At 42.5% G+C, this 72,089-nt stretch overlaps 1 pseudogene; it reads right to left on the bottom strand.

Moving 5' to 3' along the window:
- Positions 1-32,136: 32,136 nt before the first annotated feature.
- LOC132329600 (uncharacterized) lies at positions 32,137-56,552 on the bottom strand (annotated as a pseudogene).
- Between the last annotated feature and the right edge of the window lie 15,537 nt (positions 56,553-72,089).

The raw sequence follows: 72,089 nt of genomic DNA, 5'->3' as shown, positions 1-72,089 counted from the left end.
CACATGGGCATGAGTGTTAGGAATTTTATAAGGAATATGTTGCATGAATCTTTTTGACCATTCTGCAGCCATTCATACGAAACTCACACAAGACAATATGAAGAAATTGACTGGGAATGAGTGGGGTTTGCATCAATGGTTTGAGGAATGGGAAAGAGCTGGGTGGTTGAAAGATCTCGTAAATGGAGCTTTGTTTTTACCAGTAGTCATTATTTCATTGCTTTGTGTTATTCCATGCATGGTGAAACTGCTGTGCCTCTTGCTAAAAATTACATTGGAAAAGATCTGGCTGGTGCAAGAAGAAGGGGCAATTGTGACAATGTATCTGAACCGCTTAGACTACGGGCTGCACCAGCCATCCAGCGTGGAACAGCTCTTCTCAGAATTTTCTCAGGGCCCTCTGGAATTCATCAAGACATAAGCCATGCTAAAGCAAGAGAGGAAAAGCTGAGAAACTAAATTCCAATACCACAAGAACTCCAAAACGGGGGGTGGGGGGGGGGGGAAGGGGCAAAGTACCTGGACGTAAGGAAACACATCTTCTGAGAGGTGCACCCAGAGTGCATGGACAAGACAAAGGCACCAATAAGAAAAGCGTGACTAGCGTGTGCAGAGAGTCAGAATGAGTAAGTGCATCACGTAAACCATAAACGGCTTCTTCTTAATCCTCTTGGTCCATTGTGCAGGAGTCCTGAATTTCCCATAAGTGATACTTACTAAAAGGGTTCTGATTTTAATGCTAGATTTACTGTCTATACGATGATTCATGGGAATAGTTCTTTCAAATGCTTCCCTTGCTGACATCAGTCAGTTTCATCTTTTCCTGAATGTACTGCTGGCTATACATAAGTGATGAATAGAAGGGAATGAGTTTTAGGGATATGTTGCAAGGAAATAGATTGGTAGCTCTGCTTCCATTTCCATTGTCTAAGAAGAATTCTGAATATTTTTGGCCCTTTCATTGACCTCTGACTCGATTAGCATCAGCAGGGAGGGACATTTAAATGGTTTTTCTCCTTTTTAGAGAGAAGCTAATGAAAAGGTTTCACCAGAATCAGAGCTGGCTGCGTAACAAGAAGAGCGTCATGAAAAGGCGCCAATCCTATCCTCTTAGTATTGCTAGTTGTGATTGGACTTCAATGAAATGTGTCAACTCTGTGTTCCTGGGTATCACATCAGTAACAGGTACTTCACCTGCTGTACTTCTCTCCTAAAGCTAAGAACAGAATCCCAAATAATCTTGATTCCAAGGTCCCAATTCACCCTGTGATGCTGACAGGTGAAAAAGGAGTGGAAGGTGCACCAGTAAATGAACTTGAATGGCCTATCTAAATCAGCGGCCACTGATTTCCTGAAGGCCTTAACAGGTCAGTTGCCCCTATTTTTCTTGGGGTTCTTTTATTCTTTGGTCATGTTTTTCTTGGGATTCTTTGAATCCTTCCCCATGAGTTCAGCCTCTGCTCTCAAATCCTTTGCTGTCATTTAAAGTATCTCAAGAGCCTGGAAACGTGTTGTCTTTATTTATCAACCCATTATTCCCTTCCAAAGGTTGTTTGCCTCAAGTCTCATTCTTGCTGATTTTCTGCTAGTTCATTGTCAGATGGCAGCAGGTGTTCTGTAAGAGCAAGTACACAATCTTATAGCTTGCTTTTCTTTTGATTTGGCCTGTCTAGAAAATGGAATGACTGAACATCTCCAACAGGATTTTCTCTCCCCATTGTGTTTCACCGCAACGGCAGATGCCAATCATCTACCTAAACTCTTGGTGGTGAAGAAACTAGTGGTATGCTGTTGCATATAGGTAGAACTTTCCAAAAGGAAGGCCTTGTAAAACCATGGCTGAGGCCCGTTACTTTGGCTAAGTAGAAAATGACTAGGGGAAAGTGAGACAGCTGAATTAGAGGTAGATCAAGAAGTTCTAGAAGCATTGCGTGTTCACAGCGTGGTGTATGACGGTTGGTTGAATTATGTTTGTTGTGGCTTAAAGCTATGCAAGTGATAAAGGCCTGACTGCTTCAAAAGCCTGGCTTTTGCAAGAAAGCGGCTCTCCTTTGCACCTGCCTGGGGACTCTGCGTCACTACGGACCCTCACGCCCAGTTTGCCAAGGAGATGATGAGTAGGAATGTTGCAGAGCTGCTGTGTGCATATGAAAGGAATGGCAGAGAGTGAAGCCGTGGACAATTTCTGGGCTTTAGTACAATGCTGCTGCATTGGTGCCAGTTTAGTCGGTTTTCCATCAGTGGCATTTCTGTCTAGAAGTACACTGCCCAGAGTCTTTCTAGCATTTGATGCCATTTCCTTACTGCCATTAATACTTTTCTTCAGTTTCAAGGATGAGAGAATCTTTACAGGATTTTGAAGATCCCTGTTAGGAAACACTATGCCAGAGGAGTCATCACTCCCTTTTCTTTTGCCTCCTTTGTAATTTTTATAGACTCATTTCACATTTCTGCTAATGGCAATAAGAATACTGAGACTACTTAGCAGGGTTGACGCTCTCAGCTGCTTTCCTCTTTCCTACTGCTTCATACCGGATGTGACTTGATGGCCTCGTTTTGCAATCAGCATTTTGCTGTGGTTTGCTAAAACCTGGCATGCACTGCCAACTCACAACTTGTGTGTTGGCATTTCAGGGGCTTTGATGGGTTCCTTTCTGAGATTGCCATGCACTGGACTTTCACAGTCACAAAGACTTCATCCACCATCGGTCGAATTTCAGTATTTAATACTCTTTCCTGGAATGTAGGCAACCTAGCAGCAAGTACTAAATTCGCTGCAAGCCCTGTCTTCCCAAAGGACCATTCAAAAAGTTTGCTTTTCCCCTCTGACCAATCTGCCAGTATTTTGATGGAGAATTTGCTACCTTAATAGAACCTCTTAGAAGGGATCTCATGGCAGACAACATCTCAGGCTTTCTTGAAATACTGGCTTCTTTGGATCTCAATTCCATTCAGAGTGCATTTAAGATTTTTTTTCCACTGAAGCCATTCAACAATGCCTCTTCTCTTATAAAATGTGATGCGGGTGAGAAAGATGGATCCCCGTGAAAGGTTCTATTGATATCAAAATTCGTGCCCAATGGACTGTGCTGGTGGAAATCAAATACTAGTCTAGTATTTTGAATCCAAATAATTCCTCCCAATCAGGCCCGACAGGATTGTTTGGCTTTGAATCTGAGCACGTGGACAGTAGTGGATGGTCCACAGGTTGAAAACAGTGTAGATTCTTCTCCTTCTTTTCATTGATGGCTCAGAGACTGAAAAGGCAGCTCCAAAATGGTAAATACATCCCTACAGATTCAAAAATTGTTCTTCTTAACTTGCATCTCCACCATAACAACAGATGGTTCGAACTAAATTACCAATAGGAATTTTATAGCTTCTCAGAAATGAAACAGGACCTGGCTAATGGGCCATAGCAGTAGCTACAAGTTTTTCAGCACAAGGCGTCTCAAAAGTATTTTAGCCTTACAGTACTTTTCTGTCTTATGCTTTCATCTCAAGGATGAAGGGAAAAAAAAAAAAACCAAGAAAAAAAAAACCAACAAAACAAGAATCCCCACCAAATAGATAATAAGCAAAATCAGTGACATATATAGAAACAGATCCCATGGTGTTTAACTTCCAAACTTGTCTTCTCAGCACACTCTCTACAATGGAATTCTTTCCCTATCTGCCTTGAAACATTTTGCAGCAAAAACACTCTAAGGTCCTGCTGGGTGTTTTGTTCAAAAATGACTTCTTCTGGTTTTCTGTCCATAAGCGGAGTAACGTGGCTGTGCTGGCAGCTGACCAAAGGAGGTAGGAAGAGTAATCATCATCCACAACACTGGGGCTAAAGAAATTTCCACAGAAAATTACCTGCCCTATTACTTGTTCATGTGTTGGGTTGAACGTTCAGAATCTGTTTCCATTTTCCCCATTCATAGAATGTTCTATTTCACAGAATTCCAGCCCCTCAAACATCAGTCTTGCCAGAACTGCCCGCCATAGGGGGCTGGCATAGGGGATCTGCTAATGTCCACTGACTCTTACCAGTATAGTTCTTGTCACTGTTGCAGATCAAGAACTTCTGAATAGTTTGGATTCATGCTCTTTGAGGGGTTGAAAACAAGAAAAGAATGACTAGACATTTCCATGATCAAATCCCCTGATGGAATAAAAATAGGAGCATAATAAATGTATTCATTGTTCTAAGAAGGGAGATGAAGGCTCCAAATGATTACTTGCATACTTCCTGTTCTAAATCCCTTGTTATCTGGCAAATTGCAAAAGATTCCAGGCTTTTGCCAAAATGCAAACCAGGTTAAAATGTGAAGCCTTACAGTTTACTGGATATAAAACTTCATCATCCATTTTTAAATCTTTGAGATTGTTATGTACTTCCTATTACTACCCTGAGGTTTAGAGCTGTAATTCAGAGAGAAAAGAATGCTATCTTGAATTCATTCTAGTAAATCGGCACTCTCATCTTGTCGGCACTCTCTCCTCTTGCTTTTCACTTCTGAAACTCTGTACGGAAGAGTGCATTAATGCATAGAGCTCTGCATCAATTCTTTACAACAGTTTCCCCTGTAATTCTTCTTTCAAGGCAAACCTATAAAAAGCCACACTTTCTTACCCCACCACTTCTAAAATTCTATTGAGAAGCAAAAAAAAAAAAAAAACCCATCAAACCACTAAATCACTGCTCCAATAAAAAAAGCAGTCCATTAACTGCTTTCTTAGCAGGTTCTTTACCTTGTATTAATATGGCAACCTTTTCTTGCTCTTCTAGATTAGAACCAAATTCTTACAGCATATAAGGAAACATAGGTTTACTGTATCTGATTCTTAGATACAGAAGTCCAGCAAGGAGTTCAGACCTCAAAAGAAGTGTCTGTACAACAAGGTTCAGCACAACGTTGAGACATATTAGCTATTTTTCAAGAAAAGCGGCCAAACTGAAACTTTTTAGACTTCTCTACAATCATGCGTGCCTGCTTCCAGAACCTGACCTTCGTTGCTGGAAACTAGCTGCAATGTTACTGTAAACAATGCTGTGAATGTCATCATCATCGTCATTCTTCTCTTCCATTGAAAACCTCAAGTGGAGTCGCGTCACTTCTCTTCAAAATTCTGTATTTCTTTGCAAACTGGTAAAATAAGGATAAATAAAGCGTTCTGTTCATTCAGTTTAAACCTAATGTTCAAAATGAAAAAAAAAATCCATTCAGATATGGTCTGCAATAATACAGTAGAAGAGAAGATGAACCAGACTGGCCTACAAGAGAAAGAAGTGAAGCAGAATTTGGGAATTTGGAAGACCTTATGATGAATAATTCAAATAAATAAATAAATAAAATATTGCCTACCCAAATTCAATCAGTGATGCACAGACAGAGAAAAAAGTACTAATTACTACTAATATTTCTTTCATTCTCAGACAAGAAGTTCAATGATCCTCTTGAATGCACGGAAGATTCTTGGAAAAGACAGCAGCCTTCTTCTTCACCACATACGCCTCAGAACTCCAGGAGATAAATGATTTGAGCTGTGAGGATCTTTCTCTCTGTAAAACTCCCAGAGCATAGCCAATATTCTATTCCTTTAGGGATCCTGGCCTCCCTCGGGGAGTGCTGGATAGTCTACATCCCGGTACATCAGCCAGACACTCCACCTTATTTCCCATGGCTACTGCAGCAAGGACATCATCTACACTGGCTTTCTAGCCAAAATAGATGCAAGGCACAACAAAGAACATAGCCAAAACCTTGAGCACAGCTTATGGGTTTTGAATGAAAAATCTCAGGATGGCAAGACTGGATCTTCTGATCCAAACCATCAGGAAACATTTCTTTAGAGGTGTTGGGAAAGATGAAAGTTTGACAAGAAAGTCTCACAGATATGTATGCTTGGCAGAAAGATTTTTCCAATGTAGAGTCTGAAGAAGGAATAGAGTTGGAAGCAAGTTTTGATCTAGAAGAAAAGAATTGCTGAGCCAGTCTTACTGGATAACCGAGGAGACGTTAGTTAGAAGAGGGTTTTATGACTTACAGCAAAGGATAAACCCACCCCAAACAAGAAGATGTTTTTACCAAGCAGGAAGCTAGCACAGGCAAACAAGTCAGCAAATGCTGCAAGCAGAAAAAGCTCTCCAAATTTTCCACTGTCAAGAAAACTGAAAAACAACTTTCCGCTTCAACTGTAATATACTGACTTTTAGTGAGTGGAGAATAGCAACATATGGTAATTAGAGTCGTTAGGATAGGCTATAGATAATAGTTAAGGGATAGATTGGTTCTACTGTATGAAGATGCTCAGCAAAGTGCCAAAACCAAAGGGTCTCCAGGTCTGCCTGCAGCTAGAGCTGACAGCTGTAGGCACAGGCTCTGTTGCCCACTACCCTGGACTGCTGCAACGTCTTGGATGGAATAAACTGCATTTTGGAGAGCCGCCTGGACTCCCACATCCCTCCTTTAGGCTCTTCCATGGAGGTGAAAAAAGCCTCTGGGTATTGTACAAAAAAACAGCTATGTAATCTAGAGTTGCATGACCCAATATTTCTATTGAACTGGAACAATTTTTATCAATATTATGGATCCACTTCTTTTCAGTGAGTTTGGTAAAATACATAAAGCATGGTTTAAAAGACATTATTGGATGCGTGCTAAGTACTACGAATTAGTTAAGGTGTTGGTTTGGCATGGCTTGGTTTTTGGTAGGGAGGGAAGAAGCCAACCACAGAAGTGATTTTTTGTGCAAAGCTCCTAGAAGCTTCCTCCATGCCTGGCAAAGTGAATCCCTGCTTGGCACTAAGAACAGACATGCTGCTAGCAGAGCCAATTACAGAAGCTGGTAGCGCCTTGGTGATATATTTAAGAAGGAAATCAAAACTGCAGCCAGTTAACCTTGAAGTTGGGAAATTTTTAGGTTGGCACCTCTTCTGCTTTGAAAGCCAAACCAGTGAGATACTCTGTTGCAGTGTGTGTTTATTATTGTACTGCAGTTCTAGTAGTCCGTTTTCTAAGGCTTCCTATTTTGTGCTGTTATAGCATATGTTATTATGAATGGATTGTTCCTTTCCCCCCAGTATTGTTGGCTTTTGCCCTAGCTGTCCATCTCCCCAAAGACCTGCCCTTTTGTTCCCTGTTCCTTCTCCCATTGAACATCAACCCCTCCCCAAGCCTGCCCCTTTCTCTAGAAACTTCCCTCTCAATTTTGTACCCTTCAAAAGCCCATTGGTTTCTTCAAGTTATTCTACTCCCCTGTAGTCCCCCTACTGGTTTCAACATTGTATTCCCCTCCTTGTCTTCCACCCCCAGTTTCTCCCAGTTGGTTAAAGATTGTATCCTCCCCTGGGACCTTCCCCCCATTTAGAAGTTGATGGATGCCTTTGAATCAGTGTCTTTCTGTCCTTGAGCCTCCAGGGAGTAAACGGAAAAATATGCAGAAGACCTCTCCCTGTTCCTTGTCCCTGCCCTCAGCGCAGTTCTATCCCCAAGGCAGTCCACCTGTGCCGTAGAGCAGCTGTGCCCTACAGCTGCAGCCCGGATTCGACAGCTTTCTTGGGGCGGCCCACTCTCGCTGTCGGTGTCGGGAGCTAGTTGGGCTGAAGAAATCCAGCACTGCAGCAAGACTCCAAGTCAGAAATGCAGTTTATTAGGAAAAGGGGGAAAAACCCAAATCCATGCAAGAGTACAAAAGAAAAACCACTGACAGAGTCAGAGTACAAGCTGACGTCCTGCTAGTTAGGGTGGTGAAAGCAGTTTGGATGAAATGGTCTTGTTGAAGTGGTGATTCTGTAGAAACCATCTGGTAGCTCTCGTCCTCTGGAAAACCAGTGGCTAAGGGTGGCCGTTCCTCTGGCAATGCGGTAGAAATAGTGCTTCTTGCCTTCCAAAACCCAGATGATATCCAGGTGGGGATGCTTAGCTCCTACCCCCTGGGCAGAGCATCTCCCAATGGGCTGATATCGTTCTGAGTCATGATGTGGGTCCTTGATTACCCGTGAAACAGAAATGGCTCCTGGAGGGAGTTATCTCTGAGTCATGTGGCAAGACATTGATGGGCCCATTAACAGGAGAGAAGGAAAAAACGATGCCACCCCTGGTTTCCGCAGTTCTTGAGGGTGGGAATAGGATGCATTTTGATATTGTAAGCTAGGACAATACAGGATGCAGGTTTTTGCATTTGCAGGAAGTTTGTATGGATTTGAAAAGTATCCTCATAGCAGAGGCAGAAAAGTATTCTCATACCCCTTTGAATCATCTTCCAATGAAGCAATTCTCCCAATAACCTAAGGCATGAATGACTTGCAAGTGAGTTGAAGGAACACGCCAAAGATAAGTAGTGTTCAACTGCAGAGAATTGTTTAGGGACATTATACCCTAATATTTTAAATCAGAAAGCATGGATGGACGGGTCTTTTTTCCTTAGTTGACTACAGAGCCAGCGGTCCTTTGCAGGAGGGTCTTTGGATTTAGGATGACACTGGCAACTAAGAGTATGGCTACACAGAAGGTGCTACTTTTAGACCAGAACATTCAACTACTAAAGGCAGATAGGAGAATAGCTGATTAGTGACAGCTCCGACAGGAGGAGTCTGCGGCTTACCCCATGGGAACAATAGTAGCACATTTCAATTTTAGAAAACCATTCATTTCAGAGGACCAAGCATCAGTGAAAAGAAAAGGTCGAGTAAAGACATCCTGGTGCTCTTCTTATCAGAAGCATCTTCCTCCATATGAGAGTATTTAGGAAAGGACAGTGCGTTCATAAGGAAAGGTGTGCCAGTTACAAAACCTGCAGAACAAGGCAAGACAAACTTATACATTTTATTTGCTATTTTTATTTCACCTGCTAAAAAATGATTTTTTAAAGCCTGAATTTTATGAATTCTGCAAACCTATCTTTTTGAACGTCTTCATACCCGTATTAAACACCGAGGTGACAAAGAGAGCAGCAGTGGAAGGAAAGCTGGTCCATCTCCCCCTCCTTGTAGCTTTAGGCCAGTGAGCGATTAGAAGTTGGTCACTTCATTTGAGATAAATAGCTTTACCAAGAGAGAATATTATCCAGCCTTGATCTTTCCTTTGGAGCTGATCCACTTTGTAGTCATGAATTCTTGACTCAGTTGGGGAGAAACAATGGCATTACGGCCATGGATGTTAGAGTGCGCTGATGGGAAATGAAGTTTTCATCTTCCGGTCCTTGCTTCAGTGAATATTCCAAATTCATCAGAAAGAAAATTCGAAGACCAGGAATCCCCACTCAAATGACCTACTTCAAATAGTCTGCACGCATAAGAGACATCAAGCAGGTGCTCTCATCTGTTAGGCGAATACCCAGCCAGTACATTATTGTCTAGTTAGGAGGCAATCATTTTGGAAATCATTGAATTTTTTGTATTGCAAGTGAATGGTCAACACATTTTATTACTGGATAAGGTAAAATCATGTCTTCTGCATCCTTTCAGAGAGGAAGCTTACCTGGATCTAAAGCTGCTCAGCTCCATGATGGGATGCTTTGTCTTCAAAGGGAACTCTAGTCTTTGTCCTTTTGGATTGCTTCCATAGCTTTTCACTCACTCTTCAGGTACCTGTTAAAATGTCCTCTTATCCCATGCAAATTTTTATGGGCATAGTCACTGAATTGGGAAGTATTCCATAAAGTCCACAGGCCTTGTTGAGATGGATGCACAGGTCTCAAGGGTGTTAGCAGATGTTATTCAGAAGCCACTCCTGATCATGTTGGATGGATCATGGTGACTGAGGAAAGTGCCCAAAGACTGGATGAAAGCAAATGTCACCCATCTTCAAAAAAGGCAACCAGGAGGACTCAGAAAAGTACAAGCCAGCCAGCCTCATTTTGATCCCCAGGTAGTTGATGGAGTAGTTATTCCTGGAAAGCATTGCCAGGCACACGAGGGAGGACAGAACAAATGTAGTCAGCATGGATTTACCAGGGGAAATTGGTGCTTGACGACTTTTTAAACTCCTCCGGTGAATGAACTTGCCTGGTAGATGAAGAGAATATCATCTGCCTGGGCTTCAGGGAAGTTTTTGACGTTTATCTACATGGCAGCAGCACACATACCTACGGGAAGGAATAGTGCAAAGAGCAGGGAACCAGTGTCTTTTCAATGATGCTCAGTGAAAAGACAAGAGGCAGTGGGCACACACTGAAATACAGGAGATTGCCTCTGAACATCACAAAATTATTTTTTACCATGACGGTGACTGAACCATGGCACAGATTGTCCAGAAAGATGGTGGAGTCTGCATCATTGAAGACATTAAAAGTAGGCCCAGATGTAATCCTGGGCAACAGGCTCTAGGTATCCTGGTTGAAGCAGGGGGATGGGACTTGGTGAGCCCCACAGAGCCCTTCCACCCTCATTCATTCTGTGCTAGTGAATTCTCTTAGAGATGCATTTCAAGGACTGGCATGACAAAGCTCTGTGCAGAGTGAGATCCAAATGGACATGGGATTTAAGTTCCTTAAGTAGTGTTCAAGAAGAATGTAAAACTCCAGGAAACCTGTCTCTTCCATAACTGAATCCCTTTCATGGGAAAATTCCCCAGCTCTAGAAAGATCCTCTGAGACGCATGCTAAAGACTGACACTGGCAGAGCAAATTTCTCCCTATGTGTGTCTAAGACCAGTTAGGATCTTTACCAAAAGTGTTGTCAACGTAGTCACAGAAGGCATATTGTTAAGAAGTGACCACTTACATCAGAATGGCAAATATTGGTCCAGCAATGAATTACTGTATGGGAATTATCTACTTGTATTCCAAATAAAAAAAAGGAGATGGTCTTTATTGAACTCTTTCATTGCAATATTCATAAGGGAAGAAAAAGTCCTATGTCCTTAACTTTCTTAACTCTAACAAAGATTTAAAAAATTCCTTGTAAAAAGCCTATCTTAATTATCAGTCTATGAAACAATTTGAGTTGGGAAAAAAGTCCTAAAATTGTGTAGACAGTTTCAAAGAAAGCAAGAAAATAGGAAAGAAACAAAAACAGAGAAAAAGAGTCATCTTGAGTCTGCTAGCTAGTTCTAGAAGTAGTCTGCTAGAAAAAGGAAACCCCAGTTGAATTTCAAATGTGTTCATGCACTTGATTCAGTAACTGGTCAATGTAAAAACCAGTCCTTTCGTACAACTTCCCCCAGCAACAAAAACTTCAACAGATTGACACCACCATCATGCCTGTCCCAGATGTATTTAAAAGAGAAATGATGATTTTCTTGAAAATCTATTTGCGTAAAAGTGGCAAGACATGGGAACTTTTATATTGATAAAATATGCAACAAAGCATGTGATTTACAAGGTAGAGTAAAATGGATGACTTGGGAATTGATCTCTTTTGGATATGAAACTTCATATCCACTCTCTGGGAAGTTTCTAAAAGAAATGATGGAGCTGAGGCATGAATCTGCCTCTCCGAGTGCTAAGCAAACATAGACACTCCCCTTCACATGGCCCCACCTTCCGCACACACCTAGGCATGCACAGAGATCAGCATAGCAGATCATGAACACCTTGGAAAAGACTGAAATGCTAAATAGCTCTCTTTGTGGACAAAATAGCCGGTACACTATTTCAAATATCTGGTACAAAAACTCTGTTGAATATCTACCTCATATTTAAAACACAGGTTTTCATTGAATTCTGTTTGCAGAATATTTTCCTTCCATTTGTTCCTTTAAAATTCCTTTCTTCTATGTCTAGAAATATTTTCTTCTAAAAATAGAAAAAATTAGATGATGTCTTTTCAGAAGAAAACATTGGTTTAGACAATTTTTAACCATCATGGTATGGAAGAATTTATTTGTCCCTCACTAAGGAGGAATAAGTATTTTGATCATAGATCATTTACAGTGAAATACTTGACATTTTTAAGATGCTTTCAATCAATTTTGATCCTCATTGCTTATTCATTGTAAACAGTAAGTTTTCAGTGCATGGAAAGTGTGTGTGGTACGTCTACATTAGTTCAAACACCAATTCCAACTAATGGCCAGGCTGAACTACAGTAAATAATGTCCTGAAGGATATTTTGCCACCTTCTTTGGCACTTCTTGAAATCCTAATGATTGGGATGAAGTGTTGAAATACAGAGATTTTCTCTCAGAGAGTGTCCCATGTTGAAACCCATCCCATGTGTTTGATGTTGTAGTTCTTATCGCTTTTAAAATGTGATATCTTCTGCACAGTTTTCATGAAGCTTTCTGTTACAGTAGTGAAAATCACAGAGAAATGCAATTTTGTACAACTTTGAATTTACCCCAAGAGCTGAGAGAAAATTTGTTCGTATACTTCAATCTGAGTTTCTTCTATATTCAAGCTTTGTTTATCTCCCATCAAGGGTCGTATTCGTTGCTGTTCAAAGCCCCATCCAAGCTGACCTTGAATACGTTCAGGGATGGGACATCCACAACTTCTCTGGGCAACCCGAAGCAGCGTTCCAGCACCCCAACAGCAAAAAATGTCTTCCTTTCATCTAATCGAGATCAGAAATACTAAATCTAGGTATATAAACTTTGAGAAAAGGTTTGAAATTCTATTGATTTGAAACACATTTGATAGGAATACTAACTTCCAGACGACTGAAATATGTTGATGGCCATTTGAGATTGACACTTTTTGAAAAAGTGCATGGAATTGAAAATTAAAACCGGCAAAATTAAAAACTTCTTGCCATTTTCTTTTAACTCTGATCTTCAAAATTGCATAGGTCAGATATCTGTGCTTCATGCAAATCTCTCAGATACTCTCAGGCAAAAGCTTTTCTTTCAGACTAAACTGCGGTTTAGGTAGAACACGAGTACTTAGTGAAGGTTTTTCTGGGCATAGGGGGATTTGTGTGCACAAGAGGTTTTATCCAAACTGGAAAATTCATCCCAGCTGCATTTGTTCATCATTCCTACTGCATCAGGCCTGAAGATTCTGTGAAAAGTATCCTGTGGACCTTGAACATAGCTCATGTGAAAGAGATGAGAGGTGATGGAGAAGTTGAGGGAGAGAATCAAGAGCATATGGCCCAGTAAAGGCACCAGAAGGTATTTTTTCATGTGGTCCACAGCCCAAACAATTGTTTAGCACCGTTTGAAGGCTGTGTTTGACCAACAGGGCTGAAGCAGGTCTTCAAAATATCCAGTAGATCAAAATCCATTGAAGCAAATGACCCTGGCCAGTCACCTTGCTGCTGATCATTCACCCTCCATACCAGCTGATCAGGCCTAAGAATGCTGCTGCAAAAGTGTTGTGAAAAAGGTAGGCACATTTTCCCAGAGGCAGGGGAAAATGCCCTTGGATGGTGATTCCAAGGGATAACTTGATGGCGCAAGTTAGGTACTCTTATCTACTGTGCAATATCGAAGTTGGTGAGTTCACCATCTGTAAGCATCACTTTAGAAAATAAATGTTTGATCCACAAAACGATACTTCCTATGTCCTGTCTACCTGCTTCATTTCAGCCAATGAATAGGCTACGTTCCATCAGCAAAGTGTTCATGATCATATGCTTCTTTAAACTGTGGTCATTCTTTCTTTTTTTCTAAATCAGACACTGTCTATTCCTAAGGTTCAGATGTCCATGGGTAGGGGTGTAATTAAGTTCACTCTTAAAAAATATCCTTCTTGTTATCTTTTTAATAAATTACTGAGATGTAACATCAGTCTGAGAGCTGAAAGAAACCCCTTCATTTGCTGTTTGCCAAGTATCATCTATGTGATACAAATTCTATTTGATAAATCACACCCATCCATTGCCATCTAATACTACTAGTAATGCCTTCACAACCTTTACTTCATCGTTAGGGATTTTGGAGAAGTGAAAGATTTGAACATAAGCAAGGGCATTTGTTCAAGATGCTCCAGAAAGAGCTGCCGTCTGTTCTCTTCCTTGCTGCCTATGTTGGCAGGAAGCTGCAAAAAACCCAAAGATAACTAGAAAGAGTGTTACTTTTAGTCTAAATTTGGAAATGATGTTTGAAATACCCTGTTAAATGACAAGGTGCTCTTTTAAAATATGGCATCTTCAGGGGAAAAGTCAGTTTAGAGAGGTTTCGAGACAGTTGCTTCTGGAAAAAAAAATAAAAATTTGAGGTATCCAAGGTCTTTAGCCATACAACTTGGAAGATTGATTCAAAACACAGTTTCTTCATCTAGGAAGAACAGAGGACCATAGATGCAGCCCATTTCAAAACGGAGTTCTTTATGTTTCAGGTTGGGATTTACTGGACATCATTTCTTGTAAAGTCGAGGGACTGCAGTTAGCTCTCCAATAATTTCCTTCCCTGAAATTCATCTGCATTTGCTCCTTTCTCCAGCGTTCCCATTTCTTAGTGCTGGTATACTCCATCTATGCATTAGAATATTCAACTGGAGTGTGTGTCCGATATTTTCTAGTTCAAATTGGCTGGAACGCAATGGATAGTTCCAGTTGCTTGTATACACTAGTTTTATTTTGACAAGTTTTCTTTGAACAATGTTTAAGCAGCAGTAGCAAATGGGAAGTACAGCTTGCAGCAGGGAAAGACACTTCTGCTTGCTCAAGTTCCCTGTAGTCAGATAGATGCCAAAAGGCTTTTCATAGTACTACTACTTGTAGTACTTGTAGGAATACTTGATCTAATCCTACCTTTGATACAATTACGAATGGGCTACTTTTCCACAAGGTGGAATCTTTTTCTTTTAATAATATGTTTTTTGTAAGTTGGAAACATGAACTTGTGCACCAGTCAGGTGGAATGTACACCTACTTCTTCATAAGTTTCACAACATTATTTAGAAAATATTGACTCTGTGTGACTTCAAAAGAAGAATTCTGGGCATCTTCATTCTATTGATGTAATTTTTTTCTACCATGCTGTTCTTGTTTTCTATGGAACTCATTTTTACCAATAGAAGTATTTTTCCCTGAAACCTATGGAAAATACCTATGTTTACTCAATATTGCAGCCTCAGTACACTGTTTAGAATTATTTCAACATGGTCCCAAGCATATGCGACAGCTAGACAGCAGAGGTCAGCAACAGTGAGTGGGAATAACTTCTGAACCATTTCAGTAGATTTCCCAGGAAGGGCTTGCTTTCTGCCCCTGCACATTTTCCCAGAGATATTGTCTGGTGAACAGTTGCATCAAAAGAGTATTTTTGCACAAACCTTGGGCCAAGCTGTGTCTCAGATTTACTAGGGAATGCAAAGAGGGTGAAAGTGCTGCTTCAAAGCCCTCTGTGTGCTTTCCGTACCAAAAGGGAGGTGACCCCAGAAATAAGTTTTTGATCTCTCTTCAAAACACGAGGCATGTCACCACCTCATTCATCTTTTTCTGGGACTCATAGCGTCTAAAGACCAAGAAGCCCTCTTGCTTGTTAAAGTGTGTTCAGCAAAAAAACCCTTGTCCCATCAGCAAATTTGAACACAGCTGCATTTGAGTCAATTCCAATGCTGGCAGGGCAATACTCTTGCCCAGTAGTAACATGCCACTGTTAGAAGACTGTGTAAAAATCTTTGTGTACAAAGTAATGGGAGGGAAAAATAGAATTGGGAAGAACTGCACATTGTTCTGGAAAAAGCCTCCTGCCACAGTCTTACAGATGTCATTTTCTGGTATCATTTTTAAGAGTTGGAGTTTCTTAAATTTTGTACAAGATAAAATATTACTACCCCTTGATGTTTCCCTACTAGAAGTACAGCCATTTCTTAGTAGAATATTAATTAGCTATAAATAGAAATTCAAAGGTTTAAAAAGGTTTTGAATAAAGTCTAAGGTGATAGAAGAAGAAAACAGCATTCTTCTTCTGGTGTCAAAGCAACTCGGTGGACATTGTACTCTACAGGTGTATTACATCACTTTCTGAAAAACTGAGTAGGTTTGCTAGTGCCTATGGTTTTCATTAGGAAGGAAGAGATTCCTTTGGAAAAAAAACCTTCAAATTGACTTGACATTAATGTTATGACACTTCACTTCACCAATCATGAAGAAAAATTCTCATCACTTGATATGGAAATCATGATGGTAATGGAGACAAGGATGTCTAAGCCGTGCCATCCGGAACATAAAAAAGCATTAGAATGCAGGTAAGACTGAGCTCCTAAACTAGGGAGAAGAGAACCCAATCAAGATAATTCCCTTTAAGAGTCTTCAGGATAAACAGCAGATCAAATTTTTTTCCTGTGAAGTATTTATGAATAGAATTACCCTTTAAAATAACATTGTTTTCAAAGACCTGTTTCCAGTATCTCTTAGAATGATACACAGTTCTTATTACTAGAAAAAAGGAAAGCACTTTTTTCCAAACTGTTGTGCACTTTTAAACGATCTACAATAAAAAGAGTACTTTTTCATACTGGGAATGATGTTCATTACAAAAAAGCCTTGTCGCACGCTTGGTACTCTAGTGTCTTGATTAGCATCGTTTTTTCTTCATTGACTCTTTTTCACCTTGAAATAATGGCGTCTTTGTACTTCTGCAGCATCCATGAAGAATTTCTTGGGTGTCATTTTGTACTCGATCCTAAATGGCAGCTTCTGCATTCTGCCATCTGTCTAGCTTTCCCGTCTGATGCAGCTTCTGAGAGGTCTTTTCAGAATTGAGGACTACCTGCAAGAATGATGCTAAATGCATGCATTTTACTCCTTGGTTAACGCAAAACTGTTTTTCCTTTACAGCACAATAATAATATGAAAAGAATGATGGTGGATTCAATTCTTATAGTAATACAAAGAGGACAATTATCATCATTAGAAACCAAGCAAGTCATATTTATTGCACAGGCAGTACAACCACTGATGTAAATTACCCTGTAAATTCAAAATGAATCTGTATCACAGGAGTGGATTGAATGTCTCTCTTGATATTTTGCTTAAAGCAGAAAATTAATTCTTTTGACAGCCAACTCATAACTGCAACCTAACTTTCAACTACAGTTTCAAAGAGTGGAAACATGTCTGTTTATAACACGATACAGTACCGTACACAAGACCAAAACAGGTCATAGACATTCAAATGAAAGAAAAGATCAAAGGACAGATTAATTCACATCTGCAAGCCCTCAAGAGTGTACAGGTCAAAAGTCCCCAGAAAACTAGGCCAGTGGCACAAATTCTCGATGTTGGCACCAGCAGAAGCAGCTGCTATCTTTATAGGATGCAATCTTGCTTACGTCATCCTTCAGAGCAATCTTCTGTCCCCCTGCCCAATATGCCTTCTGCTCTACTCCTTGGACTTCACATTTGCATTTCTACAGAGTCCTGCAAACGGACTCAAAGTTCAGGTAATAGATTTCCAAGATTTAGAAATATTGTGTTAAGTCTATTTCTTTCGTATTTCATCCCGTCTAAGCATACTGTAACTTTCTGAAGTGAAATATGTCCAGTATGTCACGTGTAGTTTGCATGTTAGTTCTGCCTCACATTAAAACTTCTCACAGACCCCTGGGATGCCTTACTGCAAAAAGATATAGCTGCAAAGGGTGGTTGTGCAAAGTTAGAAAGGCCAGAAAACCATGTAAACAACCTAACAGTAGAGGCTTGAATTTCTGAATATAATATTGCACCATGTTGTTTTGCGGAGAAAATCAAAAACTCCACAATTTTGTAAAAGTTGTAAAGCCGGTATGTTTATTGCAGCGCTGGACGCCTGCGGGGATTACTCTCCTTAAAAGTCATGTGTATCTCTGGGATCTTCAGGTCCCCTTTTATCTTTCTCCCCAAATACATATGCATACAATTTCACAATAGGTTCATACATATTCATTTTACAGACTTCGAGTGACATTTAGTGCTAGTTGTTTTGTTATCAGAAAGAATTCCTAGGCCAAGTTGACTGGTCTGCCCCCCCTTATCTCTGCCCTTCACAGAATCAATTTTTCTGAGTTCAGACTAAACAGCTAAGATTCCAAGGCTTAACTAAAAGATGTACATTTAACCTAAATCAAAATGGATTTCTACCTTGGAACCTGGAAAATTTCTACTTTGTCTCATTCCCCCCTTTCCTAGAAAATAAGTAAATTCTTTTACTTAATGCAGACCCCTATCACAATAGGTTTCTCTCAATGCTTTGCCATGTACATTTGATAGGGATGTTAACATAGCTACTCATTGTAGTATTCTCTAATTCCAAATTAGCAAGATCAGTTATAAATATATACAAAACAATTCTGCAAGTGAAAGTATGAACCACTCCCGACTGCAATATACTCATTTTTGCCCATGTAAGCTTTAGTCTCAGTTCATTGTCTCTTGATGTCACTCTCCAAGGGGGGGCTTCTGGGGCCTTCTTCACTCGAGAGTGGTGGATCCAGGCATTCTGCTCCTTGATCTTGATTGTGGTGAAGGTGGTGAGAAGCACCTGGAACGATCCCTCCTACTGTGGTTCTAAAGTTTTCTCTGTAAGAGACTTAACATATACATAATCTCCAGGCTGTATGTTATGTACTGGCCCATCTAGCTCCTTGCTCGAGCTCCAGCCATGTGTTTCTCAATTTCTCTGAGCTCTTTGCTTAAAGCTACCATGTAGGTGGCCAGTGTTACCTCCCCAATGTGGGTGGACATTCCCTTTTGTATTCCATATGGTCTTCCATAAAGCATTTCAAAAGAACTCAACTTTTCTTTAGCCCGAGATTTAGTTCGGTTTCGCAATAGTGCCAGTGGAAGAGCTTGGGGCCAGGGTAGATTAACCTCCTGCCCAAGTCTCACAATCTGATGCTTAATCAAATGATTCATTTTCTCCACCTGGCCACTTGATTGGGGGCGGTATGGAGTGTGAAGTTCCCAATCTATGCCCAGGTGGCTACTAATCTGTTGCACTATCTTGGAAATGAAATGTGATCCTCTATCCGAGGATATTGTGGCTGGAACTCCGAAGTGTGGTATTATTTCTTGTAATAACACCCTGGTCACCTCTCGAGCTTTGACAGTTCTGGTGGGGAATGCTTCTGGCCACCCTAAAAATGTATCTGTCAATACCAATAAATACCGATACCCCCCTTTCCTTGGGAGTTCTGAAAAGTCAATTTGCCACTGCTGTCCAGGCCCATGGCCTCTCCCAATCTGACCGAGTTTCGGTTTGGGAGCATTTTTGGGGTTAATCTGGAGGCAAAGATCACACTGTCGGGTCACCTGAGTAATAGTGGCATATAAATTTCTAGCAACTATTCTTTCAATCAAGCAGGTGTATAGGGCATCTATTCCCCAGTGTGTTTTCTGGTGCTCTTCCCTTACTAGTGACCACAATAAATGGGAAGGGATTACCAGCTTCTTTTCAATGGTAGCCCACCCTTCTTGGTTATATATCCCTTTTTGATCTTCAATTATTTTTCTATCTCTCTTACTATATTCTGGCTTACCTTCAAGGGAAATTTGTCCATCTGGAATTAGGGCTCCTTCAACAGTTACCTCACCTTTTGCTGCTTCCTTTGCCTCGCTATCCGCCAGCTCATTTCCTTCTTCCAATTCTGAGCTCACTCTTTGGTGTGCCTTGATGCATGTTTGATGTTCTTTCCCTGTGAGGTCAGAAGTCCCCTCTCTTTCCAGATGGCTCCACGTGCATGCACGACCCCGAATTCATACCTCGAGTCTGTGTAGATGTTTATCTTCTTTCCTTTTGCCATTTCTAAGGCACGGGTCAGGGCAATTATCTCGGCCTTCTGTGCAGAGGTGCCTGTTGGTAAGGGTCGGGATTCTATTACCTCTCTGCAGGTGGTCACTGCGTACCCAGCATTTCGCTTTCCATTGGCAACGTAGCTACTCCCATCAGTGAACCAGGTCTCTGCATCATCCAAAGGAGTGTCCTTTAAGTCCGGGCGGCTGGAGTAGGTAGCTTCAATGGTCTCCAGGCAATCGTGGTGCACTGCTTCCCCTTGATTTCCACTGAGAAAGGAAGCTGGATTGACAATATTAGTCACCACTATTTCTACATCATCTTGCTCTACCATGATGGCCTAGTATTTTAGGAACCTCTGTGGTGAAAGCCAATGGCCACCCTTTACTTCCTGTACTGTGGACACTGTATGGGACACTAGCACAGTCATTCTTTGTCCCAGGGTAAACTTGCTTGCCTCCTGAATATTCAGCACAACTGCTGCTACAGCTCAGAGGCAACCTGGCCATCCTTTGGCTGTTGCATTATAGTTGCTTGGAGAAGTAAGCAACTGCCCTCCGGTATGGACCCAAGTCCTGGGCCAGTATTCCCAAGGCAATTCCCTGTTTTTCATGGGCAAATAGAAAGAATGGTTTACTTACATCCGGAAGTCCCAGGGCTGAAGCTGACATGAGGGCACTCTTTAGCTGGTGAAAGGCCCGTGTGGCTTCTTTCGTCCACAGGAGATCTCTGTTTCCATTGGCAATAAGAGCATAGAGGGGTTTGACGAGTAGTCCATAATTACAAACCCACAGCCGGCACCACCCTGCCATGCCCAAGAAGGTTCGGAGTTCTTTTATTGTCTGGGGTTTTGGGGTTTGGCATATGGCTTCCTTGCAAGCCTGCCCTAGAGTCTTTAGCCCAGCACTCACCTCATACCCCAGGTAGATTACTTTCTGTTTCTCTGCCTGTGCCTTTTTCTTTGATACTCTGTATCCTTGGAGTCCTAGGAAATTCAAAAGGCTTACTGTCTAGGCCACACACGTTTCTTTCATCTGAGTGGCTACTAGAAGGTCACCCACGTACTGCAACAACCTTCCTTCTTCCTGTGGAGCTTCTCAGGACTCCAGATATTTTCAAGTTGCTTCCAAACAGAGTGGGGGAATTTTGAAGTCTTGAGGCACATGGACTATGTGAGCTGGGTTTTGCACTGCTTTCAGGGCTTTCTCATTTGAATGCAAAAACTTTCTGGCTGGCTTTGTGGATAGGGAGGCAAAAGAAGGCATCTTTCAGGTCTAAAACAGTAAACCAGGTTAGCTCAGGTGTTAAACAAGTTAGTAAAGTATATGGATTTGCTACTACAGGGTATAAATTCCTTGTTATCTTATTGATAGCCCTCAATACAGTACCATTGATTATTGGGCTGATTTCTTCCCTATCTTCTTTTCAGGGGGTACTGCTTAATTCTCACTGGTTGTGTTCCTTTCTTAAGCCTTTTTACTATGGGGGGGGTGCATTCTTCACCGTCTCTGATACAGCAGAATCCTATACCTCTGAAAATACTTGTTCTAATATCTCTTTACTAATTTCTTTCTTAATTTCAATGGCTGTTAATGTTAAGCATAACATCTTTATATCATTTGCCTCCAGAGTAACCCCCCATTTGAGAATGTTTAGAGAATTGGGCATATACAAAAGCTTCTACGTACACATGTTACTTTAAAGATTTGCAAAAGTATGCCTTCTCAGACTGGTCAGTTGTTCCCCACACTATAAGCCAATGGTTCTCCACAGGTACTAAAGCTTTATTTAAAACTGAACATACAGCTCTTGTATCAACAAAAATTTCACCCTTTTCCTTTTCCTGGTCTCACTACCTCTCGAAGAGGGATTTGTTACCTCCTAGTTCTGGATGAATTGCCAGGAGGGGGATGGGTGCGAATGGGTATACCTTTGGAGCCTGAGTCCTCTTCCCTTTTGGGGAAGTCCTCTTTATCCTCTTTTACTTTAGAAGGAGTCTTTAATAAATTATAAGTACTTATTTTGCGAGCTGTAATCGCTTTGCATTTCAGTATGATAAACTTTCTCTGACTTCATACATTGCTATCTTATGCTGCATGCTGAACAACACGTTTCATTTGCTTTCTCTTTGCTTTGTTTTCTTTTTCAAGGGCTAGCACCAGTAGGTCAGAGAGAGCTCTGAACCCACAGTTACTCTGCCATTCTGGGTGAATTCTTAAAATAAAACTACATCAACATATGGGACTTTATTTCTTTTCTTATTTTAAAACAGCATTAACTAGAATAAGGTATTATAAATCCTTTTCTGAGCCGCCCCTACTGGCAGCTTTCTCCCAGTGAGCCCCTCCCAAAGGGGCTAGTTCAGGAACCCCTTTGCTCTGGGTAGTTCTCATTTTTTCTTTCTCTTTATACAATCTTGTTTCTACCCAAGCCTCACAGTGTCGTCTTTTCTCAGTTTTTCCCACACACACAGACCTTCAGGTGGCAGGCATCAGATGTGATCCTCCACACATGAGCTTTAAGATCTCAAGTTCTGAATTGGCTTGATCAGGAACCTTAAATTTACACTTAAGGCACAGAAATCTGCATTGCACACAAGGTGCCAGCTTCTCAATGCACCAAAGGCTCTCAGGAATTGCTTGCAGGCTATTCCATTTATCACTTCGGCGTTTATCACTTAAACTCTACGGCGGGCTGTTTCTAGTTCAAACTTGCTATATTACTAACTGAAGTCTCATAAACTCATTCATCTCTTCTATCTAAACTCTGTTTTACAAAATCTCAGTTTTTTCTAGTTCTCTTCTCTCATAATCTAATTCAAGCATTTTTACTGACACTTACTTTACTGCTTTGCAATAGGCTGTGCTTGAAACAGCAAAAACTTTGATATGCCCACAAACACAGACACACACCGCTCTCCCCCCTTATCTCAAATTCACAAGTCAGGGCTGGAATTGCTGTGGGGGGGGGGAATTCTTGGAATTCCTTTAGTTCGTTTTACCACAGTAAAACATAAATCAGCATACTCTAGTTCTTCTGTGTAAAATGCTACATTTGTTGCAAACAAAATTTTAAAATCTCCACAACCACCACTACGCAATTCGAGTATCAAATTAACACAATGTGGGAGAAGAACCACACAAACTCACCGGGAAAGGGCATATCTCTCAAAGTGCCCACTTTTCTCGACAAAACGCAGCATACAATACAGTTCAGCATTTACCTACACGAGCTTCCTCTGGTCTTCACACACTCTGGACACAATCAAAATAACAGCACACAGCAAAATTCTAGAGATAAAGTCTAACTATTAGGGCAGAGGAACTCCCTGAGCTCATACTCACGGTTAAAATATGCCCGATCTACACAAATCACTACCTTTAAACACAATACACATCTTGACCAACGTTTCTCCACTTGTTCCACGTCACCGCAGGGCACTCCTTGCTCCCACAGCCTGCCCCGGCCGGTGCCTCAGGCTTCACTCGGCCCCTTCAGTCGCGGGTAGAAACTCCCCCGCACTGTAGATATACTCCCTTTGTACACCATGCACTCACACAATTACAAACGCACACAAGGCATTAACTACACAGCAATACAGTGTCTGGACACCACACACACACACACGAGTTCACTCGAACCCACCCCCAGGGTTGCAAGCGGCCGCTCTGTCGGACAATGAACTCTCGCCTCTCAGTCGCTCTATCGACTGGTCTGCCTGCAGGCACAGGCTGAGCACTTAGACGTCTCTGAGTGACTTATTCAGCCTCCCTATCCCTCAGGGGTCCTCTTAATACATACCGAATCCTCTGCACACCAGCAGGTCCTTGTCTGTCTCCGCAGAAGGCAAAGCGGACAGCAGAGCTCCTCCGGGAAGATCCCGGGGCGCGCCTAGGAGGTCCCTCTATCCCTTCTGCCCTGCAGGGACAGAGACGGAATCTCCTACCTGGCCCGCCAAAATGTTTTGCGGAGAAAATCAAAAACTCCACAATTTTGTAAAAGTTGTAAAGCCGGTATGTTTATTGCAGCGCTGGACGCCTGCGGGGATTACTCTCCTTAAAAGTCATGTGTACCTCTGGGATCTTCAGGTCCCCTTTTATCTTTCTCCCCAAATACATATGCATACAATTTCACAATAGGTTCATACATATTCATTTTACAGACTTCGAGTGACATTTAGTGCTAGTTGTTTTGTTATCAGAAAGAATTCCTAGGCCAAGTTGACTGGTCTCCCCCCCCTTATCTCTGCCCTTCACTGAATCAATTTTTCTGAGTTCAGACTAAACAGCTAAGATTCTAAAGCTTAACTAAAAGATGTACATTTAACCTAAATCAAAATGGATTTCTACCCTGGAACCTGGAAAATTTCTACTTTGTCTCAATGTAAAGTCAAAATAGAATATTGAAATGATTTTCATCTAATAATGAGCGTGGGGAAGAGAGAATCCAGATAGGCTTTTTTTTTTAAACAGTCCCAGGAAATACATGGCCTTAACTTGGAAGCATAGCATTAAATATTTTTATACAGCATGAGTTCTCATTACCTAATCATATGATTTGGAGAACTGAATTGGATAGCAGGAAATAAACAAAGAAAAATATTCAAGCTATAAAAAATGTGAATTTAAAATTTTCTTTGTATTTCTGATTAAAACTATGCTAAATGGTCACCCATTATTTTAAAAAGCATCTGGACATAAAAAATGGAGACATTCCTGCGGGACTTGGATGTCAGGTATTCCTGAAAAGCTTTATTTCACTGCTTCCCAACGCTGATTCAATCCACTTAAACGCAGCTGTATTTCAGTTGCTCAGTGAAACTGTCCATGTAACACATACAGTTTACAAATAATCTGCAGAAAAAGCTAGCTAGATTTGAAGATCTTTTTCTATAAATGGCCTTCAACTGATTTCTACAAACACACAGCTGGGATTTCTGCTGTCTTCTTCAGGCCACTTCCTGCAGAGACCTCTCCATTAAATCTGTCTCGTTCTACTCTTCTGGTGATCCAAAGTCAGCACTGGGATTGTCCAACTGCATGGAATTACTGTCTGCTGGAGCTGCACACTGAGGGCTTCTGTGTGCAGCATCATGTGAGCCTGTTGGTATAAACTGAGCTAATGTCACCCTGTTGGTATAAACGGAGCTAAGTGGACCTTAAGGGACAAGATTGTGCACTGATTGTGTAATAGAAATTAGGTACTAAGAAGGAGGCGGGAGGATTTCAATGTTTCTGCCCCCAGCTGAAGCAACACTAAATCTCGGTCTTTATCTGAAAAACCAGGTGAATTAACCCGTTTGGCATTCATATGCCAAAAAGGTCAGTAATACACTCAGAACTGTCAAAAGAGTAACAATTCCAATCATTACTTTCTAAAAAGAATTCATTTGAAGAAGTCAGGAAGGCAGATGAAACATGCAAATATCCTACCCTGAGAATCATTCTGTTGATCTGCACAGGTTTCTTCTTATATTCCCATCTAATGCATTGGCCATGTGTGCTTGTGATGACATAAATACTTGCAAAGCTTACCAGATAAACCATGTTCTCTTCAAACAGCAAAGCATTTCTTGATGGTTGCATTTGCTAATTCCATTTAGACTCAGTGTTCTTAAAGGTCTTTTCCAACCAAAGTTCCAACCATCATTCTCTAAGTCGCACATCCCGATTGTCCTGGTTTAGGGCAAATTTGGCAGAAAACCTCAAAAAGGACCACCACACCCCCCCCCCCCCAAACCCCGAGAAAGCCCACCCACACAGCCCCTCCCCTCAACTGGTTTGGGGAAAATTTCCTCGGAGAGAAGTGGGAAAAAGCTGTTTCTTTAACAGGCAAAGCACTTCCCAGCACAAAAAAATGAACAATACCAGATGACAAAACTCATTTGCCGCACTGAAGAGATGACAAATCAGAAAGTCTCTCCTGTGGGTACTCACTCTGTTATCAATCCCTCCGGCAATGGGGAAGGCTGCTGCCCAGGGTAGGCCCCAGTAGGCCACAAAGTGCAAGCTCTCAGTGCTCCCCAGGTCCCAGTCTGGGGGAGATTCTAAATGTTCCAAGAAAAGGGAATGGAAAAAACAAACAAACAAACCAGTCCAGGGAAAACTCTGCCTCAGCCAGCTAAACCAACTAAAAAGCAAATGTGTGCTCTGTTCTGCTCCATCAGTGCCCAGACAACACAGTGCAGCGCAGAATGTTGAGGAGTGTTGCTTTTTAAGGAGTGCAGCCTCTGGTAACAAACTCCATGCTTCTTCTTCTCCCCACAAGAACCAGTCTTGAAGGCAGAGAATATCCAGCATTAAGAGAACAGATGACTGGGGATACAAGCATCATAAAGTCACCCTAGGACACTGCTCCTTTGAGATATGTCACCAGACTATGCTAAGACCAAGTTTTGGAACTGCTCATTAAAATTCTACTCTCACAGTGAAGCTGAGGAGGAAACACAGCTCACTACAGTTACCTTGTGGCATGCCAGTGCTTCCTTTCAATCACAATGGTCTTCGTTTTTAAGTCCCTGACATCACAGGCATCATGAAACATCCTTTGTGCAGGAAGGAAGAAAATATTCTTCTCCTTGATGCTGATGGGTTAGCTGACATGCAAAGCAGTTAATTCAAAGTGACAGAGCAATCAAGTCAATAGGAAAACTCAGCACAGTTTTGTTTACTCCCCTAAATCCTTACTATCCCAAAATACAAGAACAGCTTGGTAAGGTAAAAGGTAAAAGCCTTGTGGCTACCTAATTTTTTCCTAGACCTACATGGTGGGGTAAAAGATAAACAATCCCAAACTATGGTAATCCACAACAAAGCATTCTTGACATCATATTCAGGTTTTGCATAGCGAGCTCTTCCTCCTGATCAAGTTATTCCATCGCAATACTTTGGGGAGTATCTCAGAGGGCTGGCTGTTGTTTGGTTTGAAAGCATCTTGATCATTCAGGAACCCAGTAGCAAGGACAAAGTTTAAAAGAAGATAGTGCTATGCATTGATTTTCATCTAGGACAGAGATATTTCTACAACACAGAAGGCTGACCTAATGCTTCACTACAACGTGGCTGAAGTGGCATCCTGGTCCCCATAGGTTTTTCTCTTTACTTTTAGCTGCTTTCTTACCAGATTATTGAGCTGAATTAGCTCAAAAAGGAATCAGATAAGTGCCAGAGCTTTCAAACAAACAAACAAACAAAAAAAAAAAAAAAAAAAGAAAAAGCAGATGCAAAAAGGTGATTTGTAAGTGCATTTGAAAATAGAAGTTGTTTTGTACTTCTCATAGATACATGGCATTCTCTGGAATGATATTGCTCCAATGCTTTGGGTTTGGTTTTGGGTTTTTATTTTTCCACAATTCTAAATGCGACACATTCTTTTTGGCCATTTTAGTAAACTGATTTTCTGATACATGTGAAAGATGGTCCGAAGTTCCCTGCATTTGCCTCATGACCGTCCCCAGGACAGCCATTGGGACCCTGAGGACCCTGACTGGAATGCTGGCATGCCGGTCAGAGAGGAATGCCAGAAATCCTGAGGCCCCTGAGCAGAATTCTGGCCTGCCAAGTGATTGTTGGCAGCTGTGTCTACAGGGACTGCTTCTAGCAGGGCCTGCCAAGGGCCGACGCGACCTATCTGCTCACACCTGCTTGGCAAACAACAGTCCAGGAATTTTCCCACCTCTTGGCCAGATGAACTTGCTGGGGCAACTGTGGTAGCCGCCCCTTGGAAAATCCTTCATCTGCTCCACTACCACCGTGAGGGACGCAGATTGAAGCCCCCCTCCCAAGGACTGAGGCTGAGACGCCCGTCATTCTGATCCAGGGCTGCTGGCCTGACTGAAGCAGGATGCCTGCTAAGTGTTGCCTGCAGATGTGTTGGCAGGACCTAGACTGGTTTCCCATAGAAACCAGTCCTGAAACAATAGCTCCCACTCACTGCTGATGTTGATATTGACTTCTCCTGCTGAGAACTTGGACTGTCTGTACCCGTCTTCAATACCTTTGTTCCCCTCAGCAATTTCAATAGACTTGCTCTTTATTGTATCTGCTCCCCCTCAGCCATTTCTAGATCTGTTTCCTTCCTCAGCAATGGACTATAATAGAACCTTGAGTTAGCCAGGACTTTGAGATCTCCCCTAGGAGAACTCCATCGGCTGGGCTGCGAGGACTTCATCTCTCTCCATTTGGTAGCTATAATCCTCTTCTAGTTCAGGGCAAATTTGGGAGAGAACCCCCAAAGGGGCTCCTCTAGGAAAGCAGATTTGCTTGGCCCCTTCCCCCAATGAGTCTGGGAGAAAATGCCTCCTTGGAGAAAAGTGGAAAAAAACTGTTTCTTAAACAATAAAACCCCTTGCTGCTTCACAAGAGATAACAAACTGAGAAAGTCCCCTCCCCAGGCTGCAGTTCAGCTCACTCAGTCCCTTATCAGTCCCTCCCGTGCTGGGAATGTTGCAGGCCAGGCCCCGTCTGGTGGGCCACAGGTGCTAGCTGCTGGTGCTCGTCTGGGTGTTCAGTCCAGAGCATGTTTAAATAGATCCAAAGAAAAGGGAAAAAAGAAAAACGACAGCCCAGGGAACTTCCTTGCCTTAGCTAGCTAAAGCTGACTAAAAGCAAAGGGGAGCTCATTCCCGCTGTCTGTTCAACCGCAGATAATACAGTCCAGGAGCAGGAATGTGGAGGAATGTGTGCAGTGTCTTAAAACAAACTGCACTCTTCTTCTTTCTCCCCTTGACTCTCTGGAACAAGCCTTAAAAGTGCAGAACTTATTATTCAGCATAAACAGAACAAGACGATTGGGGATAAAAGCATCATATAGCCAACCTAGGACAACTCCCTGTCTCTTTCTCCCTCTCTTTTCTGTTCTTTTCCTCTCCCTAATTCCTTTAAGGCATTTGCTGTGGTCATTCTATAAAGGTGCATTTGTTTTGATTGATACTGCAATCCCCTTTCCGTGTTGTCCTTTACACTCCTCAATCAGTTAAGGAACCGTCACCAGCCCCGTTCGCATGAGCGGATTGTGACATTAAGCTGGCCTCACGGACAGGATTCTGATAGACAGAGGGGTCTGCAGGGCTGTTTGTAGTCTGTAACAGGGGAAGGAGGATTTCCTTCAGCCGCACCTAGCCCCTCATCCCAAAAGGGTTGAACAAAGCTGGATAGCAAGGAAAGCTCTCTGAATTTCCCGCAAACTGCACACGCCCAGGTGAAATACAACCCCATCCTCTATTGAGGGTTCTGTCTTTAGAATTTCACAAAAGATCTCTTGGTGCAAAAGGGAAAACTGTTTTTGTGTATATGTGAATTTGGACTGTCTGGGAAGGAGGGGACAACTTGAAGGAACTAAGCAGGGCCTCCCAGGCAGTTTTTGTCTCTTCATCCACCCAGGGAAGCAAAGGGGAGCATAGCAAAGGCTATGAGATTGTGTAACTTAAGTTTGCACCTCCCTGTCGTGGTTTTGGTCCCTTCATAAAATGGCTGAAAACTCTAGCACAAAAGTTAATGCTGAATTTTCTGCTCTGCTTACTAAATACAAGGCCAAGCCTTCTCCGGGAGGGGGGGGGGGGGGGAGGGAGGTGTGGAGATTTGGGCGGAGAACAACTGGATGTAATTTAGAAAATGCTGTAGATAGAATATGTTCTTTACAACATGAAATAGAATTTAAACTGGGCAAAAATAAAACCATCCTCTGCTCAGTTTTGGGAGCTTGTCTCACAGCAGCCATAGAAACCCGTTTTAAGCGAAGAAATGAGGAAATAGCAGTAATAGATTCCCTTCCAAACCTAGTTGAAATTTTGCAAAAAGAATTAAAGGAAGATAGAAATGAGATCTATATGTTGTGAGCTGCCCTTAGAGAGGAACATGTTAAGAATTCACATAATACTGATTCCTCTACAGAGGCAGAGGAAAAAGAAACTCCTCACATGAAACAAATCTATCCCAATAAGGAACTTGAGGCAGTAAAAACTTGGGGAGAATACTGCTGTCCTTGCTTGAGACCCTTGGTTCAAACAGACTCGAACTACATTAATGATGAGGATCTTGACCCAGGTGTCACAACTAAACAAACACCAGTCAGCACTACTGAATAAGCTAAGCTGAAAAAAGAATTGGGGCCCCTCCCACAAGAATCGGAGACAGGTCTTCCGAGTGTCCCTCACTGGTGGAGATCAAATTAAATTAACTGAACAGGAGGCCAGTGGGTACTAGGGACATGGAGTCTTCTCAACAACAGGAGGTAAGTATGACGCATGGTCCCTGACACAGCGTGCGGCTTTTTGGCCCAGGGGAATGAATCCTTTGAAAAGGGGTGACCCCCTGGCAATCGTTGGTACCCCCGAGCAGCTCTTTGAAAGTGTCCACAAATCCGCCTGCCCGCAAATGACTGATGAAAAGAAATTCATTCCTGGTTTTGAATCCCCAATGCAATTACCTGTGAAGCCAGAACTAATGACCCCTTGAATTTGTGGGCTTCCAGAAACCCTTAAACCTACAGCAGTCACTCTACAGAAAACCATCATGGCTTTGAGTCCTGTAGAAAGACTAGATAGATTGCTCAGGAACTGCAGTGACCAAAGTGGATCTAGAGATCCTGGCTTCACTCCATACTCTTCCCCCTCCCAGCCCTCAGCTTCTCAATCTGATTCACCTGCCAGTAGCCGTAAAGTTTGGACATGGGGTGAAGTTGCAGTAGATCTGATGAACTATTGTAGACAATATGGACCTATAAAAACCCCGGAGGAGAAATCAGAAAAAACAAAAGGTGTTGGATTATTTGGGGCTCCTCACAGTGAAAATGTAGAGAAGGGAAAAGAGATCTCTAACCGCCATCATTGGTGGTTGTTGGGAGTTAAAAAGGGGGGTCCCCAAAGAGGTGATAGATGGTTTGCCCCTTGATAAATCACAGAAAATAAGAAAGAATTGGCACCATCGAAAACCAAATCCATCGGCTCAAGCCAGTGCACCCCTCCCTTCTCAGGAACCAAAACCAACCCTCCCCCAGCCTCTCCCACAGAACACGGGCAACGAGCCAAGATTACCCCTCTGCCAGCTTCTTTCTCAGCATCCTAGCAGCAGAACCCTCCCCTAACTTCTCCCTCAGAACACAGGCAGTGAGCCAAAACCAACAGGGTTTTTGGGAAACTAATCTCTCTGCCGCTTACAGGTGGGCAAAGGGGCGGACCTTGGGTTTATTTAAGAATGCTCACTAAAAAGAAATCAGGAGATATATTAATCCCAGCTATCAAGGGCCCCAAAAGGCTACTAGTAACCTTTTGGATTGACACTGGGGCTCAAAACTCTGCACTAACAAAAAAGGATGCCCAGAGGTGTGGAACTGTTCTAAGAGGCAATGCTGTGTTCTTCATGCTTTGGGAACTACAGAATCTATGAATGTTGCCTTAGTCAAACTGATGCTCCACTGGGGATGAGCATCAATTAGTCGTCAAAAATGGGAATCGGGGACATTCCAAATAATTTATTAGGAATGGATGTCCTTGCTGAGAGGCAGTGGGAAGACTCTGAGGGATTTCTGTGGTCTTTTGGTACACTGCCACTTAACATTAGGCTGCTTCAAAACCTCACCCTCTCTACCGTATAGTAAAAGAACTAATGTAAAACAATACCCTCTACCTTCTGGTGCCAGAGAAGGTATCAAAGCGGTTATACAGGACTTGAGAAACCAAGGGGTAATAATTCACACACATTCTCCTTTTAATTCGTCACTATGGCCAGTCCAAAAAGCCAATGGAAAGTGGAAATTTAACAGTAGATTTTTGCAGGCCTCATGCCAGCACAGACCCTCTTACAACAGTGGTCCCAAACTTAGCTGAATTAATAACATCAACTCAAGAAAAGGCTCACCCAATCATGGCAACTACAGATGTCAAAGACTTCTTTATGATACCTATACAGCCAGAAGATATGGACTGTTTTGCCTTCACAGGGGAAGGACAGCAATACACTTTCACTAGGCTTCCCCAAGGCTACAAATACTCCCCCACTTTGGCCCAGCATGCTTTAGCCCAGGAATTAGAAAAAATACCCAAACCTGATCCTGTAGCTGTTTATCAATACGTGGATGACATTCGGGGGGGGGGGGGGGGGGGGGTGGTGCGGATGAAATAGGGGTTGTAGGGAAACATCAGCAGAAAATAATCTCTCACTTAGAAAGTCTTGATTTGCAGATGCCCCCAGAGAAAATGAAGAAGCCTTCTCAGGAAGTGAAGTTTTTGGGAATTTGGTGGAAAGGAGGTACGACGTGTATTCCACCCAATACCCTAACCTCTTTAGATCAGATTCAAATACCTGAATCCAGGAAAGATCTCCATCAAGCTCTATTAGTGTTCTGGAGAAAACACATCCCTGATTTCTCAATAATTGCTAGGCCGCTTTATGACTTGCTGAAGAAAAGGGTGAGATGGGATTGGACTCCTTCTCAGGAAGAAGCATTGCAATTACTGATTTTTGAGGCAACAGCTCACCAAGCACTAGGACCTATCCATCCCACAGATCCCCTTCAGGTGGAATGGGGATTTGCCTCCTCAGGGCTATCTGTACACGTTTGGCAGCGGGGTCCCCAGGGTCCGACTGGGACTCTTGAGTTTTATTCCCGTGGTTTCAAAGATGCTGAGAAAAGATACACTACCTGGGAAAAGGGGTTGTTTGTTGTTAGCTTAGCTCTCATAGAAGAGGAAAAATTTGGATAACAACAGCCAAAACTGTCACTAATGGGATCCCCCCGCCTGGCAGGCTGGCCCAAAGGGCCTCACTTAGAAAATGGCACACTCAGATGGAACACTACTGTAATACCGTCTCAATAACAGAAGTGGCTGCTAAAAATCTAGCAATCCAAGACACTGAGAGCCTGGCTAGCAGCCAAGATAAACCTGCCTCTGGAATCAAAGCTGCCCTTCCTTTCTCCCCTGAACTAGCAGCAAGTTCTTGGTTGACAGATGCCTCTGCAAAACGGGAAGGGAAGGTATGGAGATGCAGAGCAGCTGCCTTACACATTTCATCTGGTGAAAGAATCATTACGGAAGGGGAAGGCAGCGCTCAGGTTGGGGAGCTCATAGCTATTTGGAGTGTTTTCCGACGTGAGGCACAGACCATTTCTCTTGTCTGCATTTACACCGACTCTTATGCAGCGTACAAAGGTTGTACCCGAGTGGCTTCCTTTCTGGCAGCAAAATGATTGGGAAGTTCACAGAATTCCAGTGTGGCAAAAGGAAAAGTGGCAAGAAATTTTAGATATCGCGAGTCAAGGAAATTTTGCTGTTGGTTGATAGCTTCTCACCAAACAGATGGAAATCCAGTGGGAGAGTGGAATAATAAAGCTGATGGACAAGCAAGGCTCAGCCCCCTGAAAAAGGAACTAACTACTGAGGACTGGGATCAACTACTAGAATGGCTGCATGTAAAAACACAGCACACGGGTGCAAAAAATTTGTACAAGGAAGCTCATGCTCGTGGTTGGCTGGTTACTGGGGAAATGTCTAAAACATGCATATCAGCCCGAGAGCAATGTTTCCGGTGACTGGAAAGACATCCTTTAGAAAATGACCATCTGCATTTAAGAAGGGGTAAAGGCTTATGGGACGCGTGGCAGGTAGACCATAAGAAGTCAGGAGGTAAATACTTTGTGCTAGTAGGAGTAGAAATTGTATCTGGGTTGGTTGAAGCTGATGCTTTTAAAAGAGCTACAGGTGATAATACAGTTAAAGCTTTGCAGGGGTGGTTTGGAACTTTCCCAAAGCCACAGGTAATTCAATCTGTCAACAGGTCCCACTTCACTGCTAGAGGTGTACAGCTTTGGCAAAAGGTGAAGGAATGAAGTGGACTTTCCACACCCCTTACTACTCTCAAGCGAACCGAATTGTAGAAAGGACCAAAGGTATTTTGAAATGACTTCTGAAGCCACAGGAGGCAAATTGGGACGTTCGGTTATGGGAAGCTGTTGAAGGAGTGAACAGCAGATGGGGTGTGAATGGATGTCCCAAAATCACTGCCTTTTGCCCGACAGCTCCGAGCATTATTCCCTCACTACGAGGACCTGACGATTCAAAAGATCCAGCACATTACCCTGGACAACCTGTTCTGGTGGACCTCCCTACTGTAGGGGAAGTACCACTAGTGCTGAAAACCTCTCTGAATAAATATGCATGGTTAGCCTCTGATGCTCTAGGGAAAGAGCATTGGATAAATACACGCTGGATAATCCCATCATTTGAACTCTTTTCTGCCTCTCAGTGGCAGGATTTCTGTTGTTTTTACTTTTACAGAAGAACCCCTGGGGACACGAGAATCATCGGAGGCATGAGAACACTGGTGATACTTTTCTGCATCCTACCACAACCCCACGGACACAATCCTGCTGAGTGGTGGTGGTCTGAAGCTACCATCCATCACACTAATGTTCTAGGATCATATCCCAAGGGTCACCACCTGAACCTAGAGCCTACAGTGCTGCATGACTCCGAGGTATATCGTCCAAGTGAGTGGGGATGGGATCAGAAGGACTGGACTAGAACCCTAACTGGAACAATTGGTGATTCCATTGTGGGAACATGCAGAAAAATGGAAGGATCTCTCTATGAGAAAGCCACCTCCATTACAGATGCCAGAAATGTTATGGAACCAGGTGGGAAAAATTATCTGGCTATCCCTTCAGCGAGACTGTGTCCTACAAAGAAGTGGGAGTGTGCCAAACAAATTCCCCTTACTCTCTGTTGCCGCCAGGAGTATGTTGGTAATTACACTCTCGGTCCCAAAACTAACAATGTTGCAATTACAAAGGATTGTAAAAATGAACCAATTGATTGCTGGCATAATTTTACTTTAGCTAAACCAACTTATGTGGCATGCTGCTGGCAAAATAACTCAACCGACCCGTTAGGTTTAAAAGGCTTAGTTCATAAATTTGAGATAAATGCTACAGCAAAACCCACACTGAGTACCATAGTTACATCCCAGTGGATAGAAGGGACTGAGAGCATGAAGCCCACACCGAGTACCGTAGTTACACCCCAGGGGGTAGAAGGGACTGAGAGCACAAAGCTCGCATGGAGTACAGTAGTTACATCCCAGTAGGTAGAAGGGACTTGAGACTACTAAGCCCACGTTAAGTACAAGAGTTCTACCCCAACTGGTGGTAGGGACTGAGTCCCCTTAGTCAATATGTTACCGAATGGCCTTGGTCCCAGGCTTTTGTTCACTTTGCAGGAGTGGGAAAAACAAGGGTTCCAGATGCCTGATCCTTGCGGCCACTTCCTACTGAGTTCACCTGGAGGTCTCTTACTGCCAATAAGTCCGAGTTTGCCAACTAAAACGTGGGTGCCACTGTAAGAGCCTAAATGAGAGACGCAAGATTTGAGGCAGATCTCCAAAATGCAGTTTATTCCATCCAAGATGTTGCAGCAGTCCAGGGTAGTGGGTGACAGAGCCTGTGCCTACAGCTGTCAGCTGCAGCTCTAGCTGCAGGCAGGCCTGGAGACCCTTTGGTTTTGGTTACAATGCATTATATAATTTCTTTGTTGAGCATCTTCAAACAGTAGAACCAATCTATCCCTTAACTATTATCTATAGCCTATCCTAACTACTCTAATTACCATTTTCATGTTGGTATTCTCCATTCACTAAAAGTCAGTACATTACAGTTGAAGCTGAAAGTTGTTTTTCAGTTTTCTTGACAGTGGAAAATTCGGAGACCTTTTTTCTGCTTGCCACATTTGCTGACTTGTTTGCCTGTACTGTCTTCCTGCTTGGTAAAAGCATCTTCTTGTTTGGGGTGGGTTTATCCTTTGCTCTAAGTCATAAAACCCTCTTCTAACTAACACACCCTTTGCCTCCTTGGTTATCCAGTAAGACTGGCTCAGCAATTCTTTTCCTCTAGATCAAAACTTGCTTCCATCTCTATTCTTTCTACAGTCAAAAATCTTTCTGCTAAGCATACATATCTGTCAAACTTTCATCCTTCCCAACACCTGGCAGCTTCAAGGGGTAGTGGGAGAAGAAATTAGCATAGGATGCTGAATGATTAACGGAACTACTTGTACTAAAGCAGTCTCAATCAGTGTTTTGACAGTTCAGACGGATAAGCATGAACAGGTTTGTACGTACCCAAGCGTACAAGACTGTTGGCAAAATTTTACATTAACACAAACCTCAGAAGTAGTTTCTCTTTGGTCCAAAAATACTGAAGGCCTTTCTTTTAAGTTGATAATAAATGCTATGACCCAACCTTCTACTACCACCACTCCAGCCCAACCACTGCTTATGCTTAGCCCAAGAATTTTTGAAATTGGACCCTATATTATCAAGAAAACTGGTCAACAACAAATATTGTTCAATCCAGCATGGTCTCTTAAACAAGTCACATTGCTGATGATGCAAAGCAATGTCTCAGAAATTCAGCCCACCTGTTCGCCTTTTTTGCAGACTTCCTTTGAGGGTTGGACCACCTGGCTGCGAAAACGGAAAGTCCGTTTTTTTTAAAAACCAGATGGACACGAAGAGACGTAACCGGTTTTGTGGGAACAGGTTTGGGAATTCTAAATAGTATTGATTCAGAAGTACTAATGAATAAATTGGCTACTACCAATAGAGATTTGACCGAATTACAACAACCACTGCACTCATCCTTATTGGCTTTGGTAACACAGCAGTGGTTGCTATCAACCATATTACCAGCTTGGGAAACAGTAAATGGAAATGATCACAAATTGGTAACTGATGCACTCGGGGCTACGCAAAACAACCTTTCTTTGGCTCTTTGCTGTATCCAGGCTCAACTGGGGATGCAGTCAGTTGCTGCCTCAATTATAAGAGCAGGTGAAGAAGGCACTTTTCCTACTGAAATTCGGAAAATAATTTGGGACAGTGCCACTGATTTTGAAAGAGAATTCCAATCCTGGTGGAACATGGTGAATTTTACTTATGACCCCATTACAAACACAACCACAGCTCTTGTATTAACCATCCGCAATGCCTCAGTGCATTTGATATTTCTCTAGCTTTCTGAACATAGAGAATGGGCCCGTCAAACTGGTGAAAAATGGCAAAATGTTAATTCGGAATCTTGTATTGTCCGAGAACAAGGCTTCATCTGTGAAAGTAAAGCAAGTATAGCTCAAGACACATGTTTGGATACAGAGCAAAATATCTGTCCTTTTGAAATTCATCCTAATGAGACTTCTGAAACGGTCCTTATATATATAGGCAATGGGTATGCATGCTTTAGAACTGCTTGTGATATGGTATTGGTGGAAAATGTAGTAGTGGATACTAAAAATCATTCAAATTTTTGTGCTTGTAACTTTACCAAAATTGCAGGATGTGATTTTTCTGAAGAAGCTCCAGTTACCTCCCATTACCTTTTACAATCCAATTGCACTCTGATTTACAAAGTATTACCTACTCCCATTGGGATGAACATTACTTTGCTGAAGCAATTGTTGCTTCATCAGGACTTCATCAAAATATTGGAGAAGATCAAGAAGAATGGACAGAAAACCCTGGTAACTGTTCATCACAATGTGAAAGAAATACACTGTGTCATGGAGCGAGTAAGAAAAGATGCTGAACACAGGTGGTGGGATACTCTTTTAGGGTGCTCACCTACTGCCACAAGTGTCCTGAACAATATGTGTCATCCCATCATTGTCCTTTTGAGTTTAGTTTGGATTGGGTTTTTTTAATCAGCAATCTTACTCACTAGGAATTGTAGAATGATGAAATGGTTAGCAAAATTGACGTCTATAATTAATGCACACAACTTGGCTGATGTCCTTTTCACTGTGGACATCTCCAAGACTAATGACAGAAGGCGATTATAAATTAGACTATGTGTTTTGAAATAATCTTCAATTTTCTTTTGTGATTATGCAAAAACTGCCTTTGATTTTTGGTGAATTGTTTTGAAAAAAAATTTATTTTAAATTAACATTTGTTGATTTGTTTATTGCCTTATTGCCTTTGATTATTTGGGATTAGTTTTGATCATTTGAAAAAATTCTTTTAAAATATTATTCTTTAAATTACTATTAATTATATTTGCTTCTTGTTTCCTTCCTCCACCACCCCCCCCCCCCCCGCGCATTTTCCTATCTTTTCTTTTCCATCGTTTCTCTCTAACTCTCTCAGTCCTACTGTCTCTGCTTTCTGGGATATGCAACAATGGTACAACGAGTCCTGAAGTCTTTGCAACGATATTACGGAGCCCGGCTGATGAAGACCCATGGAAGACTGTCGTGAGTCACCGGGTGATGTGAAAGACGATCCAAAATTCCCTGCATTTGCCTCACGACCATCCCCAGGACAGACATCGGGACCCTGAGGACCCTGATCGGAATGCTGGCCTGCTGGTGGTGGAGGAATGCCAGAAATCCTGAGGCCCCTGAGCAGAATTCTGGCCTGCCAAGTGATTGTTTGCAGCTGTGTCTACAGTGACTGCTTCTAGCAGGGCCTGCCAAGGGCCGACGCGACCTATCTGCTCACACCTGCTTGGCAAACAACAGTCCAGGAATTTTCCCACCTCTTGGCCAGATGAACTTGCTGGGGCAACTGTGGTAGCCGCCCCTTGGAAAATCCTTCATCTGCTCCACTACCACCGTGAGGGACGCAGATTGAAGCCCCCCTCCCAAGGACTGAGGCTGAGACGCCCGTCATTCTGATCCAGGGCTGCTGGCCTGACTGAAGCAGGATGCCTGCTAAGTGTTGCCTGCAGATGTGTTGGCAGGACCTAGACTGGTTTCCCATAGAAACCAGTCCTGAAACAATAGCTCCCACTCACTGCTGATATTGACTTCTCCTGCTGAGAACATGGACTGTCTGTACCCATCTTCAATACCTTTGTTCCCCTCAGCAATTTCAATAGACTTGCTCTTTATTGTATCTGCTCCCCCTCAGCCATTTCTAGATCTGTTTCCCCCATCAGCAATGGACTATAATAGAACCTTGAGAAAACCAGGACTTTGAGATCTCCCCTAGGAGAACTCCATCGGCTGGGCTGCGAGGACTTCATCTCTCTCCATTTGGTAGCTATACTCCCTCTCTCTTTCTCCCCCTCTTTTCTATTCTTTTCCTCTCCCTAATTCCTTGAAGGCATTTGCTGTGGTCATTCTAGAAAGGTGCATTTGTTTTCAGTGATACTGCAATCCCTTTTCCATCTTGTCTTTTGCCCTCCGAGATCAGTTAAGAAAACATCATCCCCCCTTGGTAGGAGCGGATCAGAACAATATGTTCTTTCCAGCTGAAATTGGTTCTAGTCAATAGAAGCACACTGGTAGGTAAAAGTAGACTATAAAAGATAACCTTCAGAATGTATTTCCCATGTCTTCCCATTCAAGCAAGTGAAGAAAGCAGACAGATCTTCAGATAACATGCTATGCGAATTGAAAGGAATCTTCTTGGAGGCAACTGTGAAACTCACGCAATGAAATACAGATGAGAGAGATGAAAGGGTCACATAGGATGTCAAATCTATACTTTTCATGTTTGAATGAAAGAAGATTTCTTGAAGTACAATCCTATAAAATGAAGGTGAACTTGCAGAAGCAATTGAACTGGGTCTCCTTTAGAAACACAATGTTTTTTAAATAAATTGAGCATTCAGGAAGGCAACCTTGAAATCAAAAAGATTTAGAAACATACAAATACCAAGACTGGCAGTTCATTATCTTGCTCAGTCTCTTTAAGATAAGATTTATTTTTAACTTCCACTTGTAGTAGGTCTGAAGACATTAGGAATGATGCAATATGAAAAAACCAAAACAAAACAACTTTCTCAAAAAGCTTTGAGAAACCAGAGAAATAATGATTTTTAGTGGTTAGGTAGTCCTTTAAAATTTGTCTCAGGGGAAAGAGATAAAAAACTGACTCAGACCAAATGACTGTGGAGTATATTCCAAAACTGTAATGAAGAATGTAAGGGGCAAGAGCCTGAAAGAAAAATACTGTGCTGGGTTCATCTGTTGAAAGGTGAACCCAGCACATTCCAGAATGGTTGAAATTATGAATCGCATCTTGTGGGATTAAAAAAAAAAAAAAAAAAAAAAAGAGGAAGAAAACATAAGGAAAAGAATATTTGGAACATATTTTCCCATTCCTAGATGGCATAATGGCTTTATTTCATTTTGTTCCTATGACCGGTTAATAGCTTATGAAGTGTTTTACAATAGAGTGAGAGTGTTCACACTAACCATACCATTTGGATGAATCTCTTTTACTTTATATAGCAGCAGATATGGTTTAGCACTCCACAAATCAGTCCCCAAAAGTGAGTAAGTGTGGCAGATTTAACCTAACTGCCCAGTCCACCAGAATGCCTAATTATCTTGAAAAATGCTTTGCTCTATCTCATTATCTGGACATGTCTCTCTAGCTCCACTTTGAGCTTCTTGATCTTTCATCTACAGGATGAGATCCAATTTAGCTTTGCAAGGATGTAGCCTTTCCAAATCATATCTTTTATCTTCTGTATTCTTACAAGTACATTTCTACTGCAGGGACCAGTTTGGAAGATCCTAGTTGTTTCATTTCTCAGATATGTTGCTGCATTTATTAGCTCTTCTTTGAAGTTTTTTCCCTGCTCAAGTATAGGGTCAGTGCTGAAATGATTGTGATGCTAACTCCTTGTGATATATTCTGCAGGCTTACAGAGTATGCAGCAAAGTTTTCTCTTCTTCTGAGGACATTCTGTTCTTTTGATGAGAAATGCTGAAGGTCTGACTTCAGTAGCAAAGGTATCTGATTGACAGATTGCAAAATTGTTAAGTCTAGTAAAAGCAGGAAAAGCGTGCTCTTGCTCTGTATGTAAATGTCGTGTCAGCTGCTGTTGGGATAAAAAGCATGAGCATAAGCAAAGATATCTGCATGGATAGAAAAGAAACAAAGAAGACATTTGTTGTGATTTCTGCACTAAGGAGCAAGAAGAAGCATGAAGCGCTAATTTCAGTGGCTAAGACAGTATCATCCTTGAGTCAGTTCTTTTCAACATCTTTGGAACCACTTGGACTCGGCACTTGAAGGACTATTAAGCAAGTTTGCCAGAGACACTACATTGGGAGGAGCTGTGAACTAACTCCCTTGAGGGCAGTGAGACACTGCAAGAGAGATCTTGACAAATAAGAGAGATGGGCATTCATGGCACGCTGGGAGTCTATGCACAAATCACGAAAGGGGCTGTTGTATTTTCCAGCATCAGTCTCATGACATGGTTATGACAGTGGGAAGATGCCAGCAGCTCACATCCAGCAGCAGACAAAGAACTTGATGTTACAACTTACTTGAAAAGTTTTTTGACCAATCCCACAAAGCAAAAGCATATTGACAGTAGTTCTTTCCGATCCCTAGAAGCACACATAACTTTGGTTAAAAGAATGCTTGCTTCTTTTGAATAAAAAACCTGCTTGTAAGCCTTAAGATAGAATGCACAGAGCTCCATTATTAAGCTTAGAACTTCCTAACATCTGGCTAGATCTACTTTGCTGTAGCTTAGGGAGTTCTTCTGGTCAAGCTTTAATACACAGGCCATTGTTCTATTTGTCCTTACTTCTCTACTTCTTCTATCATTTTTCTGCTGACAAACCTTATGACTACTGCTTAGCTCCAAGCACAGTTCTGCTGTCTCTGAGGCCTGCCTTTTGCAGCTTTCCCAAAATCCTCTGTTTTCAAGGATTCCCACAGGCAATCCCCGACCATATGGAGTTGTACGAGAGCGAGTGCTGGATTCAGCACCTGAGACAGGGCAATCCTGCTCTGTGTGTGTGTATAGACTAGGGAGCCAGAGGCTGGAGAGAAGCAGTGCAGAAAGGAAGCCAGGCTCCTGGCAAATGGCAAGCTGAATGTGCATCAGCAGTGCCCTGGCCTGATGCACCCCAGGAGGGCCAAGCCTGTTCTGGGGTGAATCAGGCACAGTATCACCAGCTGGGCAAGAGAGGGCATTGTCCTGCTCTGCTCTGCTCTGTTCTGCTGTGTTCTGGGGCGGCCTCACCTTGAGTGCTTGGGGGCAGCTTTTGGTGCCACAATGAAAAAAGGCATGAAGGTATTTGAAAGTTCACGAATGAAATTTACGAGGACAGAACTGGAGGAAATGGCATGCAGCTGAGTCAGGGGAGGGTTAGGTCGGGTATCCGGAAAAAGTCTTTTAACCAGAGGTTGGCTGGGCACTGGAAGAGTCTCTCCAGGGTGTGGTCACAGCATCACGCCTATCTAAAGTTTAGGAAGCTTTTGGACATTGCTCTCAGGCATCTGGTGTGATTCTTGAGGAAGGTCCATGCAGGGCCAGAAGTTGGACTTGATGCTCCTGACGGGCCCCTTCCAATTCAACTGATTCTACAACTCTATGGTTCTGTCCTGGCCACTCAAGGTATATTGCTTGGTCTCACCAAGATTTTGACCTGCTCTTGTTGGTCAGATTTTGTCACTACTGCCTAATGATATTTACCACAAAAGACAAAGTGCCTTTTCTCAATTTTCTCAAGAAAGTTGAAGATGCACCCTAGAATCCTAAAAAAGTCTTTTCCTTGAAACAGCACTGTCTCCTGCCCAGTATTCTTTCCAGATCTTAGGGAGTAAGAAGGCTAAATCAGGGGATTTATTACAATGAAGCACTGTCAATTTTCTGGACCTTTAGCAGTATATTTGTACTTCCACTATTCTTTTCTATAAAATCATGGTTTTGAAGCGCATGTAATTTTCTAACAAGACAGAGTTTTGCAACTGAGCCCATCAGTCTCAGTGAGAATATATGGTCAAAAGCACAAAACATATGAATAGGCAGTGGCAAGTGAGGGGAAAAAAAGAGTATGGGAAGCAGGTCCATGATACTAAAGTGAGACAAGAAGGAGGAGGAGGAGGAGGTGTTCCAGTTGACAGAGCAAAGAATCCCCCACAGTCCCTGGAGATATCCTAGTGAAGCAGGTTGTCTCCCAGCAGTCCCTAGAGAACCATGGAGGAATACATACCTACAGTGCAGCTGGTGGAGGGCTCCATGCCACAGCAGGTGAAAGTGCCTTGAATGAAGCCGCAGCTTGTGGAGGGAGGGCCAGAAAACCATCCTTGACCTCTTCTTTAGTGGATGAGTATGTGCAAATGTTTAACAGCTGCTAACTCGAATCTATCCTCTTTCCAGTTCTTGTCGTAGGTAAGTAGGACAATACAAGAATTAGAAGCCTAAATTGTTTTGCATGAGGCTCCCATTCTCTCTGCCACTCCCTTAAAATTTACTTTGATATGAAATAAAACTCATGATCAAGTTCCTAAGGCTTGATGGTCAGGCTTCTCAGAAAACAGGCAGTGCAAAGAACTCTTGTCACTCTCATTTTTTCATAGAACTAAAAATGTTAAATTACTGTTTTCTAAGAACTTACGAAAATCAACTGGTAGAGGTGGTGAGAGTGAAGAGTATAATTAAGCTGGAAAGAGACTATCATGTAGCTACCTCATCTGCATATAAGGTTTTTACCAGGAACTCTAGACTTTTTGACAGACTTGGGACACAATAGTTATCTCTGGGAATGTTTTAGTATTTATAGAAAATTCGTATTTAAATAGCTCGATCTGTTTTACCGTTATGACTTACGTTTTAAATTTTATTTGAAAAGAAATATTTGTGATTCAGATCATTTCAAGTTCTAAAGCATTTCAGTTGTTGACAGTTTTTGCTGTCTCCTGAGGGCAGGAAAATAGTCTTGGAACCAATACTGTTAGCGTTGAGGAACACATAATCACGAGAAATGATTATATGCAGGTGCTTTTATTGAAGAGCTCTGGGTGTCAGGGGTAAAGACCCAAATCTGACTCCAACATAGGTTCAGGATGGATATGCTTTTATATTCTATCATTATATAACTTTCATGTTAATTATTAAACTTACATTGTTCTATAGTATACATAGATTGCAGCCAAGCATGGCCGCCTTAGATTAGGAACATACAGTTTCTCATTGTTCTTTTTATGATTATACAAGATTTAGTTTAATCACAAAACAATCATTTCAGCTAGCAATTATACTACTTACGCAGGTAAAACACAAGGCTTAACATTTCAGATTTTATCTTAGCATTTTCCAGGGCGCCACTATCATTATCCCCCCTTTGAAATCATTTTCTCTTCCCTATAGGTGTAAATGTTTTCACTTGATACAGTCCTTTACTTCTCAATTTATGTTTGATGTTCTTCAAATCCAGGGTTGATGTAAAATTTGTCGTGGATGCTATCACAGGCTGGAGAACCAGAAGATAGTGGGCGTGGATCTCCTGTCAGTGCCTTTATTATTTTCTGGTTCCAGGAAGTTTTCTTCTGTATTTCTCTCCTTAAAATACTGTAAACTAACCAAATTGCTAAGAATACAATTAGTAAGATTATCACACTCTCAATGATAGATTTAATCCATGAACTCACATTCTACTCTTACCCTTTAAAGATTTTTCTTAACCAGCTTGTAGTCAAATCTTTTTGCTCTTCTTGTGCTTCATGCTCTATTTGTTTCAACTGATTGATGTCATATTCTACATCTGCAGTTACATTTGGGATGTGAAAGCAGCAATGATCAACTCGTCTCTTGAAAGATCCACATACTCCATGCTCCTTCAGGAGTAACAAATCTAAGGCTAATCGATTTTGCAAAGTCATTTTTGTGGTGGCTTGTAATTGTACGTTTAATTTTTAAATCTTTCCCGGGTGATTCTTGCTAGTCTATCGACTTGGCCTGTAAGTTTGTACAGCATCTCTCTATTCTGATAGTTTGCTATAGGACCGAGTAAAGACTCTAGGGCCCACCTAAGTTTCACTCCACTAGAGGGTTCTTGCCAAGTGTCATCTGGATTTTTGTTGTCTAGAACTTCTCGTCTTGCTCTTATCTGCAGAAATTCATGTTTTCCATTAAATGGGGACTTTTTCCAAATTGGGCATAAGGTTGGGAGGCCCAAAGTAATTTCCTTTACTTTCCCATCTACAGGCAGATGTGTTGTCCAGGTACCATCGCTTGTTGCCCATACAAATTGTCTTGGACTTTTAATTGTACTCTTGGTACATCCTATAATCACTTTATAATTCATTTTGCCTTGTTTATGTTTGATCTCTCTGCAAGCACAACCAATCTGTAGGGCTATTGCCAGGGGTGGTATCTGTTTTATCTCTGCATCATCAGAAGTGCAGTCCTATGTTTTATTGCATGCCCACTAACTTACTTTGCCCACATTCTGCTACTAGTGGCACTGTAGGTTACTGCTGGATCTGTTTCACTCTCAGAACTTTCCCACTTAATACACCAAGGGGTGTTTGCCATATATTGGAATTTTTGAAGTATACTCACAGACTACGCACTGTCCTAAGGCTCTATCTGATCTTTCTGATCTTCGGCCTCACACTTCCATACCAGAGTGGTTTCTGTAACATTTTCTATGATCTTTTTATAATGTGGCAAATAGCATTGCCATTGTGTGATGCCTCCTGACTGTCTCAAAGGGGTTCCTAGTATGCCATCACTTAGAATACAGTCTTTCTGGCTCATAGGTCTCATCTATGTTCTTACTTTCTCCCAAGTTTCTTTGACTACCTGTCTCAGTTCGAGTACCTGTTTGCATGCAATTGTTTTGTTCTTTTGTATTTCAGGTAGTTTGGATGTTATGATTCCTCAATTTACTGGATCTCCTGCTGCCTTAGGTATTGGCAGACAGGCAGTTATTCTACTGCTGTTTTGTATTTTGGCAAAATCTTTGTCTAATCTAATCATTACATTCTCAGCTCGAACTGTGTTAGAAATTTTTATCATTTGTGTTTCTGCCTCTCTCTTCATTCTAGAATGAAGAGTGGTTAGTTGATCTTTTTGCATTCCACATCTCAAAGACATTAATGACCATAATATTAGCACAATTACTAATAGCATTCTCAAAGTAATTAAACACATCTTATCTGCAGTCTTGGTTCCACAGTTTACACAGTCTGTGATCCAGGATGGACTTTCTTCACTCGGGTATAGTGAATCCAGGGGTCCACACCGGCTACTTTAACTGCTGTAAAGGTGGTCAGCAGTACCTGATAGGGTCCATTCTACTTTTCTTTCAGCGGTTCTTCGTTCCAGTTTTTAATGTACACCTCGTCTCCTGGAAGTATGTTATGAACTGGGTTCTCGAGAGTTATTGGTCTATTCCACACAAGGATGCTCCGGTGCCGAGCTAAAGTTTTCCCAAGAGACATAACATAATTATACACTTCCTGTTTTCCTGTAACGTGTACATTAGGGTTAGGCTCAGGAGATTTATATGGTTTCTCATACAATATCTCATAAGGACTGACTGACATCCCGCTCTTAGGTTTTATCCTAATCCTCAACAGTGCTATTGGCAAAGCCTGGGGCCACTGCAGCTTGGCTTCTTGGCATATTTTACTGATTTGCCTTTTTAGTGTCTGATTCATCCTCTCTACTTGTTCACTTGACTGGGGTCTCCATGGTGTGTGGAGGTCCCAAGTTATCCCCACCAATCTACTTACTTCTTTTACTATTGTAGCTATGAAATGGGGCCCCCTATCTGATGATACCCCTAGGGGTACCCCGAACCTGGGAATAATTTCCTGTAGTAACCACTTAACTGTTTCTTTTGCTTGGTTTGTGCGACAGGGAAGGGCTCCTGGCCATCTGGAAAATGTGTCAACCCCTACTAACAGGTATTTGTATCCTCGAGTTCTTGGCAATTCTACGAAATCTACCTGCCAATAATCTCCTGGCTCTATTCCTATCCGAATTCTTCTTAGCTGTGCCTGTTGCCTAGCCACTGGGTTGTTTTTCAAGCAGATATCACATTTTGACATGACTGATTTTGCCATTGTTAACATCCGTACCGAAATTAAATTCTGCTTTAACAATTTTACCAATGCCTCTGCACCTCAATGACATTCGTTATGTTTAATTTGTAGGACTTCTCTCATTATCAAGGGGGGTACCACTATTTGTCCTTGTGCAGTCAAATACCATCCTTCCTAGTTCTTTTGTGCATTTAGTAAATGTGCCAGTGTCTCATCTTCTACTGAATATCTTGGTTTTGGAGGCAGATTAAATTGGGATATATTGAGCTTTGAAGGTATCAATGCCATTGTTGTTTGCACCTCTCGAGCAACTTGTCGGGCTGCCCAGTCTGCCTTTCGATTTCCTTCACAGACTTTGGAGTTTTCTGATTGGTGTGCTTTACAACGTATAATTGCCACTTGCTCAGGTTTTTGTACTGCTTTTATCAGTTGCAGGACTGCATCTTGGTGTTTAATGTGTGTACCTCGAGAAGACAATAATCCCCTTTCTTTCCACAGTGCTCCGTGTACATGCACTACCCCAAAGGCATATTTTGAGTCAGTCCATATATTTACCTTTTTCCCTTCACTTAATTCTAGTGCTCCGGTTAGAGCAACAAGTTCTGCCTTCTGGGCAGATGTATTTGGTGGTAATGCCTTTGCTTTCACTACTGTGCTGACTGTTGTTACTGCATATCCAGCGTATCTGGTTCTGTTTCCCACAAAGCTGCTCCCATCTGTAAATAGCTCCCACTCCGGCTGCTCTAGAGGGACGTCTTTCAAGTCTTCTCTTGCTGAATAGGTGTACTCTATTACCTCTACACAGTCATGTTCCAATGGGCTTTCTTCAGTTGTGGTACCTAGGAACAAAGCTGGATTCAAAAGGTTAGTTGTTTTTAATGTGACATCATCTTGCTCAGTCAGGACTACCTGGAATTTTATCATCCTGCTTGGAGATAGCCAATGGCCCCCCTTCTGTTCTAAGACAGTGGTTACCATGTGTGGTACATAGACATCTATGTGTCTTCCCATAGTAAGCTTCCTGGCTTCTTGTATCAGCATCACGGTGGCTGCGACCGCCCGCAGACATGGAGGCCACCCCGCACTTATGTTGTCAAATTGTTTGGAAAAGTAGCCCACCGGCCTTTTCCAACTTCCCAGATGTTGGGTCAGGACTCCTAGTGCTAGGCATAGCCTTTCATGTACAAACAGCTGAAAATCTTTAGACAGATCAGGTAACCCTAATGCTGGAGCAGTCGTCAGTGCCTCTTTTAGTTTTAGGAAGGCTTCCTTCTGTGGCTTGCCTCAGGTGAATGGCTGCATCTTCTGAGCTTCGTACAGGGGTTTCACAATCAGTCCATAGTCCACTATCCACAAGCGACACCATCCTGCCATCCCGAGGAAGACTCGCAGCTCATGTAAGTTCTGGGGCTCTGGAATAGCACAGATAGCTTGGATACGGTTAGTACCTAGTTTTCGTTGCCCTTGTGAAATTTCACAGCCCAGGTAGATCACAGTCTGTTGGGCAATTTGTGCCTTTCCTCTGGATACTTTGTAACCTCCCATTCCCAGTGAATTTAAAATCTCAATGGTTACCTTTATACAGGTTGCTTTTTCTTCTGTAGCTATTGGTATATCATCAACATACTGCAACAATAGGTATTGGTCTCTTGGTACTTGCCCATTTTCGGTCCAAATTTCCAGCTCCTTTGCCAGTTGGTTTCCAAATAAGGTCGGACTGTTCTTAAATCCTTGTGGTAATCATGTCCTGGTGAGCTGGGTCTTTCTTCTGTTCCCTGGGTTTTCCTACTCAAAGGCAAACATTTTCCTACTTTCTTTGTTAAGGGGAATGCAGAAAAAGGCATCTTTTAAATCAATTACAGTAAACCATTTATATATCTCCTTTACGGATGTTAGCAATGTGTAGGGATTTGTTACCACTGGATAAATGTCTTTTGTTATTTTATTTATTGCTCTCAAATCCTGCACTAATCTATATTCTCCATTTGGTTTCTTTACTGGAAATATTGGTGTGTTAAATTCTGATTCACATTCTTCTAAAATTTGGTACTTTAAGAATTTCTCAATAGCCTTTACTATTCCTTGCCGTGCTTCTGGTTTTATGGGATACTGTTTGATTTGTACAGCTCTTGCCCCTTCCTTTAATTCTACATGCACTGGTTGTGCCAATTCAGATTTCCCTGGTATATCCGTTTCCCATACAGAAGGAATCACTGCATCATCTACCTTCCTAGGGATAGAGGGAACTGGTTTTTCTTTGATCATTAAAATCTGTCCTGTCTTTGATTCAGGTATTTTCATTACAAGTTCCCCATTTTCAAAGGTTATTACCGCATCAAGTTTCGCCAGCAGATCCCTCCCTAAAAGCGGAATTGGACACTCAGGTACATATAGGAATTCATGCGTTAAAGTCTTGTTCCCAAAGCACAAATCTAGGGGTTGCAATAACGGCCGATTTTCCTCCTTCCCTGTAGCCCCAGCTATTGTTGTTTGCTTATTTCCAATTTTTCCTTGTAGATCATTCAGCACAGAATAGGTAGCTCCAGTATCCACTAGAAATTTGACTTCCTTATGCCCTAGCTGTATAGTTATGACAGGTTCTTTAACCTGTTTTACGGGTTCCATGTCTAGTCAGCTGTTATATTCACCTAACACCATTGCCTTGGCAATGTTTTCCTGCTGGAACTGATTGCCCTGGTGAAACCGGTTGTTTGGCTTGTTTGGGCACTCTCTTCCAATGCCCCTCTCACTTGCAATACGCACATTGATTTAGGCTTAACCCTTGCATAACTGGTCCTCTACCACGACTACCTCCGCCACGTCCCCCGAAACTTGGGTTCCCTTTTCCTTCTACTACTGCCAAAGATTTTGCTGCTGCCCCCCACCAGCTTCTCTTTCGCAATTATTATACACCCTCCAGGCCACCCTCAGGATTCTGAGTTTTCATACCTATTTTCACTACTCGTGCTACCTTACCAGGACCTTCTCTACAAGTTCTAGCTGACCGCCTCTAAATAATTAAATCTGCAGGAAAAAAGGCACTTCTACAAACACTGACCCCTCCACTCCCACACCTTGTCGCAAGGGAGCAATCACAGTCCGTTTTTGTCTGCCTATGTCTTTTCTTTCTACAACCAGGGCAAGCACCGACCGGCTTCGGGTTCCGCGGGCCACTGGGATCGCTGATTCATTACCACCACCATCTTTTTCACCTGCATCCCTCTCCCTCCTTTCTATCATAGCCAGGCTTTGCCCAACTTTCGAGGAAGAGGAATCAGGTGATGATGGGAGAGTAGGATAAAGAGAGAAAGGTGTACTAGATGAGACAGGCTTAGGATCAGGTGAGGTAGGGGCAGGCAGTGGGACAAGGACAGATGAAGCAGGTGGATAGGGTTAGGTTCTCTTAGTCTTATTGGAGCTACCTGTAAATCAATATCTGTATAATTTTCCCTATTCAACGCCAAATGTTTTAGACAATGCTTCTTGCAAACTCCACACTTATCACTTGCAGATGTTCTAATCACCATTAATCTACATTCATCCGGCCATTCTGGCTTTCCCGTAAATAGAAAAACAAATCAACATACGAAACCTCATCCATTGTGGTTTTTTGGTTTTTGTTTTTTTTTTTTTTCCTTCTTGCTTACAAAACGACATTAGGTGTGAAATACTGTTATATTGAAAAGTCACGTATTTTGGCTATTTTTCACCATTCTCCAAGACACATTCTGGCCAGCATGTATTACAGTAATTAATCAACTTAGCTTTACATTATTCTTCCCCAAAATTAGCCTGTTTCCAATGTGCTATTAAGCACCCCAAAGGAGAAGTTTGTGGAATAGAGGCATTGCTGCCCAAAATTCCTTTGAGCTTCTCCAACCAAAAATACCAAAGCCGAACCAGCAAAACTTTCGCGATTGTCTTACGGACGGCGCCTAGGCAATACTACCAGGAATTCCTTAGCCCAACAAAGCATAGCTTTCCCTGCGTCTTACTGGCAGGCACCCAAACCAGAATAAAAGCACCTTACCTCTCTCCAGGGGACGTTGTGAGCGGCAGAAGCTGTCGTGGCCGATGGGCTCCTCGAAAATCCCTCGGTGCCGGCTGGAGCGTGATCGAGTTGCGAACTCGCTCAGCAGCACTCACAGGGTCCCATCTGTGTCACCAATACTGTTAGCGTTGAGGAACACATAATCACGAGAAATGATTATATGCAGGTGCTTTTATTGAAGAGCTCTGGGTGTCAGGGGTAAAGACCCAAATCTGACTCCAACATAGGTTCGGGATGGATACGCTTTTATATTCTATCGTTATATAGCTTTCATGATAATTATTAAACTTACATTGTTCTATAGTATACATAGATTGCAGCCAAGCATGGCCGCCTTAGATTAGGAACATACAGTTTCTCATTGTTCTTCTTATGATTATACAAGATTTAGTTTAATCACAAAACAATCATTTCAGCTAGCAATTATACTACTTACGCAGGTAAAACACAAGGCTTAACATTTCAGATTTTATCTTAGCATTTTCCAGGGCGCCACTATCAATACTGAAACAAACTAGATGGAAAAATTAGTTTTCCTCATTCTTTTCTGTCTATTCTAAGAGGCACAAGAGCAAAACCACTGCTATGAGTCTGAGTTGCCCTACCACTCACGGATGACAACCTTGTAGTGACTAGTCTATTTTTTGCAAACATTTCTGAGGCTGGTTGTTAACTGTTGTGCAGAAAGATCTGTAAACTATTTTCACAGAAAGACATTCCTGAATTGCTTCACTTATCACTGAAGCAGAGAACTAAGCTGGCACTCTACTTCAGGGATCTTGCTGTGCTCGTCCACAAACCCGTTTTCTTCAAATGCATTTTACTTTCAACCAAAGCACTTCATTACTTCATGAGGTAATATCTTGTTCTTAATGTTTGGGGGATTGCTTTAAAACTGTAAGAACATATTCTAGTAAGCAGGTAGAACATCTGTCTTAAGTAGTATACATCACTTGGCTTTGGTTCATGCATCATAACATCAGCAAGGAAGGTCATTTACAATCAATACATGGGTTGGGGTAACCGGCCACAAGTTTAGGAATCTTTCTCCAATTAATTTTGCTTTAAAATTTAGCTCTTAGCATTTCAAGTGTGTCTTTATTGAAACAATCAACTATTTATTACCTGTACCACAATGAAGCACAATTAGCAATGCTTGTGCATCCTTCAACAATTCCAAGAAGAAGAATGGTCTGAGCCTCCAGTGTAGCTCAGGGAGTCTGTCATCAAGCCAGAGTGCTCCAGGCATCTTCACAGCCTGGAGAAGAGCAGACTCTGAGCAAATGTTAGAGCAGTCCTCCAGTATCTGAAGGCAGCCTACCAGAAGGAGGCAGATGAGCTACACAAGGGCATGGAGCAATAGGAAAAGTGTTGATGGCTTTAAAACCTGAAGAGTATATGTTTCCTTTGGGTATTGGGAAGAAATTCCTTGCCAGGAGGCTGGTGAGACACTGGAACATGGTGTGGGTGACCCATTCCTGGAAGTGTTCAAGGCCAGCTTGAATGGGTCTTTGAGCTTAAGGCGGCCTAGTGGAAGGTGTCCCTGCCGATGACATGGGGGGTGAATTTAGGTGAACTTTAAGGTCCCTTCCAATCCCAACCATTCTGTTATTCTGTGGTAATAGTCATTCTGTGCAGTAGCAGTAACTAGCTGAAGATAGAAAAAACAGACTATTAATTTTGAAAAACTGCCTTCCAGTTAAACTGTTTTGGTCTCACATAAAAGTTCCTTTTAGCATTATTATATGTAGGAACAGTCTCAGCACTTAAATATCATGAACATAAATATTTTATTCTTTTTAATGCTTCTGACATTTGGGAATTTCCTTTCACTCTCTGTTTTTTTCTTCTATTCTTTCTTTCTTTCTTTCTTTTTTTCTTTCTTTCTTTCTTTCTTTCTTTCTTTCTTTCTTTCTTTCTCTTTCCTTCCCTCCTTCCTTCCTTCCTTCCTTCCTTCCTTCCTTCCTTCCTTCCTTCCTTCCTTCCTTCCTTCCTTCCTTCCTTCCTTCCTTCCTTCCTTCCTTCCTTCCGCAACTTCCTTCCTTCCGCAACTTCCTTCCTTCCTTCCGCAACTTCCTTCCTTCCGCAACTTCCTTCCTTCCTTCCGCAACTTCCTTCCTTCCGCAACTTCCTTCCTTCCTTCCGCAACTTCCTTCCTTCCGCAACTTCCTTCCTTCCTTCCGCAACTTCCTTCCTTCCTTCCTTCCTTCCTTCCGCAACTTCCTTCCTTCCTTCCTTCCTTCCTTCCTTCCTTCCTTCCTTCCTTCCTTCCTTCCTTCCTTCCTTCCGCCACTTCCTTCCTCCTTTCCTTCCTTCCTTCCTTCCTTCCTTCCTTCCTTCCTTCCTTCCTTCCTTCCTTCCTTCCTTCCTTCCTTCCTTCCTTCCTTCCTTCCTTCCTTCCTTCCGCCACTTCCTTCCTTCCTTCTGCCATTTCCTTCCTTCCGCCACTTCCTTCCTTCCGCAACTTACTTCCTTCCTTCTGCCACTTCCTTCCTTCCTTCCACCACTTCCTTCCTTCCGCCACTTCTTTCCTTCCTTCCTTCCTTCCTTCCTTCCTTCTGCCACTTCCTTCCTTCCTTCCTTCCTTCCTTCCTTCTTTCTTTCTTTCTTTGAATATCTTCCTCCCTTCCCTTCCTCCCTTTCTCCCTCCCTCCATTGTAATGCCAATTTGTTAAACAGGAAGTAGTTTCAGGAATTTTCTCTTACCTGAATATAATTTTGAAGCTTAGAAATGGATCAAGAAGAAAATTGTGTGAAGACAGAGCATTTTAAAAGATTTTAACATCAGATTTAGAGTTAGCTATTGAAAATTCAAAAAGACAACATTGAAATGATGGAATGGATGATATTAAGGGATTTTTTTTTGTATTTCTTTGATACCAATTATGATCTCAATTTTTTCACCTTCAAAAAATACAGCTTGAAAATTGCTACTTTGAAAACCCCAAATATTTCCGAAACAAGGAAATGGATTGATGCAGATGAAAATATCATCTTCTAAATAGTCATCATCTAGTCCAAAGGATTCTCCTCACACAGTAAGCTTTATGGAGATTTCTATTCTCACACAAACACAGAAGAATTTTTCAACTGACTAGAAAATCTGTAAAAACAAATGAACCTTTGAAAAAAAACATCCATAAAGAGCAGGAAATTATATGCATCCACCCTTATGATATGTTGGTTACTAAATATTGCCTCTGGTTTATGGGTGAGTACACTTTCCATTCACACACACACAAACACCTCCCCCCCTGCACACATGTCTGATATTGGATCTCAAAGAGGGGATTTTCTTTTTTCTATTCAGTAGGCATTGCTTCTCAAAGTCAAGGCCTATTCTTTTTTGATTCTCCTCTTGCCTGGATTTATTACCTACAAGGTAAAGTGCCTCAGTCTATTTGCATGGGGTAGGAGGGATCATGGAGAGCTGCTATTTGAAAACAACTAGCAGCTTAAGAAAGAGGAGTACTTCTGGAATACACTGTAAAGGCAAAATATGAGTCCATAATCAGGGGCAGTTTGCTGTGCTGGCACAGTTTCTTCTGGAGAGAAAGCATGGAAAACATTTTCGCTAAGATGTAGGCGGCAAGAGACGCAGAAGACCGGCATATGCAGCTGTCCGAAGGTAGGTGCCGGTCCCGGGCGTCTCTCAGCAGAAGCCGTTCTCCGGTGCGCACCACGACCGGCACAATGCTCTGTGTGCGAAAAAGCCGCTTCTTCGCCTCCAGGAGACGGTGATCTCAGCAGATGCTGAGACATAAAGAACGAAGCCGCACAGCACCGGGATTAAGTGCGCAGCCTTCAAACTGAGAGATGAAAGGAACTAACCAATTTCCAGCAGTTTATATATATATAAACATACGTAGGGAAAGAGTTTTTAGACAACTTTCCCTTTGCATCCTCCTAAGTCTTATGCAGCATTCCGTGTGCAATCTTACTTTTTGCTTTAGCCCCGGAGCTGGTAAGAACTCGACTAAATACATGAAAAAAGTTTCAGGGACGCTTGCTGTGCTGGCACAGTTTCTTCTCAAGAGAAAGCGTGGAAAACCTTTTCCCTAAGATGTAGGCGGCAAGAGATGCATAAGATGGGCAGACGCAGCTCTCCAAAGGTAGGTGCCGGTCCCCGGCAGCTTTCGGCAGAAGCTGCCCTCTGTAGCGCACCACGACTGGCACAATGCTCTGTACGCGAAAAAGCCTCTTCATCGCCTCCGGGAGCCGGAGAGCTCGGCAGATGCTGAGATGCAAAGAATGAAGCCGCACAGCACCGGGATTGAGTGCGCAGCACTCACACTGAGAGAGGACAGGGACTAACCACTTTCCAGCAGTTTAAACTTATAGAAAATAACGTAGGGAAAGTGTTCTTGGATAACTTTATTTTACAACCTTCTAAGACATCTGCAGCACTCCGTGGCCAATCTTACTTTTTGGTTTGGCCTCGGAGATGGTACGAACTCGACTAACTACATGAAAATCGTTTTTGGACGTTTGCTGGGCTGGCACAGTTCCTCCTTGAGAGAAAGAGTGGAAAACCTTTTCGCTAAGATGTAGGCGGCAAGAGACCCAGAAGACGGGTAGACGCAGCTCTCTGAAGGTAGGTGCCGGTCCCCGGTGTCTTCCGGCAGAAGCCGTGCTCCGTAGCGCACCGCGACGTGCACAATGCTCTGTGAGCGAAAAAGCTGCTTCTTCTCCTCCGGGAGACGGTGAGGTCGGCTAATGCTGAGATGCAAAGAACGAGGCCACACAGCACCGGGATTGAGTGCGCAGAAGCCGTGCTCAGGAGAGCTCTGTGACCTTCACAATGGTCTTTACAGGAGCAAACCGCTTTGTGGTTTTGGGGAATACCTAAAGAACAAGCAGAAGCTTTAGACACGATTGCCACCATTGTGTAGAGTTTTGCTCGTTCTAGCAGGAATAACTGCTTCAGTTCTTACACTAGGTGTAGCTGCTTATCAAGGTTTGGCTGCTTTTAATCATTTGGGATGCTGGATGTTCAAACAGCTAAACATAACATCTTTTTTAAATCAGGTGCTCATGACGTAGATACTATTAGACATAGCAAACTGCAAATTAGAGCTGTAATAGGTTTATTGTTAGGATTACACATGGGCACGAGTGTAAGGAATTTGAAGGAATGTGTTGTATGAATCTTTTTGACCATTCTGCAGCCATTCATAAGAAACTCACGCAAGTACAAGACAATATGAAGAAATCGACTGGGAACAAGTGGGGTTTGCATGAATGGTTTGAGGGATGGGAAAGAACTGGGTGGTTGAAAGATCTCATAAATGGAGCTTTGTTTTTACTAGTAGTCATTATTTCATTGCTTCGTGTTATTCCATGCATCGTGAAACTCGTGTGCCTCTTGGTAGAAATACGGTGGAAAGGGTCTGGCTGGTGCAAGAAGAAGGGGTAATTGTGGCAATGTATCTGAACCGCTTAGACTACAGAGTGCACCAGCCAGAGGCTGAACTCATGGGGAAGTGTGGGAGCTCAGCACATCACTCCTGATGTCCAGAGCTACCGAGAGAACACTTGGGGGGCTTGGGAGTCCTGGAATGTTTCCAAAAGCACTTGGTGGCTTGATTTTGATCCATCTAGAGATGTGCCACTGATGTATGAGGAAATGGAACCTGCGAGAATCACTCGGGTGTAAATGGTGAAGGGAAGATATCATTATAGGGTGAATCACAAATTTTGGGGCTTCGGTACAGGGGGGTTGTAGAGACAAGATGGAGGAATCAGGGTGTGCTACCAGGCTTTTCCTTCTTCTTCCTGTCTTCCATCTTCTGGAGTGGTGTTGGCACTTGTGGATTGGTCTGGGGTGAGGGTGTACTTGGTGATGAAGATGATAGGTATTGGGGACAATAGGTAAATATGATATACGTAGTTTTTGTTATAAAAAATGCGGCCGCCTTGGAGGTGGGCAGAGTGCCTTTGGCTGCCGTGCTAGTAAAATCCTTCCGGCAGAGAAAAGACTTTATAGATAAGAGATAATAAACAATTCCGAAGACCGAAAAAAAACCTAGAGTCCAGTCCCGTCCTTTGAAGCCCAGCATGCAAGAACCATCCTAAGCGTGTGTGGGGGCAGAGACAAACAGCCGACCCCATATTGGGGTGCTGGAAAGCTGCTTCGGGTTGCCCAGAGAAGTTGTGGATGTCCCATTCCTGAACGTATTCAAGGTCAGCTTGAATGGGGCTTTGAACAGCAACGAATGCGACCCTTGATGGTAGATAAACAAAGCTTGAATATAGAAGAAACTCAGATTGAAGTATACGAACAAATTTTCTCTCAGCTCTTGGGGTAAATTCAAAGTTGTACAAAATTGCATTTCTCTGTGATTTTCACTACTGTAACAGAAAGCTTCATGAAAACTGTGCAGAAGATATCACATTTTAAAAGCGATAAGAACTACAACATCAAACACATGGGATGGGTTTCACCATGGGACACTCTCTGAGAGAAAATCTTTGTATTTCAACACTTCATCCCAATCATTAGGATTTCAAGAAGTGCCAAAGAAGGTGGCAAAATATCCTTCAGGACATTATTTACTGTAGTTCAGCCTGGCCATTAGTTGGAATTGGTGTTTGAACTAATGTAGACGTACCAAACACACTTTCCATGCACTGAAAACTTACTGTTTACAATGAATAAGCAATGAGGATCAAAATTGATTGAAAGCATCTTAAAAATGTCAAGCATTTCACTGTAAATGATCTATGATCAAAATACTTATTCCTCCTTAGTGAGGGACAAATAAATTCTTCCATACCATGATGGTTAAAAATTGTCTAAACCAATGTTTTCTTCTGAAAAGACATCATCTAATTTTTTCTATTTTTAGAAGAAAATATTTCTAGACATAGAAGAAAGTAATTTTAAAGGAACAAATGAAATGAAAATATTCTGCAAACAGAATTCAATGAAAACCTGTGTTTTAAATATGAGGTAGATATTCAACAGAGTTTTTGTACCAGATATTTGAAATAGTGTACCGGCTATTTTGTCCACAAAGAGAGGTATTTAGCATTTCAGACTTTTCCAAGGTGTTCATGATCTGCTATGCTAATCTCTGTGCGTGCCTAGGTGTGTGCGGAAGGTGGGGCCATGTGAAGGGGAGTGTCTATGTTTGCTTAGCACTCGGAGTGGCAGATTCATGCCTCAGCTCCATCATTTCTTTTAGAAACTTCCCAGAGAGTGGATATGAAGTTTCATATCCAAAAGAGATCAATTCCCAAGTCATCCATTTTACTCTACCTTGGAAATCACATGCTTTGTTGCATATTTTATCAAATAGACTTTCAAGCCGCATGGAGGAAGGAGAATGTGGAGAATCCCTCCAATGTCTTGCAACTTTGACGCAAATAGATTTTCAAGAAAATCATCATTTCTCTTTTAAATACATCTGGGACAGGCATGATGGTGGCGTCAATCTGTTGAAGTTTTTGTTGCTGGGGGAAGTTGTACGAAAGGATTGGTTTTTGCATTGACCAGTTACTGAATCAAGTGCATGAACACATTTGAAATTCAACTGGGGTTTCCTTTTTCTAGCAGACTACTTCTAGAACTAGCTAGCAGACTCAAGATGACTCTTTTTTTCTGTTTTTATTTCTTTCCTATTTTCTTGCTTTCTCTGCAGCTGTCTACACAATTTTAGGACTTTTTTCCCAACTCAAATTGTTTCATGGACCGATAATTCAGATACGCTTTTTACAAGGAATTTTTTAAATCTTTGTTAGAGTTAAGAAAGTTAAGGACATAGGTCTTTTTCTTCCCTTATGAATGTTGCAATGAAAGAGTTCAATAAAGACCAACTCCTTTTTTTATTTGGAATACAAGTAGATAATTCCCATACAGTAATTCATTGCTGGACCAATATTTGCCATTCTGATGTAAGTGGTCACTTCTTAACAATATGCCTTCTGTGACTACGTTGACAACACTTTTGGTAAAGATCCTAACTGGTCTTAGACACACATAGGGAGAAATTTGCTCTGCCAGTGTCAGTCTTAAGCATGCGTCTCAGAGGATCTTTCTAGAGCTGGGGAATTTTCCCATGAAAGGGATTCAGTTATGGAAGAGACAGGTTTCCTGGAGTTTTACATTCTTCTTGAACACTACTTAAGGAACTTAAATCCCATGTCCATTTGGATCTCACTCTGCACAGAGCTTTGTCATGCCAGTCCTTGAAATGCATCTCTAAGAGAATTCACTAGCACAGAATGAATGAGGGTGGAAGGGCTCTGTGGGGCTCCCCAAGTCCCATCCCCCTGCTTCAACCAGGATACCTAGAGTCTGTTGCCCAGGATTACATCTGGGCCTACTTTTAATGTCTTCAATGATCCAGACTCCACCATCTTTCTGGACACTCTGTGCCATGGTTCAGTCACCGTCATGGTAAAAAATAATTTTGTGATGTTCAGAGGCAATCTCCTGTATTGCAGTGTGTGCCCACTGCCTCTTGTCTTTTCACTGAGCATCATTGAAAAGACACTGGTTCCCTGCTCTTTGCACTATTCCTTCCCGTAGGTATGTGTGCTGCCATGTAGATAAATGTCCAAAACTTCCCTGAAGCCCAGGCAGATGATATTCTCTTCATCTACCAGGCAAGTTCATTCACTTTTTAAAAAGTCGTCAAGCACCAATTTCCCCTGGTAAATCCATGCTGACTACATTTGTTCTGTCCTCCTTCGTGTGCCTGGCAATGCTTTCCAGGAATAGCTACTCCATCAACTTCCTGGGGATCAAAATGAGGCTGGCTGGCTTGTACTTTTCTGAGTCCTCCTGGCTGCCTGTTTTGAAGATGGGTGACATTTGCTTTCATCCAGTCTTTGGGCACTTTCCTCAGTCACCATGATCCATCCAACATGATCAGGAGTGGCCTCAGAATAACATCTGCTAACACCCTTGAGACCTGTGCATCCGTCTCAACAAGGCCTGTGGACTTTATGGAATACTTCCCAATTCAGTGACTATGCCCATAAAAATTTGCATGGGATAAGAGGACATTTTAACAGGTACTTGAAGAGTGAGTGAAAAGCTATGGAAGCAATCCAAAAGGACGAAGACTAGAGTTCCCTTTGAAGACAAAGCATCCCATCATGGAGCTGAGCAGCTTTAGATCCAGGTAAGCTTCCTCTCTGAAAGGATGCAGAAGAAATGATTTTACCTTATCCAGTAATAAAATGTGTTGACCATTCACTTGCAATACAAAAAATTCAATGATTTCCAAAATGATTGCCTCCTAACTAGACAATAATATACTGGCTGGGTATTCCCCTAACAGATGAGAGCACCTGCTTGATGTCTCTTATGCCTGCAGACTATTTGAAGTAGGTCATTTGAGTGGGGATTCCTGGTCTTCGAATTTTCTTTCTGATGAATTTGGAATATTCACTGAAGCAAGGACCGGAAGATGAAAACTTCATTTCCCATCAGCGCACTCTAACATCCATGGCCGTAATGCCATTGTTTCTCCCCAACTGAGTCAAGAATTCATGACTACAAAGTGGATCAGCTCCAAAGGAAAGATCAAGGCTGGATAATATTCTCTCTTGGTAAAGCTATTTATCTCAAATGAAGTGACCAACTTCTAATCGCTCACTGGCCTAAAGCTACAAGGAGGGGGAGATGGACCAGGTTTCCTTCCACTGCTGCTCTCTTTGTCACCTCGGTGTTTAATACGGGTAGGAAGACGTTCAAAAAGATAGGTTTGCAGAATTCATAAAATTCAGGCTTTAAAAAATCATTTTTTAGCAGGTGAAATAAAAATAGCAAATAAAATGTATAAGTTTGTCTTGCCTTGTTCTCCAGGTTTTGTAACTGGCACACCTTTCCTTATGAATGCACTGTCCTTTCCTAAATACTCTCATATGGAGGAAGATGCTTCTGACAAGAAGAGCACTAGGATGTCTTTACTCGACCTTTTCTTTTCACTGATGCTTGGTCCTCTGAAATGAATGGTTTTCTAAAATTGAAATGTGCTACTATTGTTCCCACGGGGTAAGCCGCAGACTCTTCCTGTCCGAGCTGTCACTAATCAGCTATTCTCCTATCTACCTTCAGTAGTTGGATGTTCTGGTCTAAAAGTAGCACCTTCTGTGTAGCCATGCTCTTAGTTGCCAGTGTCATCCTAAATCCAAAGAACCTCCTGCAAAGGACCGCTGATTCTGTAGTCAACTAAGGAAGAAAGACCCGTCCATCCATGCTTTCTGATTTAAAATATTAGGGTATGATGTCCCTAAACAATTCTCTGCAGTTGAACATTACTTATCTTTGGCGTGTTCCTTCAACTCACTTGCAAGTCATTCATGCCTTAGGTTATTGGGAGAATTGCTTCATTGGAAGATGATTCAAAGGGGTATGAGAATACTTTTCTGCCTCTGCTATGAGGATACTTTTCAAATCCATACAAACTTCCTGCAAATGCAAAAACCTGCATCCTGTATTGTCCTAGCTTACAATATCAAAATGCATCCTATTCCCACCCTCAAGAACTGCGGAAACCAGGGGTGGCATCGTTTTTTCCTTCTCTCCTGTTAATGGGCCCATCAATGTCTTGCCACATGACTCAGAGATAACTCCCTCCAGGAGCCATTTCTGTTTCACGGGTAATCAAGGACCCACATCATGACTCAGAATGATATCAGCCCATTGGGAGATGCTCTGCCCAGGGGGTAGGAGCTAAGCATCCCCACCTGGATATCATCTGGGTTTTGGAAGGCAAGAAGCACTATTTCTACCGCATTGCCAGAGGAACGGCCAGCCTTAGCCACTGGTTTTCCAGAGGATGAGAGCTACCAGATGGTTTCTACAGAATCACCACTTCAACAAGACCATTTCATCCAAACTGCTTTCACCACCCTAACTAGCAGGACGTCAGCTTGTATTCTGACTCTGTCAGTGGTTTTTCTTTTGTACTCTTGCATGGATTTGGGTTTTTCCCCCTTTTCCTAATAAACTGGATTTCTGACTTGGAGTCTTGCTGCGATGCTGGATTTCTTCAGCCCAACTAGCTCCCGACACCGACAGCGAGAGTGGGCCGCCCCAAGAAAGCTGTCGAATCCGGGCTGCAGCTGTAGGGCGCAGCTGCTCTACGGCACAGGTGGACTGCCTTGGGGATAGAACTGCGCTGAGGGCAGGGACAAGGAACAGGGAGAGGTCTTCTGCATATTTTTCAGTTTACTCCCTGGAGGGTCAAGGACAGAAAGACACTGATTCAAAGGCATCCATCAACTTCTAAATGGGGGGAAGGTCCCAGGGGAGGATACAATCTTTAACCAACTGGGAGAAACTGGGGGTGGAAGACAAGGAGGGGAATACAATGTTGAAACCAGTAGGGGGACTACAGGGGAGGAGAATAACTTGAAGAAACCACTGGGGTTTTGAAGGGTACAAAATTGAGAGGGAAGTTTCTAGAGAAAGGGGCAGGCTTGGGGAGGGGTTGATGTTCAATGGGAGAAGGAACAGGGAACAAAAGGGCAGGTCTTTGGGGAGAGGGACAGCTAGGGCAAAAGCCAACAATACTGGGGGGAAAGGAACAATCCATTCATAATAACATATGCTATAACAGCACAAAATAGGAAGGCTTAGAAAACGGACTACTAGAACTGCAGTACAATAATAAACACAGACTGCAACAGAGTGTCTCACTGGTTTGGCTTTCAAAGCAGAAGAGGTGCCAACCTAAAAATTTCCCAACTTCAAGGTTAACTGGCTGCAGTTTTGATTTCCTTCTTAAATATATCACCAAGGCGCTACCAGCTTCTGTAATTGGCTCTGCTAGCAGCATGTCTGTTCTTAGTGCCAAGCAGGGATTCACTTTGCCAGGCATGGAGGAAGCTTCTAGGAGCTTTGCACAAAAAATCACTTCTGTGGCTGGCTTCTTCCCTCCCCACCAAAAACCAAGCCATGCCAAACCAACACCTTAACTTATTCGTAGTACTTAGTACGCATCCAAGAATGTCTTTTAAACCATGCTTTATGTATTTTACCAAACTCACTGAAAAGAAGTGGATCCATAATATTGATAAAAATTGTTCCAGTTCAATAGAAATATTGGGTCATGCAACTCTAGATTACATAGCTGTTTTTTTGTACAATACCCAGAGGCTTTTTTCACCTCCATGGAAGAGCCTAAAGGAGGGATGTGGGAGTCCAGGCGGCTCTCCAAAATGCAGTTTATTCCATCCAAGACGTTGCAGCAGTCCAGGGTAGTGGGCAACAGAGCCTGTGCCTACAGCTGTCAGCTCTAGCTGCAGGCAGGCCTGGAGACCCTTTGGTTTTGGTACTTTGCTGAGCATCTTCATACAGTAGAACCAATCTATCCCTTAACTATTATCTATAGCCTATCCTAACTACTCTAATTACCATATGTTGCTATTCTCCACTCACTAAAAGTCAGTACATTACAGTTGAAGCGGAAAGTTGTTTTTCAGTTTTCTTGACAGTGGAAAATTTGGAGAGCTTTTTCTGCTTGCAGCATTTGCTGACTTGTTTGCCTGTGCTAGCTTCCTGCTTGGTAAAAACATCTTCTTGTTTGGGGTGGGTTTATCCTTTGCTGTAAGTCATAAAACCCTCTTCTAACTAAGGTATCCTCGGTTATCCAGTAAGACTGGCTCAGCAATTCTTTTCTTCTAGATCAAAACTTGCTTCCAACTCTATTCCTTCTTCAGACTCCACATTGAAAAATCTTTCTGCCAAGCATACATATCTGTGAGACTTTCTCGTCAAACTTTCATCTTTCCCAACACCTCTAAAGAAATGTTTCCTGATGGTTTGGATCAGAAGATCCAGTATTGCCATCCTGAGATTTTTCTGTCGAAACCCATAAGCTGTGCTCAAGGTTTTGGCTATGTTCTTTGTTGTGCCTTGCATACATTTTGGCTAGAAAGCCAGTGTAGATGATGTCCTTGCTGCAGTAGCCATGGGAAATAAGGTGGAGTGTCTGGCTGATGTACCGGGATGTAGACTATCCAGCACTCCCCCAGGGAAGCAAGGATCCCTAAAGGAATAGAATATTGACTATGCTCTGGGAGTTTTACAGAGAGAAAGATCCTCACAGCTCAAATCATTTGTCTCCTGGAGTTCTGAGGAGTATGTGGTGAAGAAGAAGGCTGCTGTCTTTTCCAAGAATCTTCCGTGCATTCAAGAGGATCATTGAACTTCTTGTCTGAGAATGAAAGAAATATTAGTAGTAATTAGTACTTTTTCTCTGTCTGTGCATCACTGATTGAATTTGGGTAGGCTATATTTTTTTTATTTATTTATTTGAATTATTCATCATAAGGTCTTCCAAATTCCCAAATTCTGCTTCACTTCTTTCTCTTGTAGGCCAGTCTGGTTCATCTTCTCTTCTACTGTATTATTGCAGACCATATCTGAATGGATTTTTTTTTTTTTTCATTTTGAACATTAGGTTTAAACCGAATGAACAGAACGCTTTATTTATCCTTATTTTACCAGTTTGCAAGGAAATACAGAATTTTGAAGAGAAGTGACGTGACTCCACTTGAGGTTTTCAATGGAAGAGAAGAATGACGATGATGATGACATTCACAGCATTGTTTACAGTAACATTGCAGCTAGTTTCCAGCAACGAAGGTCAGGTTCTGGAAGCAGGCACACAGGATTGTAGAGAAGTCTAAAAAGTTTCAGTTTGGCCGCTTTTCTTGAAAAATAGCTAATATGTCTCAACGTTGTGCTGAATCTCGTTGTACAGACACTTCTTTTGAGGTCTGAACTCCTTGCTGGACTTCTGTATCTAAGAATCAGATACAGTAAACCTATGTTTCCTTATATGCTGTAAGAATTTGGTTCTAATCTAGAAGAGCAAGAAAAGGTTGCCATATTAATACAAGGTAAAGAACCTGCTAAGAAAGCAGTTAATGGACTGCTTTTTTTATTGGAGCAGTGATTTAGTGGTTTGATGGGTTTTTTTTCTTGTTTTTTTTCTTGCTTCTCAATAGAATTTTAGAAGTGGTGGGGTAAGAAAGTGTGGCTTTTTATAGGTTTGCCTTGAAAGAAGAATTACAGGGGAAACTGTTGTAAAGAATTGATGCAGAGCTCTATGCATTAATGCACTCTTCCGTACAGAGTTTCAGAAGTGAAAAGCAAGAGGAGAGAGTGCCGACAAGATGAGAGTGCCGATTTACTAGAATGAATTCAAGATAGCACTCTTTTCTCTCTGAATTACAGCTCTAAACCTCAGGGTAGTAATAGGAAGTACATAACAATCTCAAAGATTTAAAAATGGATGATGAAGTTTTATATCCAGTAAACTGTAAGGCTTCACATTTTAACCTGGTTTGCATTTTGGCAAAAGCCTGGAATCTTTTGCAATTTGCCAGATAACAAGGGATTTAGAACAGGAAGTATGCAAGTAATCATTTGGAGCCTTCATCTCCCTTCTTAGAACAATAATACATTTATTATGCTCCTATTTTTATTCCATCAGGGGATTTGATCATGGAAATGTCTAGTCATTCTTTTCTTGTTTTCAACCCCTCAAAGAGCATGAATCCAAACTATTCAGAAGTTCTTGATCTGCAACAGTGACAAGCACTATACTGGTAAGAGTCAGTGGACATTAGCAGATCCCCTATGACAGCCCCCTATGGCGGGCAGTTCTGGCAGGACTGATGTTTGAGGGGCTGGAATTCTGTGAAATAGAACATTCTATGAATGGGGAAAATGGAAACAGATTCTGAACGTTCAACCCAACACGTGAACAAGTAATAGGGCAGGTAATTTTCTGTGGAAATTTCTTTAGCCCCAGTGTTGTGGATGATGATTACTCTTCCTACCTCCTTTGGTCAGCTGCCAGCACAGCCACGCTACTGCGCTTATGGACAGAAAACCAGAAGAAGTGATTTTTGAACAAAACACCTATCAGGACCTTAGAGTGTTTCTGCTGCAAAATGTTTCAAGGCAGATAGGGAAACAATTTCATTGTAGAGAGTGTGCTGAGAAGACAAGTTTGGAAGTTAAAAACCATGGGATCTGTTTCTATATATGTCACTGATTTTGCTTATTATCAATTTGGTGGGGTTTCTTGTTTTGTTTTGTTTTTTGGTTTTGGTTTTTTTTTTTCCTCCATCCTTGAGATGAAAGCATAAGACAGAAAAGTCCTGTAAGGTTAAAATACTTTTGAGATGCCTTGTGCTGAAAAACTTGTAGCTACTGCTAAGGCCCATTAGCCAGGTCCTGTTTCATTTCTGAGAAGCTATAAAATTCCCATTGGTAATTTAGTTCTAAGCATCTGTTGTTATGGTGGAGATGCAAATTAAGAAGAACAATTTTTGAATCTGTAGGGATGTATTTACCATTTTGGAGCTGCCTTTTCAGTCTCTGAGCCATCAATGAAAAGAAGGAGAAGAATCTACACTCTTTTCAACCTGTGGACCATCCACTACTGTCCACGTGCTCAGATTCAAAGCCAAACAATCCTGTCAGGCCTGATTGGGAGGAATTATTTGGATTCAAAATACTAGACTAGTATTTGATTTCCATCAGCACAGTCCATTGGGCACGAATTTTGATATCAATAGAACCTTTCACGGGGATCCATCTTTCTCACCTGCATCACATTTTATAAGAGAAGAGGCATTGTTGAATGGCTTCAGTGAAAAAAAAATCTTACATGCACTCTGAATGGAATTGAGATCCAAAGGAGCCAGTATTTCAAGAAAGCCTGAGATGTTGTCTGCCATGAGATCCCTTCTAAGAGGTTCTATTAAGGTAGCAAATTCTCCATCAAAATACTGGCAGATTGGTCAGAGGGGAAAAGCAAACTTTTTGAATGGTCCTTTGGGAAGACAGGGCTTGCAGCGAATTTAGTACTTGCTGCTAGGTTGCCTACATTCCAGGAAAGAGTATTAAATACTGAAATTCGACCGATGGTGGATGAAGTCTTTGTGACTGTGAAAGTCCAGTGCATGGCAATCTCAGAAAGGAACCCATCAAAGCCCCTGAAATGCCAACACACAAGTTGTGAGTTGGCAGTGCATGCCAGGTTTTAGCAAACCACAGCAAAATGCTGATTGCAAAACGAGGCCATCAAGTCACACCCGGTATGAAGCAGTAGGAAAGAGGAAAGCAGCTGAGAGCGTCAACCCTGCTAAGTAGTCTCAGTATTCTTATTGCCATTAGCAGAAATGTGAAATGAGTCTATAAAAATTACAAAGGAGGCAAAAGAAAAGGGAGTGATGACTCCTCTGGCATAGTGTTTCCTAACAGGGATCTTCAAAATCCTGTAAAGATTCTCTCATCCTTGAAACTGAAGGAAGGTATTAATGGCAGTAAGGAAATGGCATCAAATGCTAGAAAGACTCTGGGCAGTGTACTTCTAGACAGAAATGCCACTGATGGAAAACCGACTAAACTGGCACCAATGCAGCAGCATTGTACTAAAGCCCAGAAATTGTCCACGGCTTCACTCTCTGCCATTCCTTTCATATGCACACAGCAGCTCTGCAACATTCCTACTCATCATCTCCTTGGCAAACTGGGCGTGAGGGTCCGTAGTGACGCAGAGTCCCCAGGCAGGTGCAAAGGAGAGCCGCTTTATTGCGAAAGCCAGGCTTTTGAAGCAGTCAGGCCTTTATCACTTGCATAGCTTTAAGCCGCAACAAACATAATTCAACCAACCGTCATACCCCACGCTGTGAACACGCAATGCTTCTAGAACTTCTTGATCTACCTCTAATTCAGCTGTCTCACTTTCCCCTAGTCATTTTCTACTTAGCCAAAGTAACGGGCCTCAGCCATGGTTTTACAAGGCCTTCCTTTCGGAAAGTTCTACCTATATGCAACAGCATACCACTAGTTTCTTCACCACCAAGAGTTTAGGTAGATGGATTGGCATCTGCCCTTGCGGTGAAACACAATGGGGAGAGAAAATCCTGTTGGAGATGTTCAGTCATTCCATTTTCTAGACAGGCCAAATCAAAAGAAAAGCAAGCTATAGGATTGTGTACTTGCTCTTACAGAACACCTGCTGCCATCTGACAATGAACTAGCAGAAAATCAGCAAGAATGAGACTTGAGGCAAACAACCTTTGGAAGGGAATAATGGGTTGATAAATAAAGACAACACGTTTCCAGGCTCTTGAGATACTTTAAATGACAGCAAAGGATTTGAGAGCAGAGGCTGAACTGGTGGGGAAGGATTCAAAGAATCCCAAGAAAAACATGACCAAAGAATAAAAGAACCCCAAGAAAAATAGGGGCAACTGACCTGTTAAGGCCTTCAGGAAATCAGTGGCCGCTGATTTAGATAGGCCATTCAAGTTCATTTACTGGTGCACCTTCCACTCCTTTTTCACCTGTCAGCATCACAGGGTGAATTGGGACCTTGGAATCAAGATTATTTGGGATTCTGTTCTTAGCTTTAGGAGAGAAGTACAGCAGGTGAAGTACCTGTTACTGATGTGATACCCAGGAACACAGAGTTGACACATTTCATTGAAGTCCAATCACAACTAGCAATACTAAGAGGATAGGATTGGCGCCTTTTCATGACGCTCTTCTTGTTACGCAGCCTGCTCTGATTCTGGTGAAACTTTTTCATTAGCTTCTCTCTAAAAAGGAGAAAAACCAATTAAATGTCCCTCCCTGCTGATGCTAATCGAGTCAGAGGTCTATGAAAGGGCCAAAAATATTCGGAATTCTTCTTAGACAATGGAAATGGAAGCAGAGCTACCAATCTATTTCCTTGCAACATATCCCTAAAACTCATTCCCTTCTATTCATCACTTATGTATAGCCAGCAGTACATTCAGGAAAAGATGAAACTGACTGATGTCAGCAAGGGAAGCATTTGAAAGAACTATTCCCATGAATCATCGTATAGACAGTAACTCTAGCATTAAAATCAGAACCCTTTTAGTAAGTATCACTTATGGGAAATTCAGGACTCCTGCACAATGGACCAAGAGGATTAAGCAGAAGCCGTTTATGCTTTACATGATGCACTTACTCATTCTGACTCTCTGCACACGCTAGTCACGCTTTTCTTATTGGTGCCTTTGTCTTGTCCATGCACTCTGGGTGCACCTCTCAGAAGATGTGTTTCCTTACAGTCCAGGTACTTTGCACCCCCCTCCCCCCTCCCCCCCCCCCCCCCCCCCCCCGTTTTGGAGTTCTTGTGGTCTTGGAATTTAGTTTCTCAGCTTTTCCTCTCTTGTTTTAGCAAGGCTTATGTCCTGATGAATTCCAGAGGGCCCTGAGAAAATTCTGAGAAGAACCGTTCCACGCTGGATGGCTGGTGCAGCCCGTAGTCTAAGCGGTTCAGATACATTGTCACAATTGCCCCTTCTTCTTGCACCAGCCAGATCTTTTCCAATGTCATTTTTAGCAAGAGGCACACCAGTTTCACCATGCATGGAATAACACAAAGCAATGAAATAATGACTACTGGTAAAAACAAAGCTCCATTTACGAGGTCTTTCAACCACCCAGTTCTTTCCCATCCCTCAAACCATTGATGCAAACCCCACTCGTTCCCAGTCAATTTCTTCATATTGTCTTGTACTTGTGTGAGTTTCGTATGAATGGCTGCAGAATGGTCCAAAAGATTCATGCAACATATTCCTTATAAAATTCCTAACACTCGTACCCATGTGCTAGTAACAATAAATCGATTTCAGCTCTTATTTGCAGTGAGCTATATCTAATAGGATCTACGTCAGTGAGCACCTGACTTAAAATAGAAGAAGTTACGATAAGTCGTTTGAACATCCAGCACCCCAAATGATTAAAAGCAGCCAAACCTTGATAAGCATCGCCACCTAGCGTAAGGAAGAACGCAGTTATTCCTGATGGAACGAGCAAAACTCCACATAATGGTGCCAATCACGTCTTTAGCTAGTGTTGCTCTCTAGGTATTCCCGGAAACGAAAATGCGGCTTCCTCCAGCAAAACCCATTATGAAGGTAAGAGAGGCCGCCGAACAGCGGCTTCTGTTCAAAGAATCCGGCTACCGGCACCTACCTTCGGACAGCTGCCTATGCCCGTCTTCTGCGTCTCTTGCCGCCTAGACCTTAGCGAAAAGCTTTTCCAGGCATTTTCTCAAAAAGGAACTCTGCCAGCACAGCAAGGGTCCCACGACGCTTGTCATGAAGGTACTCGAGTTCTAACCATCTCCTGGAGAAAAGAAAATGTAAGATTGGCCAGGAAGTGCTGCATAAGGTTTAGAAGGATGCAAAAGAAAGCTGTCCAAGAACTTTTTCCCTACCTATGGTAATGTAAGTTGAAACTGTTGGGAAGTGGTTAGTTATCGTTTTCCCTCAGTTTGAGAGCTGCTCACTTAATCGCAGTGCTGTGCGGCTTCGTTCTTGACGTCTCAGCATCGGCCGAGCTCTCCGGCTGCCGGAGGCGAAGAAGCGGCTTTTTCGCGCACAGAGCTTTCTTGCCGGTCGCGGTGCGCTCCGAACCGCGGCTTCTGCCGAAAGCCGCCCGGGACCGGCACCTACCTTCGGACAGCTGCCTATGCCCGTCTTCTGCGTCTCTTGCCGCCTAGACCTTAGCGAAAAGCTTTTCCAGGCATTTTCTCAAAAAGGAACTCTGCCAGCACAGCAAGCGTCCCACGACGCTTGTCATGAAGGTACTCGAGTTCTAACCATCTCCTGGAGAAAAGAAAATGTAAGATTGGCCAGGAAGTGCTGCATAAGGTTTAGAAGGATGCAAAAGAAAGCTGTCCAAGAACTTTTTCCCTACCTATGGCAATGTAAGTTGAAACTGTTGGAAAATGGTTAGTTATCGTTTTCCCTCAGTTTGAGAGCTGCTCACTTAATCGCAGTGCTGTGCGGCTTCGTTCTTGACGTCTCAGCATCGGCCGAGCTGTCCGGCTGCCGGAGGCGAAGAAGCGGCTTTTTCGCGCACAGAGCTTTCTGCCGGTCGCGGTGCGCTCCGAACCGCGGCTTCTGCCGAAAGCCGCCCGGGACCGGCACCTACCTTCGGACAGCTGCCTATGCCCGTCTTCTGCGTCTCTTGCCGCCTAGACCTTAGCGAAAAGCTTTTCCAGGCATTTTCTCAAAAAGGAACTCTGCCAGCACAGCAAGCGTCCCACGACGGTTGTCATGAAGGTACTCGAGTTCTAACCATCTCCTGGAGAAAAGAAAATGTAAGATTGGCCAGGAAGTGCTGCATAAGGTTTAGAAGGATGCAAAAGAAAGCTGTTCAAGACCTTTTTCCCTACCTATGGTAATGTAAGTTGAAACTGTTGGAAAGTGGTTAGTTATCGTTTTCCCTCAGTTTGAGAGCTGCTCACTTAATCCCAGTGCTGTGCGGCTTCGTTCTTGACGTCTCAGCATCGGCCGAGCTGTCCGGCTGCCGGAGGCGAAGAAGCGGCTTTTTCGCGCACAGAGCTTTCTGCCGGTCGCGGTGCGCTCCGAACCGTGGCTTCTGCCGAAAGCCGCCCGGGACCGGCACCTACCTTCGGACAGCTGCCTATGCCCGTCTTCTGCCTCTCTTGCCGCCTAGACCTTAGCGAAAAGCTTTTCCAGGCATTATCTCAAAAAGGAACTCTGCCAGCACAGCAAGCGTCCCACGACGCTTGTCATGAAGGTACTCGAGTTCTTACCATCTCCTGGAGAAAAGAAAAAGTAAGATTGGCCAGAGAGTGCTGCAAATGGCTAAGAACGATAGAAAAGAAAGTTGTTTGAGAACAATTTTCCTACTTATGGTAATGTAAGTTGAAACTGTTGGGAAGTGGTTAGTTATCGTTTTCCCTCAGTTTGAGAGCTGCTCACTTAATCGCAGTGCTGTGCGGCTTCGTTCTTGACGTCTCAGCATCGGCCGAGCTGTCCGGCTGCCGGAGGCGAAGAAGCGGCTTTTTCGCGCACAGAGCTTTCTGCCGGTCGCGGTGCGCTCCGAACCGCGGCTTCTGCCGAAAGCCGCCCGGGACCGGCACCTACCTTCGGACAGCTGCCTATGCCCGTCTTCTGCGTCTCTTGCCGCCTAGACCTTAGCGAAAAGCTTTTCCAGGCATTTTCTCAAAAAGGAACTCTGCCAGCACAGCAAGCGTCCCACGACGGTTGTCATGAAGGTACTCGAGTTCTAACCATCTCCTGGAGAAAAGAAAATGTAAGATTGGCCAGGAAGTGCTGCATAAGGTTTAGAAGGATGCAAAAGAAATGTGTCCAAGAACTTTTTTCCAACTTAGTGTAATGAGCTACACTGGAGGCTCAGACCATTCTTCTTCTTGGAATTGTTGGAGGATGCACAAGCACTGCTGAATTGTGCTTCGTTGTGGTACAGGTAATAAATAGTTGATTGTTTTAATAAAAACACACCTGAAATGCTAAGAGCCAAATTTTAAAGCATAATTTATTGGAGAAAGATTCCTAAACTTGTGGCCGGTTTCCCCAACCCATCTATTGATTGCAAACGACATTCCTTGCTGTTGTTCTGGTGCATGAACCAAAGCCCAGTGATGTCTACTACTTAAGACAGACGTTCTACCTTCTTACTAGAATATGTTCTTACCCTTTTAAAACACTTCCCCGAACATTAAGAACAAGAGATTACCTCATGAAGTAATGAAGTGCTTTGGTTGAAAGAAAATTGCATTTGAAGGAAACGGGTTTGGGGGCGAGCACAGGAAGATCTCAGAAGTAGAGTGCCAGCTTAGTTCTCTGCTTCAG

The sequence above is a fragment of the Haemorhous mexicanus genome, chromosome 7 (genome assembly GCF_027477595.1).
Source record: "Haemorhous mexicanus isolate bHaeMex1 chromosome 7, bHaeMex1.pri, whole genome shotgun sequence".
Lineage (NCBI taxonomy): Eukaryota > Metazoa > Chordata > Aves > Passeriformes > Fringillidae > Haemorhous > Haemorhous mexicanus.
Note: the sequence above shows the minus strand (reverse complement) of the source record. Positions and strands in the feature narration are given on the sequence as shown.